Below are 72,089 nucleotides of genomic sequence, written 5' to 3'. Positions count from 1 at the left end.
CTTTGTGGGTCCCAGCCAATGAAGATTGTTATCAAAGGCCAATAAACAATGCTTACTGATATCAGCTAGAGCCTCTTTGATTTTATCTCATTGTTTATCGCCGCAAAACACGTGTGAAGTCTAGGGAAAAGGGAAAAATGACTTTACGAGTTTATTTGTAAGTGCGGCTGATTGCCTCATGCTGAACCTACGAGTGCATTCTGAAAATGCATACTCTAATGTGAGGAGTTTTTGAAGGTTTTGTTTTTTTATAATACATTTCCTTCATTCCGTTGTCGAAACATTAATATGGCATAATGTTTATGTATAATAATAATAATGTGACAAGTCAGTTTCTAGAACTGAAAGCATGATTTTGATCTAACTTCATTCCAAAATATCCAGCGGGAGCTTTTAGTGTTTGTGATTGCTTTCTGTTATATTCAGTACCACATTTCAAAGATTGGACACATAATGCTACCGGATTTTATATTCAACAGAAGGTATTTTTGTACAATATAGGAAGACATTTTACAACTATATATAATAAATAAAATAATTTTAATACGAATCGCTCTTAACAACGGGATATTGTGAAAAGACGCAGCAGTAGATAAGAAATGATACTCATAAATACCTTATTCAACGCTTCAACAAGTCACGTAGTCTTTTATTTGGTTTATAGTTTCAAACTAGGTGAATATAAAGTGATGTTTCAAATGACCGGGAAAACAATTAGAAACTATCAAAAATACATTTTAGTCATAATTTCACATGTGTTAAGAAAGTGTTAAGAAAGCGTTATGTTGCCAGAAACACAGATAGGGTGGAAGCAAGAATTGTAGGAAGAATTGTAGCAAGAACTGTAGGAAGAATTGTAGGAAGTATTTCAGCTGTGCTCCGTAGTGAACGCTTTGTTGTAACAAAAAGACACCAGTATCACTCATTACACCAGTGTTAGCTATAACAACACCACTCTCAACGGGGATATCATTCATTAAGTCTGGGTGTTGTACCAGGGTGTTTTTGCAGGAGGGTCTAGAGGTTACTTTGACACAGAAACCAGTGATGAACGATGAAGCTCTTTCCAAGTACCATATATCTCTGTAACGCTTAGAAAGAGAAACACAGCTTTCTAATTTAGACTGGGAAATTTGACCCATGAGAAGAGATACTGTTAGTTCGAGAATTTATTATCATGTCTATAACTATAGCCAATGCTATTTGTCTTACAGGCCTGGAAAGTTCCATACAAGAGGCGGGCAAAGACTTATACTGGTTTTAAATCAGCCCTAGCTGGACTTCAGAATATGTGATTTGAGCCATGTTGCATTGGGGAACCCCGCACAGGTGATATTTGCGAAGCTAAGCTGGAAAGGATTGGCAAATCGGTCCAATTACCTTCAGCGTACAGCCTGCAATCGTTGGCCCACGATTCAAGATGGCGGCTTGTCCTTCCGAGTCGAGAGAAAAGCGTCAGCAATATTGGTCGAAGGATCAAGAGGCTCAGGAAAATAATTTGAAATATTTCAGAGAGTCTTAGTCACCCCATAGCTAAGAAAACTACTGGTGTTTTCTTGAAAAGCTTGGCCCGGACAAAGAAGAGAAGAGTAAAAAGTTGCATCGAGACACGGAACACGGAATGAGGATCAGAGAGTGCGATTTCCGATGTTTGTTGCAAAAATTAACAATTACATACCTTCACGTTCGAAGAAATGGTTCTGCTGATTGACTGAAAACTGTTCTAATGTCATGAAAATATCTGCAGTTAATAGTCATAAGTATCACTTTATGGACGGTTGTTTAATGTCCAGATTCCTGTATCAGCCACATAAACCAAAGAGGTTTCCTGTGTCTTTGCGTCACGTGACCACACTGTTTTCTTCAGAGATCTCGTAGATTGCTGCTAGTTATTGTGTTCTGCATTTATGCTCTGAAAACAATTACTGTTTTTTAATTTGTCTTTTTTTCTTAAGAATAGTCACTGTTACGCTCGTATCATATTATTCAATAATTCGAGTAATAGATTACTTGAGAGTAACCTGATTTTATCTTTAACTTTTACCCCGTTCTTTACGCATTTTATACTCCAAATGTGTTCATAGACAGTAAAGATAAGCTTTCAGTTAGTTTAATTTTGTTTTTCCTTTACTGTATTGACTGCATTGACGCACCTGTACTATATTCTTATTTCAATACAATACTCAAAATTGCTAATCCTCTAAGGCCCATTTCGAAATAATGCGCAATATGAATGTTTTTGTTAAACATTTCTAACGATAAGGTTGTGGTAAACGTTTTCATGTAATACACCACTTTTTATGGTTTTAAAATATGATGACTTGCATGTCTGTAGAGTTTAAATATATTTTTGACCAACTATTTGAGTGTTGTCATTCTCAAGACTATACTGTTTGCCACGTCATGAGTGACATTCGTTTCTCAAGTCATTTCAAATGAAACTGTTTTGGTAGAATATTTATGTTTATATCTCCAACAATTTTGAGTTCAGTTACCTGTCCTTTCCACTCTGTAATCGTCTCAAGATTTACATCGAGTCATATTTTCTCATCGTCCTATTCCATTTATTGTATTTAATTATTGCATTCTGTTCGTCTTCACTGCCATTGATCACGCCAAACATACCTGTGATAATAAACATATATCATGACATCGTGCCAGTGACGTCACACTTACGTCATCTACGTCATATGACGTTATGTATCAAATATTGTATATATGAATCATCATCATCATGAAATAAACATCATGTTTTATAACACTTTTGTATTGTCTTAAATTGCCATGTTTAGACATGAGTGTACATGTGTATTAACTGGGTCTATTTCAATGAAGCACACCTTCAAATATATTGTATTGTTATTGTTATTAAAGTAAAGGCAATGTTGTTCACGTATTTGTTTGGAAACAAACAAATTACAGACTATGAATTACAATATACAACCTACGGAATTTGAAGGTGGACATACACAGTTAAGAAAAGGGGAGTTTTGTACTGTGTCACATAATGAGAGAAAATACAAAGTGAGTGTATAATTAATTATGAAAGATTTGGTTTCTTTATCATCGTTTGAGTAGTATACATGCTGACCTTATCATGAATCGCTGCTCCATAAACGCCAGAACTTTCATGCGCGTTAGAAGAGTTGTGACAAATGCCAGAACATGGCCTTGTGTGTCTGCGATTTCAAGGTGCCAATTGGTGGACCTATTTCTAAAACTGGAAGATGCTTATGTATAACTGTTTTATCCAAGTGGTGTCAGTGGTTATAGCTACTGATGTTGCACAACATGGCCATACCAACATTGACGTAACCACTGATGTTGCACATTATGGCCATACCAACACTGACGTCATCACTGATGTTGCACACCATGGACATACCAGCACTGACGTCATCACTGATATTGCACAACATGGCCATTCCAACAATGACGCTATCACTGTTCAATGTTCCATACTTTTAATCTTAACCTCAATTTTGACTTTTGTGCTCAAAGGAATCAGTTTCACCGGACATTCTTTTGCGTTGACGTTATGTAATTTAGGTCATGTCGTCGACCATCATCAACTGCAAGACAGATTGTCAACAGTGTATCGTATACACAGCATCGTTATGTATCGCTCAAGCTGTTTCTCTTTCACATTTGTTGCTTATTATATTAATAACATTACTATCAACTGAATGTTAGTGTGGCAGTGTTGCAAGGTTCCAGTTGTGACGTCACAAGGTCTTGACGTACACTGATGTATAAAAATATTATCTCACATTGATATTGAGTTCGAATACTTTCTAATACCAAATACTACAATTATGTATGTTTATATGGAAAGTTTTTAACATTTATTTTTCTATGTGCTCCTTTACTGGAGAACATTGTGATCGTTGCAAAGTTACTTTGAGCAATAGATACCACAACTTTTTCTCATTTTGGACAGTTCGGCATTTTGATTTAAGAAATAGCTATCTGAAAAAGATCAGCTTAGTTATACGAGACATGTTTCAGAATGTATTTACGCGCACGGAAAGAAGAAGTAATTTCAGAACCTTTGAGGAGGAATAGCGCAGTTCTTACTTGGTTCTTGACTCTTCTCTCTGAAGACGCTGCAATTTGCCAATGGAATTTTTTAAACAGATGTACTTAATGACACCAATGTGCTTTAAAGTCGGAATACGTCGCTCGAAACTTGCTCGAAACTTGCTCGAACAACTGCACTACCTAAAGCCGATATCCCTGTTAATTCTTTTCACAAAGGACGTTGGTGTAGCCTAGTAGTTAAAGCATTTGCTCATCACGCCTAAGACCCGGGTTTGATTCTACACATGGGTACAAGGTGAGAAGCCCATTTCTGGTGTCCTCGCCGCGACATTGCCGGATTATTTTTAAATGCGTCGTAAAACTAAACTCACTAAATTCACTTTTGATAAAGGTCGGTGTGTCAAGGTTGTCATGACAACGCCAAACAACGTGTGAAATATAGCAAAGTGAATGCTGTCGAATTTTACTACTGAGGAAATAAATCGAGCATTTTTATTCCCTACAGTAATCAAATCTGAAATAAATAAGATGTTGATACAATCAGTTATAGAGTAAGAGGGAACCCTAAACTTGTTTTAACTGACAGTTCTGCAGCACACAAAAGACAACATGTCAAGATGGACAAGCACGGTGATACACACACACACACACACACACACACACACACACACACATATATATATATATATACATACACACACACACAATTGTACAATCGATAACATTTTTGCAGACATTTCTTATGGGTGAGGAAATAGTTTTCCTGCTTATTCAGCATATGACTGTCTCTCTGTTATCCTCTCTCAACGCCTGTAAACGATCAATAATCACGAAGACAAAGACAAGTCAGTTCGAAATCAGACCTTTAGTCAAATTAACCTAATATTGGAGAAGGGAGGTAGTTAAGCTTAGCTAAACGAATGGTTCATAGTGACCAATGGGACAGATTTTTATGGAAAGAACGCAAGCTTAAGCCGTGAAGGATAACTCGTGTGTCATGTATTCCTGAAGGCCAACGAAGAGAAGATCATGTTGCCTCATGCCAGATTGGTTTGTTGGAAAAAGTGAGAAACACGACTGTTTGCAGCAATTACATACATACCCTTTGAAGTTTTTTTTCTCACAAGAAATGTAAAGTTTCAAATTATAACCTAGTAGTATCATAACTAACTAAACCTAACCCCCTCTAAAGCACTAAAACACTAGATATGTTTTTTACCCTTTCTCAACTTGTGAGACGAGCAATTTTACGTTTTGTCGTGGGAATTAATATATTTGTTAACAAATAGTTCGCATAATAAAACTTGAAAACACAGATGAATGTGTCAAAATATGAAATACACAAAATCTGATTAGGGATAGATAAAGGATTTACAACATTTCCTATGTGTTTCTGAATAAAAACCGCATAAATCGTGGCTTGCAATTGACAGTGAAGTTAAATTTCAAAACACACATTGATTTATTCCGATTCAACGCAATGCAGAAGTGGGTGGCAATGAAAATTAGTTTCATGAACTATTCTCATAAATAAGAAGCTGTCTTGCGGTAAATACTATCGGCGACAGAAGCAAATTGTAGGACAAGGGCAAGGTCATGACGGGACATCTTTTTGCAGCATACATAAACACGAGATGTCGACGTCAATTAAAAGCCAAATGAAAAGAAAACAAAGGAAATAGTTCCGTCACGGTTTGATTGAGAACGAGATTCTCGCGATACCGAGATTTTGCGTTGTTACTCGAATCGAGTACCAAACAAAGACTTGTAACATCTGATTGTTGTGATAATAAGCTGAAAAGCAGAATTTGCAAAACTTACTGAACCTAGGAAGCGTACATGAGATCTTTATGTCCCATTGATAAATTAAGACATTTATCTAAGATGTAGTTCGCGGAAGGAGGAATAGGTCTTTGAGAACAGACTCCTGCTTTGAGGCATCTGGGAAAGTTGCTATGATAATTCTGGAATAACTCAGTGACATTTTATCACGACGAAATGCATTGTAGTCGCTGTTTGTGTTGTGCAGACTCTAGTTATGTCATCAAGCGTGCCGTAGTTGTCTGGAAAGTATTATACATCAAGCCCATAATGTTTGCCTTTGTATAACCATTGTCTTGGCATGTTGACAAGCAGCATTCAGAATGGTTCTAAGTACCGGCTTTAAAAAAATCGTATGAAACTACGTATTTCTGGGTTGATTCTGACTATATTTTGTCTCACATATACGTGTAAATGGTAAACAAAGGTTACACACGCGAACAGAATATTCGTAATGTCTAGCTGAAACACACACTGCTTACTATGCTGTTATATTGACTATGTTAATCAACATTAATTCGAGAAATCGTATTGCATACTTCAAACACATTACATAGCTGACGCGTGCAGGAAATAAAAACATGTATGTTTGTGAGGTAACTGATAAATCAGTTCTCCACTGTGAACGAAGATAGTCAGTGTGCATATTTATTAGGTGAAATCGACACCATTTTATTTCTCTTCAGCGGCCATTGAATCACTTTGCCACACGTGCAGGGGGAATGCCTAGGTAGACAATATCCAATCAACACCGAGATAAAGAAACGACACTTTTATCACCAGACAGCTGCAAGAGATGGTCAAATCTGGGTGGAACTAATTAACGCAGAGGGTCATTCAATCTCGACCCTGAGGCGTAATGCCTTCTACAGGTTCTCTTGGAACTTTGCATTCACGTTTTACGTTTTCATCTCCAGGCTTTCCATTGTATTGTATGAAGATAGGCAGAGAGAGAGAGAGAGAGGGGGGGGGGGGGGGGAAGAAAAGGAGAGACAGACTGAGTGAGGGTGAAGAACGGGAAGCAGAAAGAGAGCGAGGGTGGTTTGAGGAAAGAGAGAAAGGGAGGTAGGGACATATAAAGGTGAGTGAGAGAGAGGAGAGATAGGGAGAGAGAAAGAACGAGAGGGGGGTGGGTAACCTCGTACATGAGTAAAAATTATCGATTTCAAAACACACTATGCATACATTTATAAAGCAGATAGCATCTGATAGTGACACTAAGTGAGTTGATAATATGCTTGTTAAGAGGGAGAGAGCACTCGGCCGAAGTCGGTTACAGTCGGCTTAAGTCGGAAACATCAGGTCAGGTAGCTGTCCACTCGCAAACAAGTACACTGTTTTTCAAGCCACACGCACAGTTTGTCGAATCAAGTCGTACATGTTCTTCTCCAGAATGTGGAACTAGTGCCGCCCTTAACAGTTATCTCCCTTTGCCATCACAGTTTGGCTGTTAAACTGGCTCTCTGTTTATAACAGGATCATGCGTGGTTTGGAACTATTCCATAAAGCCATTGCCAACATTTGCCATAAATCCTTTCCCAACTAAATATGCTTCTTCAGTTTGAACCACGCCAATCGAAAAATACAATTTTGAAAACAATATTTTGACAATATTACTACAACCAGGCCTTTTCAGTTCAGTTAAGCAGTGCCTTTATTAGTAAGTGAGTGAGTGAGTGAGTGAGTATCGTTTTACAGAGGTTTAAGAATAGCAATAATTTCAGCAATATCGAGAAATGGACTCATTTCACTGTATCCACGTGGGGACTAGAACCCGTACATTCCGGGTGACGAGCGAAGTGTTCTAAGCAGGAAAGTCCAAAACGTTTCATTTGGTATAACTCCTAAATGACAAACAAAACTGTAAATAAAATACCTAAAAATGAAGACTTTTATTAAGGATTAGGTATCGTGTTTACGTCATTTCCCGCCAATCGACTTAATATAGTCTCAAGGAGGCAGGAAAAGTCATGGTAGGGTATTCGGGTCAGATTTAAGGGAGATCAAAGGGATTTTGTCTAAATCCCGCCGATGTGCCCAAGTCTGCGTGTGTTGATCTGTAGCAGCCCGCATCTCACTCAACAAATTTGGTCGCTTCCTTTTCTATTTGTTCGTGCCTTTTATCGCGGCGCTTCGATTGTATTTGTTAACAGTGTACAATGGCGTATTATTCCCTTCACCAAGAGTCAGTGCTCATCGTATTTACTTGTTTCGCTTGAGACCCCCTTCATGGCGTAGAACAAGCCTAGGGACGAAGTTTGTTTAGATGGGGGGTTTGTTAGGATTACAAGAGAACACACCAGAAACACACATTGGGGAGACGCGAAGAAAGCAAGACAATGTAAGTAGCTACGATTATCGAGCTTTAAGAGGTGGGGCTCGGTTTTAGGTAAAGGCGGGGAAAAGAGACGGAAAATTACAGTATGGCGTTAGAAATTCTTGTCGACCTTCCCAACTGCTGAAAGTTTCTGGTTTTTAATCCAGTAAGGATTAAAGAACATCGTCAGACATCAGAAATGGTTGGAAAAAACATCCTACTATTGCAAGTATGCTTGTTTGAGAATCGATTAGAACTGCTGGGGGATTAATATTGTTGTGTTTGATGTCATGTGAAAAATAAACGTAGTTATCTTTTACGACAATATAATTCTTTACTGAAAAACATGAACCTGTTCTTGGTGAGTGTATCATACATGCTATTACTATCAAACATATAAACCTCTTGTAGTCGGAATAGTGGAGCAGGGATGTCTTGAGCTTCGCTGTTTTCTATTTTATCTCTAACAGGATCTCCATTTCCTATGTTTGAAATTTTGGATGTGAAAGGGTTGATGAATTTATCAGTATATATTGCATAGTGATAAAACAGAAGTGTTCATATTGTAGCGAAACTGATCATGCATGAAACGAACATATATCAACAGGGACTTTTTTAAATATAATCACTGTGACAAAGACATTCCAGGTGTAACTTGAATGGTAAAACTGTAACTGCTGGAATACCAATAGAGTCATTCATTCTCATGAAACACCGGCGCCTGTGGCAGCATTTCAACAGATGAATGTTGGTGTGCCATGTTAGTGTTGGGAGAATCAAACAGTCTGAAGTCTAAGTACGATCATAAGATCCGGGCAAGCCAAAAGGTAAGCAACTTTCACAGCCACACTACTGGATCACTGTTCGACATGTTCAGCAAAGAATTTGCCGCCTTTTCTTCTCCAGTAGACATGGTAGAAATCCCTTCTAGCTGACACCTTCTGACATCTGATAGCTGCCAACCTGCTGCCCTCAATGAAGAGCGTGCAAAACTCATATACACACTTTTCTATGACATAACAGTTACCCAGTTAAAGATCTCGGTAGGATGTACCTTAGTTACCATGCAAACCATCCTTTTAAGCCAACTAAACCACCCTGCTCCGAATCTCCACGAGAAGAAGACCCTGTGTGTTCTGACCCTCTGAAAACCCAGAATCAGTCGAGTTCTCTTTCATACAAACAGGTTCAGTGTGCTCTCGAGGCGCTGTAAAGCATTATGTTGTGCCTGTAGGTAAGCCACAAAAGGTAGAACAAAAGTCAACAGGTTAACAGTTAACAGTGTTAATTAACACCAGTCGGAGTCCTGCTCATAGAAGTGACTTTGACGAACTAACACTTTGCACTGATAATGTACCTTACACAGGGAGCGGTCATTAGCGAGGGAGCAGTCATTAATTTAACAAAACCGTTGGGGGCGAAGAGGCCTGTACGATACAGGTATTCTGTGTCTATTTGAAGTTGGCTTTTTGGCTTCAAAATTTCATTTGCCAATAATTCTCCCGCAAACACACTTTCCTAAAGTCTGGGGTCGACCCACAACGAGGAGTTGACCTTCATTTAAAGCTGTGTGCGTGACATTTTGAAACAGTTAAAACTCTAATTGTGAATGGGATTGCAGAGGCCACAGCAGTAATTTTGGTAGAAACCCCACTTGTCTGCGTTTACACGCCACACGTGGTTAAGCCCAGGGTTGTTTATCCCCCGCCCTAACGACATTTGAAGAAGGGCAACCCATGGAAATATAGTACTGTCTCTTTGTAGCATTCGTTTGCACTCTATGTTCACCTGTAGTGACAAAGGACTTGCTTGCTTTTTGACATCATTTTGTGAAGTATTTCAGCCTAGGTTATGGTTTTTGAAACGATGACGTCTAGGTTCTCAAGGAAAACGTTTACCAATAGTTAACTTGCAGATTTCGGCCCATGTCATGTCTACATAGCTACACGTTTTGTCAACAACTTCCTTGTTTCATGACATTTGTAAACTCATGGTCATCTGGTAAAATAAACGACAACATTGAGCGTAACATGGTGCCTATTCCAACACTTGGTTGAATAATATTTGCTTCCAAATACCTAGAATTGGCCTACCATTTATCACTTATCCTCTTTGTTGTTTAAATGGAACACTTAAACATGTACAGGTAGTTAATGCAGTCTAATTCATGAAATGTTATTTTACAGGCATCACTTTTGTGTATGATTAAAGGTAACTTTACTAATTGTATATATGAATCATATAACCTATTTGATCTTTTGTATTTCAATAATTCAAAGCCTTCCAATAAACGTGAATGTTATCAATCGCCTGTATTCATGTGTGTTCTTTCTGTTAGTTTTGACGATACAAGAATAATATAAACGTAAAATGCACGAATTGTGAATAATTATAAAAATATTTAATGTTCTGTTTGAGAGACTAAGGCGCACTTCCGTGGTTGTATTTCTCTTCGGGTGTCTCCATCAGTAGACCTGATGCCAAACGTTCGGTACAACTTTTATCAATGCTGAAAGATGAAATGTAAACACATCAGTGTAAAGTAACCGCCCCTATCTACGTCACTACACAAGTACAATCACACAATGCTGTTCACTCAATATGATTAAAAATAGTGGGGAAGGTCAGATAATGAATGTTTAACCACGCATAGGTGAATCTTATATAGTAAATTCTATTATAGTTTACTACAACACAGTAGTTACATCGTTTAATAATCAAGTATGGTATGGTCTAAAAAATACCGAGTGCGTTATTATGCATATGTTATTTTAAGCAACATATGCATATATTTTAGTATTTTTAACAGTATACACCATGTACAGCATTAATACGATAATAAGCTACCGATTGGTTGGTTGTAAACAAGGAATCAATACACTACAATCCGTTCATTTTTATCATTTTCAAAGAAATAAACGTCAATAAACGACTCTTCCGATCTAAATACATTCTTGTAAACCTGTAATGTCATGCGGCAAATAACGTTTACTGATTCCTGATGTATTGGCAGATATACTAGTAGTCGATATCATCATCTTACAAAGTACTTCATAAGATTTCCCGCTTAATCGTATTCCCATGGGGACAATGCCATAAACTGTCTTGGGAAATAGGCAACGTAAATTAACGTACCACCTGGCGGTGACTACCAGAGTAAGCTCCCTTGAGGGGATGTTATTACTATTTAGCTCGAATCAATTTTCCGCTTGTTCCTGTCACATTCCTGTGTGTCACTTATTTAATATTATTATACGTTTGGCATCGGATCTCCTTGGGTGCTGATACCTTTTGTTTAGAACAGCACCATACTATCATTTGATTCGTATGTTTGAAATAGCAATGTACACATTTAATGTCGCCATCTGTGTTATTAGCATTATAATAACTTAGTGCAAACCTTTCACAGCAAGGTGCACATCTTTGTCAGGTGTTTTTAATACGTTCTACGAATGGTTTCAACTAAAATCCTGTCGTAAAAGCAGTGGCTCTTCACCCACTCACACCAACACAGTTATTCTTTTGCTGAAAGGTAACATTTTCCTCGCTGACATGCTCTATTATATAAATAAAGGAAGTATAGATATTCCATAAGTTTTAATTCTGAATGACTCATGTCACAGGGGTTTCATTTCTATACATTTAGTTTACCATCCCAAAGACATTCGACTTTGCACCATATGATCCCATGGTTTTGGGCAAACAATTGACCTGACTTTGCTTGTGTTTTTGACGGGGCCAGTGGTTGAGCAAGTTGCTCTTTCCTCGAAAACTTGGCATCATGAGTGAGTTTATTTTTACGCCGCTTTTAGAACTGAAATGGAACTGACACCAGAAATGGGCGTCACACATTGTACCCATGTAGGAAATCGAACCCGGTCTTCAGCGTGACCAGTGAACGCTCTAACCACTAAGCTGCACCATCGCCCCATGTGATTATGAAAGCATTTTAGTCGCTTTTAGTCGTTTTGCTGACATTATATATATCATCAAATTTTCTACGGTTCATTATAGCCAATTACGTTCAAACATATTAGTTGAATAACAACAGGTCTGTGTGTTTTATGATACTGATTGCTTCAAAGGCTGTGTATGGCTTTGGAAATTAAAATGAATATTTGAAAATTATAGACTTTTATTTATTCATTTACTTATTTTTAAAGCGCTTGTTTTGTTTGTTTTAGTTCTTTTTTCGATACTTTTGTTAACAAAGTAACCGTCTTGTCATTCAAGCTAAATCGTCAAGATATATGAAGATGTCTTCACTGATTACCAATTGTATGTTCTCACAACTTACACAGTTCATTTAATTGAAACAAAAACATAAACATCCAAACTGATAGCTCTTGGACCCGATTATTTTTATTTCATTACAAAGACAAACAAATAGGAAGTGATTCTACCCCCTATATTTCCATCTGTCAGCGCCCCCTTGCAACAGGCGTGTGTCACTAGTCCCGTGAGACCATACGAGATTCGGCGAGCTCAGCACCTGACGGTCTCGTCAAATGGCGGGATTATTTCCCTTGACGCAATCTTCAGACATGGTGGGAAAATCAGTGTGAGAAGATTAACGATAGTTTGTTTTTGCACACCCGGTTATCAGATTCCTGCTGGAAAGTAGTTAGCTCCCTTTGTCAAAGAGCAACGATCAGTTACAGTTTCATAAAATGTCCAACTTTGATACACAAATATTATAGTAACGTAGTGAAAATATGTACAATTTTCATCATTTATGCTCTGTGTTTATTGCATCTTTCTAAAAACAGTCATCTGAATCCCAGCAAATCCTTTGTAGAAAATGAGATATTACCATTGCTATGATATCGACTATTGGATGTTTCTACTTACAATGTATATGAACCTCACTGTGTGTGACAATCTCTCTCTCTCTCTCTCTCTCTCTCTCTCTCTCTCTCTGTGTGTGTGTGTGTGTGTGTGTGTGTGTGTGTGTGTGTTAATACTTTCAAAAATTCTCCATGTTAAAAACATATTGCTTTCTCTTCAATACTTAAAATTCGTTCAGTTCTACACGTGTGTCACTGTTTATGTTTGCTGATGGGTGTACATTTCAATTAGCCCACTTACTGAAGCATTATTCTGGCTGTCTGTTCTGGCAATTATCATGCTTAATTACAGGAATCAGCTATCCATTACCATTTCAGCTTCCGCTGACCACTTGTGGCACATAAGTCAGTTCCAGTAATTAGAACCCTGCTGTCGCTAGGCTGAAATCCGTGGCTGTAAATTTCATGGAAAGCCAAGATTGACGTAACAGTGTTGGTGAGGGGACAGGGGATCCCCGTCACTTGTGGATTGTGGTTTTCTCATTACTGACGCTATTACTTATCATTATCACAGATTAAGATGTAACAGACGAGTTAGGCCTCTTAGAGGCCATTAAAAGCTCAATATCTTGACGTTGTTTTCATTGTACCATTGTAACACATGTTGGTTATTCTTCCATATATATCCTGTAACAATTCAAAAAATATATTTTTGAAATCCAACTGAAAGATTGGTATTTAATTATGCGAATTTTTACTTCTAACTTTTCTCCATTTAGAACAGAATTGTCAAAATAAACAGAGTTGCTATTTTCCGAGACAAAAAACAAAAAAAACAAAAAAAAACAAAAAAAAACAAAAAAAACAAACAAAACAAACAAACAAAAATCGACAACAAACGCATGTTGAATTATTGCTATTACAAATTAAACATCTATTTTTTATGTAACTAGAGACAAAAACTAAGGCAGCATGTATTTCTCAAGTGACTTGCACTTTGTCTTGAGTGTTAATGTTCTGTTTATAAACTTCCTACTGTCTTCATTGTTCACTTGCCAAACCCTGTCAATCATCACAATGTTGACTATAACACATATCCTCGTCGACTTTGAGATTATTTTATTTATTCAGATTATTTGAGATTATTATAATTATTTAGCTTCACACTCACTCCATGCCATTGTTATCACCCATTAAGAATGAAAGTGTAATGTACTAATCCTCAGTCATTCAAAAACATGATAATTTCACTTTTGTTTAATGACTTAATAAGTTCTCAGCCTCAAAATGGATGTTATGCGTAAACATGTATGACTTAGAAAGAATTGTTAAGATTCCTAACCTTTTAATATTTCATTCGTAACCATTTATGCTGTGACAGTAGTGTACATCCTGAAAATGATCTTTGTGCGTTCATTGATGTTTGTCATACGCTTAACATCTATTGTTGTAATGCAAATTCTATTTCCTGTCGGGTACTTTCAAAACAAACTCTGTGTGTAACATATACCAACATGAAAACCGGAACTCGCAGGTAAATTAAAAAGATAAAAGATTTGATATTACGTAAAAGGCTGGCATGGCAAACGTGTGTTTTGAAAGCCACAATTTCATTTAATCGGTATTCTAAAGGAACGCAAGGGTATCACCGATTTGTTAATTTGATGATCCCCCGAACCCCCACGTGTTGGGACAGAAACTAGCTTACCCGTACAGTAGCGAGTGACTGTCACCTTTGTGCTGCTTGGAAGGGATCTAATCCTTGAGCCGTATTGAAGGCTTCCAGAGCAAACAGAACAAGCACGTTCTATTCCAGCACCCACAATCTACTAATGGTCTATTAAAGACAGTTTGTTGACTTTTCACACTTAACATACGCTATCAACTCGTTCTCGGCTTCCGTTACAAATTTACATAGGCACGACCAGTTGACTTTTTGTCTCTTTAGTCTTCGGATTTGAAAGAGTCGCGGTTGGATGAAGGTGGCCGTGCCTGAGAGCGGCCAAGGCTTGTCCATTAGCTCTGCTGTGCAAGATATGCTTGTGTGAAAATCGCTTTCGTGTCATTTCTGACTTCTTCAAGGAATTTCTGACTTTAATTTCAGCATTTTAAGACCATGTCTTAATGGAGTTTGGAAATGTGAAAGTAATGTGTGTTTGTTGTAGTACAAGAACAATTTTAAAAGGCAATGGTGTCTCCGGTGACCATTAGCGGACTATGTTAAGATAGCTGTTAGTTAATTGTAAGCATAGTTGGGATTTTCCTAAGTGACATGGACGTGTCAAGCGTTTGAAGGTCTTAGAGCGAAGTGACGTTGCATGTATACGTTTATTGGGAATCACACTTAATGAACACGTGTGACACTAGGGATGCATGTCTTTGAAGAGTTAGTACTCACAAAGATGAAATACTGGTCATAGAGTGAGTGAGTTTAGTTTCACCACCGCCACACAGGTGATGAAATAGTGGCAGAATCTAGCCCCCAGTATTACTGACGTACGTCTTTGCCTGACAAGTAATAAGTTACACGTCATGCTTGAAGTCTTATTTCGGCAGTCTTCAGACTAATAATGTAGAATTTATCATGATCAATCAATGACAAAACATGGACGTCATAACGTCATATTTTTTATGAATAGACAGCTTCATGATTGCAACGGGTGTAACTTTTCGGTGTAGATGTTGACACAGTTATCAGATGAAGTGATGAAGTGAAGTGATGAAGACCTGGCCGTATAGATGTTGTCTGTCCATAAATATAATCTCTCTTATTCATTATACCAGCTTCTAAATGCCACTCGAAGAAGTTATGTATGAAGAGATTACAAAATGTATTTGTAGTACCACGGAAATTGTATTTTAGCCAATAAAGAACAAGAGTCAGCTATAGCAAGAGAATGCTGCATCGATACTACCTTCAAAACATTATATTTGCACCCATGTCGTACCATTTTATATCATTATAGATCATTATAGCAAATTTATGTACTGTTTTTTTAACTTAATACAGCGACCAATACATTTACTGACGGTTGATATACTCATGGATATTCATTCGTAGTTAATCCAGATTTGGTTCTGAGCAAGATATTGTACTTAAAGCAACACGCAAATCTGAAAAAGGAACAAGAAAGGTGAAGGTGCAAATAAATATATTTTAGGTTAGATTTATATATGGGATTCCGCGATTGTCAATAACTTAAATAGAAGCAAAGTAAGTTCTGAGAATCACTTTTATGGATGACAAATTTACATGTTTATCACAAATAAGCATGCACTCAGTACCCACGAAACAAGCTTAACTGAAATAAAGCAAGTATGATTTTAATGAATCTGAACTGTCTTTTTGGTTAGAGCTGGCCTCATCTACAGACAGTATTTCTGCACGGAATAATATCAAATCGACGAAATTATAATATACTCTTTAACAAATGTGTGGGAACTTTCATTTTGGATAGGAAGTACATGTATAAGGTTTAACAAACTTTTCATTCTTTTTGACGGTTTTCAATCGTGAATTAAAAATGAAGTTAAAAAAATGTTATATATATAAATATATAAACGAAGGACGCAGATCATGTTCCTTATATCTCCACAGAGGTTATAACTTTGAGAATGTGTGTTTCAGTACGAAAGAAACTGATTACACTAAAGCGATGTCAACAATGTATGTTGATTAACGACCATGTGTTATGTACAGTGACAATGTGTCAGTTATATCAATTATAATGGATCTGTTCCCTATTGGCCACTGGGTCACTGATTATACTGTTTTCTGTTAATTCCCTTTGGCATGCTAATGGTTAATTTTATAGGGACCATCCGACCCATGGTCTGAAGAGAATCTCCATTAGCGCTGTGAAAACACTACGGGTGATTATTGTAACTTATCCATCTGTGGTTCCTTTTAGATAAGATGGTAAATAAACAACACAGAGAAGTAATATACGTCCACAGGACCTGACAAGAAGAAACACGGAAATAGATGAACCCTGTTAATTTAGATGAGTTTTATATGTGCTACATTGTTGTATGAGATTAGCAAGACAACGTGGATGAAATGAACATGACATATCACCGTGGTACCGCCACACCCATGTATGTATGTATGTATGTATGTATGTATGTATGTATGTATGTATGTATGTATGTATGTATGTATGTATGTATGTATGTATGGATGGATGGATGGATGGATGATGGATGGATGTGTGTGTGTGTGTATGCATGTATGTATGTATGTATGTATGTATGTATGTATGTATGTATGTATGTATGTATGTATGTATGTATGCATGCATGCATGCATGCATGCATGCATGCATGGATGGATGGATGGATGGATGGATGGATGTATGGATGTATGGATGGATGGATGGATGGATGGATGTATGTATGCATGTGTGTATGCATGCATGCATGCATGCATGTATGTATGGATGTATGGATGTATGTAGGGATGGATGGATGGATGGATGGGTGTGTGTGTGTGTGTGTGTGTGTGTGTGTGTGTGTATGTATGTATGCATGTATGTATGGATGGATGCATGCATGCATGGATGTAGCTAGATGTGTGTGTATGGATGGATGCATTATGGATGTGTGCTATTAGTCACTCTGTAGCTGTTTGTCTCAGCCAGCCCTCCATTAAAATAGATTAAAGACATCAGCTCTCCTCTAGTTGCTGTCGCAGTCTGGACATACTCTAGACTGTGTTATAGGCCGCGTTTGAAATATACACATAACATTTATTTCTAGAAGGCTCTTTCGAGTTCTTTTATTGAAGACATACAGATGGTCATATGAAGGTAAAATTAAGGTGCAAAAACGATGGAAACGATGTAAATAGAGGATACTAAACGACCTTCCGTGAAATACCATTTTTATTGAACGAGTTAATGATTTGATACTAAATCTTTCATAAAAATAATATTTCACGGAAGCGAGCTTAGTATTCTGTTTATTACTCGCCAGCATAAATTGACAGAAACTGCCGCGAAATTCCCTACAGTGTGATCACTCTCAGCTTTCCGTGAGTCAAGCAAGGGCTAGTAAAATTGCAGCATCGGCATTAGCATTGTGACGTCACAACTTTGAACCATTTTGACGTCATACGTCAAGCGGTATTACACCAGTGCAATATTGCCTTAAAAATATTACACTGCAGTACCTTCAACGGGCGAGTACTAAATATAGTATTATTATCAAAGAAATTATCTATTGCTTATAATGTTGAAATTTAAATGAAAGTATATCAAAACAGTCAGTGGGTACAACTCTTGAAAAACACATCCAAACTTTTACGACTACGGCATTCAAACTGCTGGTATGAAACAGACATATTCGGCTTAAATTCATGTCAAACTTCAAACAAGACAATAGGATCGCCTTCCATCCCACTGACGAGAAATACAGCTACAAGTTTAATTAAAGTTTCTAAGGAAAGACATCACGAGCAATAACGACTTAACGAATGGCGTCCAACTGGCTCTAGGTGCGCTTTTATTGCGGTTCTATGATTACCCAGCATGCAGTGGGCGTGATTGATAGCGAACATGTCTGTTTCAGCATACCGGAATGGTACTTTGGCCTTGTGAAGATATTGGCTTTGACAGATTGTCCTCCACTGCTGTTTGATGTTCACGACAATGAGTGTCCGCACACGACCAAGACGTTCCGGACATCCATGGAATGTTGTCCGAATTGCCCCTTGTCCGTTCACCTTGTAATGGACAATAAGTGAGTGCGACCCACGTGCCACCTGGCCAGTGGTCAGAGCAAAGATACACACAGAGTCAAATTTTTTAAATGGACCTGATACATTTTCAGCACATCTTCACCTTTATTGCTCTTTACTACTTTCCTTGTCGAACAGTGGCTGTAGTTTTGTGGCGGTCAGTGTCAGGCATGCAGCTTCTGTCAATGTCCGATCTATGCATGCACTGTCAAGTCTTTGAGTGGCATTTTGAAGTGACACACATGAAGAAGAGATTTTTTATGGATATCAACTTCTTTATTACGATGAACACAACGTTAAATGGCCATGTATATCCTTGTCGCCTTCATCAGGGAAAATAATGACTGTTTATTCCTACACTTTATATGCCTGTTGTGTGCACGCATGCTTTGAACCATGCTTATCTTCAATGCTGCTTTTAAAATGGATTTGTAAAGGTTTCATTCAATAGATAGTGAAACGCTCTGGTCGGGAGACGCCACCATTAGTGTGTCGTACAGACCCTGAAGTATATATATCCAAGAAAGCCCATGCAAGTCTAGAAAATGTGGCAAGTCTAAATTTCCTTAACTTCAGGAAATGAAGAAAGTCTCAGGGCTCCATTTCATCAGAGACCACATAATACATTATTATTATCTATTATCTATTATATGGTCTCTGATTTCATTATATTATGTTTTTCATTGTGAACGTCTTTTTCAGTGAAATATGTTCATTTCAGAGACTAGTTGTTAGTCTACTCCACCATCTCCACCTATTAAGAATATCTAATAAAGACCTTACACGTGTCACCTACGTTATTTCAGCGATGCAGCGTTATAAAGCATGTTTCTGCTTAACAGCATCTGCACAAGCTTTGAAAGGTACCAACAGTGCAAATCATATATTTTGAATCTGTAGTTTGGATAGTTGCAACGGGATAGCAACTCCAGGTTGTCAGATGTACTGTAAACTTAATTCAAAGATTCTACATGGGAATTCGTCGGAGAATGTGTGGTAAAGGGAAAATAGCTGGGTTTAACATCCCGTTAGTTCAATTATACAGCGACTTTCATTAACATGTGTGTGTCTGTACATGTGCTTGTGTGTATGCGTATATGAGTGTGTGGGTGTGTTTGGGTTTGCGCGCGCGCGCGTGTCTGTGTGTGTCTGTGTCTCTGCGTGTGTTGATTACCAATGTGTTTGTACAATTGTGATATCTGTGATATCTGTCTGTGTCTGTGTCTGTGTGTGTGTCTGTCTGTGTGTGTGTGTGTGTGTGTGTGTGTGTGTGCGTGTGTGTGTGTGTGTGTGTGTGTGTGTGTGTGTATGTGTGTATGTGTGCGCATGTCCGCCTGTACTAGTCATGTTATAGTGGTATTAAGATGCCATGTCGAGGTTCAAGATGACCACCCGTGTCAGACACATATCACAGACTGGCGGCCAGCTTTGCTTCATCCTCATTTAAGCAGTGTGTGATAAGCAGGGTGACAAAAAGTACCAACTTCCAAGACTGACCTCCCCCAGACCTTGATGTGTAAGGCCAAATTATAGTGGCACCGCTTTGACGAACAGACGAACCCAGGCTAAATCCCACCTCACCCCGAGCATGAGGGTTGGTGCTGATAAACCTAGAATCCTAATTCAGGGGAAATGGGATTCGATCTAAATATATGTCAGCCAAGTGAACATAAGGAACAACGGAGCTGAGGTAAAGAGATTTATACCTTGTGAGGTTAAAAAAATTCAGAGAGAAGTATTAAGGACACACACCAAGTCAGCACAACGTGTTCTGAATTTACCAAGTTTATATCAATGCAACCACAGGGTTCGTGTGATAGCTATGTTAACGTTCATCTCGTCAAATCACAAGGTTTATTTGATTTTATTTATAGTCTGCAACACAGTCATAAAACATTATACATGTTTGTGCGTTCAGGATATAGCTGACAATGACAAGAACTACATTCATGTTTACACCATCACGAAGTGACAACTATATTTGAGTCCATGCCACCAAAGTGACAAATGTATTCAACATTCTACATTCATGATTACATCATCACTACATTCATGTTTTCTTCTCCATAAAATGACTTGTGCATTCACGTTTACATCATCATAAAGTAAAAGTATATTCATGTTTACGTCATCATGAAGTGACAAACACATTCGTGGTTACGTCATCATAAAGTGACAAGTACATTCATGTTTACACCATCATAAAGTGACAAGTACATTCATGTTTACACCATCATAAAGTGACAAGTACATTCATGTTTACACCATCATAAAGTGACAAACACATTCGTGGTTACGTCATCATAAAGTGACAAGTACATCCATGTTTACATCATCATAAAGTGACAAGTACATTGGTGGTTGCGTCATCATAAAGTGACAAGTACATTGGTGGTTACGGCATCATAAAGTGACAAGTACATTGGTGATTACGTCATCATAAAGTGACAAGTACATTGGTGATTACGTCATCATAAAGTGACAAATACATTCGTGGTTACGTCATCATAAAGTGACAAGTACATTCACGTTTACATCATCATGAAATGACAGCTACAAACGCTGACGTCTACACTGACATTCTAAAATCATGTCAACTTGAACAGCTGTTTTTATGTCGTTTCTGTGGCTCTTGTCATCCCGTTTGTTCTCTTAAAAGCGTCCCTTGGTCAGCTCCTGCGATGTTAAAACACCGAGTGTTTCTAATGTTGTAGTGAGTATTTGATTGTCTAGGGCCCTCTGTTGTCTTAACTGTGCGTATTTTCGTCTCGTGATGTGTGCTGTGATATCATTGGGCTGTGACCGGATTGTTTGATATCAATCCGGGCCAACATTGGCGTGAAGGGGAAACAGACACCAGGGATTAAAGGATAATCCGAGAAACCGACGACTTAGCGTTGACTGTATGCTAATTGACAATTGTGGCTGTAGTGTGTAAAGAATAGTGTCTATAAGCCAGCGGAAATGAAGTTAATTTTACAAGACGAGACCCGTAACTGTAATAAAGGTCACCGCGACTCTGTTCTTTGGACAGAATGCATCAGGATGATTGCAGTGAGTGGACATGTGGGCACATTCCACGAAGTTTAGTGTCATGAGCTGTGGCAAATGGATTCGCATTTTTAAAAAATATGAAGTAAGAATGACATTGTATGATAGACAGGCTATATCACACTCGTGTGTTTTGGGATGGTTAATATCCTGCATTTGGAATAAGCACTATGTATAGAGCTCGCCCAGGCTCGCTAAATACAATGTTTATTCCTAGTGCAGGATATTTACCGCCCCCAAACACACTCTCGTGATAACCTATATGGAATTACAATTGTTCAGTACCAAATGCTCAGTGTGACAATGTTCCAAATGTATAACATTGTATCTTAAGGGTCAGTTGTGTGCTATATTTAGATTTGTGCTATATTTAGACACGGTTCTGGAAGTCACTACAGTTAACCACAACCATATGCTTAGATTAATGCTTCCTCTCTGGGTATGTGTAGTTTTTGATAATAACAAACTAACACATATATATTGCAAAGGATCGTGAACCTGAGGAAATGTTGACTTGTGTCATTTAACGGTTTTAGCGAACAGGGCTAGGCGTTAGGGAAATTAATGTCGTTCAGACTGAGACAGACTACCCTATGCCATGAGACTTTCGGCTGTAGTCTGATTCAGGGAGATGGAGAATCTTCTGGAGTCTTTTCGTAGGGGTATATGAGGAGCTAAGTCTTTTCTCACATCTCACATTACATCTCAAGTTAAGAACAGAAAGCAATTTGTGGATATATTTTTCAACAGCCTATTTACCATCTGGATCTTTATTGCTATAACCACTGTTTTTGTATGGGAACTTCATGGGAGATATATGCGAGTCATTCAGTGTTGATATGATAATAATGAATGTCTTGAGAATGCATCACTACTTGCACTTCCTCGTGACCACAGCTGTGTGTACAGTAATCGGTCTTGAAAGATGACTGGTGTATGACGTATGACGTGAAATTTGCATGTATTTTCATTTTCCAACAAAACGGCTAAAAACAAGTACTAACCACATGCACTGTGTGATGCAAGATGATTATCAAAACTGATTTATCGGCCTTCTTGAAAACCGTCAAAATCAAGAAACACATCACATGCCCGAGAATGGGACTACTGCGTTAACGTTGTGCACGTGCATCCCATGCTTCGTGCTTAGGCTTTGTTTGTCTTTGAAAGGTTTGTGAACGCTTACACCTCCTATCCAAATCGGGGCGGTGGGGTAGCCTAATGGTTAAAGCGTTCGCTCGTTACGCCGAAAACCCGGGTTCGATTCCCCAGATGGGTACAATGTGTGAAGCCCATTTTCTTGAGTCCCCCGCCGTGATATCGCTGGAATATTGCTAAAAGCGGCGTTAAACCAAACTCACTCACTCATTCACTCCTATCCAAATCGAAAGTTCAGAAAGTCTTAGAGAGTATATTTTATAGTGGCTTTGAATTTGTGCTGCCCTCGTTGGCAGTGATTTGTATCAAGTTGAAAGCTTAGTTTTAGAATACTAGTATTTTAAATGACGTCACTTGTTTCGTTGTTTGCTGATCTCACGTCGCGCTCCTTCACAGACTTATTACCTTTCAACCACTGTAAAAGTTTCAACATGGACACAACGCGTAACACTCTCACTATCGTTACACGTAATGGCACACCCGAGAAGGTCCCGGTTAGTATTGTTCTTCAGTTACCAATGCTTGTCGTAACAGGCGACTGACACGATGAGGTTTTCAGGCCCGTTGACGCCATCGTATATATTTGCGAAGATCGTTGCTCATTCTAATTGTTATTGGATTGTCTGTTCCAGACTCGATTTTTACATACCACTGCCATACAGCTGGAATATTATTTTGTGTGGTATAAAACTAAACACAATCACTAACGTAAGGACGTATCTTCGATACTACTACCTCGTGAGAATTGGTCTCTAGTACCCCATGCTTGTGGTATGAGATGACCAGCTGTGATGCATGTGTCCGTATCACAGATGCATTGACCGATGCTAATGATGTCAATCATTAGATTGTCTAGTCCAAATTCAGTGAGTGAGTGTGTTTAGTTTTTCGCTGCAATCAGCAATATTCAAGCTATATGGCGGCGGTCTGTAAATAATCCAGTCTGAATCAGACAATCCGGTGACCAACAACATGAGCATCGATCTGCACAATTGGGAACCCATGACATGTGGCCGCGAGCCTGACCACCCGATCCCGTCAGTCGCCTCTCACGACAAGCATAGTCGCCCTTTATGACAAGCACGGGTTGCTGAAGGCTTTTTCTACCCCGAGACCTTCACGGGTCCCAAAGTGAGATAACGCAGACCGTTATATATAGAAAATGCTATATTTGGGATTACACTTTCTCAGTAAAATACAGATTCTAGCATTTTGACATCCAGGATTTGAACACCCAAGCTCAAAGTCAGGCATCTAATCGCCAGCAAACAAAGTCAGTTCTAACCGACGCATCAAACCACAGTGGAAGTGAGAACACAGGTAGTCCAGACATGTTGCTAGAACATTGCTGAATGTATCCTTGAAGAAGGCATACACAAACAAACAAATCGTAAATTAAGCTGTTTTCTGACCGTACAATGCCATCCTGTATGACCATTCCCTTGTTAACGAACATAAACCCTTTTTTTGCAGAATACTCTCTTTGGTGTTACCGTAAAATGAACATTACAGGCAAACGTAGAACTTTCATTCTACCATTGTGTCATAGGTAGGTGGGGTAGTTTAGTGATTAAAGCGTTCGCTCGCCACGCCGAAGAAAGGGGTTCAATTCCCCACATAGGTACAAGTGTGAATCCCATTTCTAGTGTTCCAGATATTGCTGGAATATTACTGAAAGGGGCGTACATCCAAACCCTCACTCTCAGTCACTCATTGGCGGGTAAGGTTTGTAAAGCTGTCCACGGAATACCAACTCAGACTCTTTTCCTTTTTTGTTTTCAACAAGATTCAAGATTGCGCCATGAATATCTGTCTGCTTTGACTGTATATGTTGAATCTATTCAACGTAACATTGGTTGATATCATTTGGTTATTAACACTGGTTATTAACACTGGCTATTACCATTGGTTATTAACACTGGTTATTAACACGGTTATTAACATTGGTTATTAACATTGATTGTTATTATTGGATATTAACAATCTTTATTAACAATGAATATTGAGATTGGATTTTAACATTGGCTACATATTCCTGTTAATACCATGGAAAACAAATTGGTGGTAATTGTTCGTCTAATCATGCTAATAGTCAGTCACCGAGCTGTTAGCGTCTTTGTAACAGGAGTGATTAGTACTGGTGTCTAAAGTAACAGATTTATGTATATATCAGAGCTAAAGAGAATACCTTGTCGTAAAGAATGAAAACTGTTCAGTAGTGTCCAGTGATGAATGATAATATACAATTTTTGCAAAGCGCCTATGAGCTTAGTATAATGAATGCTTTCTGTAATAATCTCCAAAGGTTATTTGACATCGTGGCCAAACAGTGACACATCTAGGAACAATGAAATGTACATAAGGGAATAATAATGATAAATGCTAATAACATTTCTATATGAAGGCAGATGTAGAAGATTGCATATATAATCAGCAACACTTTTAATATCAGCTGAAAATACGATTCCAACTAAATCATAACCACTATCAAATATTGATGATACATGTGTAACTAGGGTTTTAAATTGATACCGGTTGATGTTGGCATAATGTACTTTCTTTAAAGTGTCAAATCAACATCTGTGCTTGCAATGTGCTACATGTGTATAGGTTAAACAACACCAAATGTTTCCAACAGACTTTTATGGTAACATTCTTTAAAACCACCCAGGCTAGCAACAACCATTTAATGTACACATGGCCTTTAAACTTGTGTCCATCCTAACTTTCCGAGCACAGGAAGCGGAACACGTCAATCCCAGCTCTGCAACAAATGTCACCTACTTGGAAATATCATACCCGTATGTCACGTGATAAAAACAACAGTATTAAATACTTAAACATGTGGTTAGTTTTAATTATTGGATGGATGTGCTTTTCAAAATAATGAACATCTGACACTTCCATCCAATCACAGCTGTAACATACCACTGTCGCTTCAGTTGTTTTAACATCCAGCCCGGTTCAGCAACAAGCGACGCTAATTTAGTCACGTCATGATAGCAGAACTGCAGCGAGAAGAGGAAAATTAGGATTTGCAGTCTAAGGGAGTTAACTCTGTCTTGAGTATGGTGAGTGAAGTTTCATAAATCGTATTTTTGCCAAGAATGGATCGAACCCATCGCTGACAATATTTTGCGAAATACCTTCTCACACAAGTCAAAAGAAAAGAAATAATTCAAGTGCAAGTCATTGTGAATAATATTTGAAATAAACATATTATGTTATGGTGCTACATTCTGACTCTCATACACATATGTCTAATATGGTCTTCAAACCTAGTTTTTATTGATTAAGTATTAATTTTTATTGTAAATTAATTCTATGTCTGAATTCTAGACGGTTATATCTAACGTTCCAAATGAAAGAGGACTATGGTTAAAATCATTTTAGACTGCTGTATCAATATACTTATATATGGATGGTCCCTTCCCATAAGTCTGATATCAATGTAGATGTAAGTATCGATTATGATGATAAAAGTATCATCGGCATGGATACTAATATGTTTCACGTGCACTATTAGTATTTTAGACTGTCGCACTAGTTGAATGGTTTGGCAGCGCTGTAAATAATCGAGTCTGTACCAGACAATCCGGTGATCAACAGCATGAGCATCGATCCATCGACTGGAATACGGTGACATATGTCAGCCAAGTCCGTGAGCCTGACCACCTGATCCTGCTAGTTGTCTCGTTATACCAGCATGGGTTACTGAAGATAATTTTATCAGAGATCTTCAGGGGATGAGAATTTTAAGGAGATCAATAGAGAGACGGGAGCAATGGTGACTGAATGTCCCAAGTTTCAGGGAAAGGGCAGAAAACAGTCGCCCGAGAGACAAAGCAGATTGATCTTACATAGAAATGATTGTAACGCTGGTCCTCGCAGTTCTTGCAATTGTTTACGTAGCATGGCAGGAGAACTGCATTGCAACTTCAGGCAAAAACTACTTTCGTGTTTAGGCCGATTCTGTGAATGGCATTACCGGTTTTACCAGTAAGGCAAAACATACTTAACCCCTTTGGTGTCATCACTGATTTTCAGTGATCCACTGATGTAATTTTACAGCTGTTTTTCCCTTACTCTAAAGCTGAATATGTGTCTGAGAACAGTCAAGAGTTTAACAGTTTTTAACTAATAGTCTATATCAACCTTGACGATAGTAAACTCTTTAGGAGCACATCCCAAGTCCTAAGCCCCGTTGAAGAAAAAGATTTGATCATTTCTTTGATGCTTTGCAACATCAAGTGCCACAGATATAGGATATATGTTGTCTTTGTATACTCGTATATTTAGTGAGTTAGTGAGTTCGATTTTACGCCGCTTTGAGCAATGTTCCAGGAAAGTCACGGCAGGGGACGCCATAAATGGAATGGACTTCGCACATAGTATCCACGTGTGGAATCGACCCTGGTCTTGGGCGCGACGAACGAACGATTCTTTTCACATTACAATAAAACGGAAATAAAGTAAGGACTGCCTATCGTAACAACAAACGTTAAAAGAAAGCGGAACTTCTATTTATTTGAGCAAATATGGTAAACGATTTATATCTTTGGTTGTTGGATATAGTCCTGCCCCACAAGAAAACAAATGTGACACATACGCTCTCACCAGAAGCAAATGAGGCAATAATCGCCTCTGGTCACCCAGCAGAAAATGGGTACCAGGTGGGATAGATAATTTGACTATGACCTTCCGGCGCAGCTTGGGCTATCGGAGTAATAACGAGTTACTGACTTAATTCTTACATAGCCTTTAGCAATGTTTGAGCAATATCTCAGCGCTGTACACCAGAAATAGGCTTCACACATTGTACCCATTTGGGGAATCGAACCCGGCCATCGGCGTGACGGGTGAACACTTTACCACTAGACCACCCCACCGTCCCTATGTTTGCAACAGAAAACAAACTATCACTTATGTCGCGATTGAATATTTGTATGTCTTGAAATAACATTACAATACATGAATATATGTTCTGATGTGGGTGTAAATATTGTACATATAATACAATAAAAATATATACATGGTTAGCATAACAATTCACAAATGTGTGTTCTATTGTAAGTTTGTTATTGTATATATATATATATATATATATATTGTTTCAGTGTGCATGGCATGACGGGCATCGGATATGTTAACATCACAATACCTGAATGTATGCTCTATTCTAGGTGTGATATTGTAAATATAATTAGTTCTATCTTGATCATATCACAGCTGTCACATATGCATTTGCATATGAACGTGTTATCCGATGATGCACATATTGTCTGAATGGTTGGTTGGTTGGTTGGCATATGTTCGTGTATGTATGTTTAGAGTGCTTTTCACAATATATTTTACTTTGTATTATTAACATATACACAAAGAACATAAATGTAGTTCAGTACCCCTGACATTTCTCACGATTGAATGAACCTCGATTTTAACCCTTTAGAGTATAACTGGAACATGACTGTGCGTCGTGTACAACAGGGATCCTCCTGTGCAGAACCTGACCCAGCTGGAAGCTGCCTTACACGAGGTATGGCGAAGACTGTTCCATTAGAGGATCAGAAGGCTGACAGAGGGTGTGAGGAGGAGGGTGCTGGTTGTCATTGAATTGTGTAAGGAACGCAAATGATATTTTGAATGTTCACATTCACCAGTAGTAAACGTTCCATACTTGTGCTGACATGCTTTTGTACGAACACCAGTTGTTTTGTTTTTTGGAGCAAGCAGTTCATAAAATGTATTTCAGGGACTTATATTGTGGAAAATACAATCGACATGCACAGTTAGTATCGCATACTGTCAAACACTCATGTTTCCAATATGTTGCAGTGAAACCATATTCACTCACTCACTCACTCACTCACTCACTCCAAATATCCTGCCATTATCATTACAGAACGTTGACCGTGTGATTCATCGGACCAAACCACTAGTCAACCACTAGTCAACCACTAGTCAACCTGAAGCTACCCGAAGCAGGGCAAACAAAAGTGACCGAATCAGTTGTTGACTGGTGTCACAGCGACATGACGTCCGCTCGGTGTGATTTCCCGATTATGTTCGACGTAATCATTGCGTGATCTTGTCAAAATAGGACAGTATACCAGTCATCATGTGACGCTTATGATGTTGCATGAGGTTTGTGAGACTCCACTGATCCATGGGTATGGAATCAGGAAAAAAATACATCGAAGTGATAGCTTGTTGTGAATACTTATGAGTGACTTCCAATGAAAGCATATCTGTTGTAAACATATTTTTATTTCGACAAAACCGAAACCTGGATAGACGAACTAGTCTGGTGACTTATACAAACGCCTCCGAACAGATGAATACATTAATCTGCAAAATTACGTGAGTGAGTGAATTTGGTTTTACACCGCTTTTAGCAATATTCCAGCGATATCACGGTGGGGGACACCAGAAAATGGGCCTCACACATTGTACCCATGTGGGGAATCAAACCCGGGTCTTCGGCGTGACGAGCAAACGCTTTCACCACTAGGCTACCACGCCGCCCCGAGCAAAATTAGCAACAAATAAAAAGAGAAGACTGTTGACATATATCAAACATTATATCAGATATATGACTGACTAATGAATATGCTCGTTATGGTGTTGGTTAGGCTTGCAACGAAATGAGTTGCAGCGGAAAATCCAAGTATACAAACCTTGAGGTACATTGAAATAGTGGTGATCGTCATTACTAGCGGTTACTTTTAGAAATGAACTGGTGTAATGAGTTGAGAATGTTACTGTCAGTTGATTTATTCAATGCTCCATTACCACATATAGCCGTTTTAGGGTAGTATTCTTGAGTATAAAAATGCATTGTTCTTAAATTATGATAATTCCGACATGTAAAAAGGCCGAGAATACCGTCATTGTTACAATGAACACTTGGATGTTTCCGATGTTTGGCGAGTGTATCTGTCTGCGTTTAGATCACTACAACCAAATGTGAGGCGACAATATATGACTTGGCAAAGGTTAGTCCCTAAAAATTAGATGCAAGGAAGCCAGTGTACTTTAAAGACCAATATCGTATGCTTATCATACAAGGCATACGAACTTAAAGTACCAACATCCAGTGTGTCTGTAATGGACTTAGAGGACATATTTTGTGTGTTGGTCATAGTCCGGTTTCCGCTTCACGTGATCTCTCGAGATTCTCGTTGTTTTTCTTTTAATTTTGATTTCAAAGTTTTCATTGTAAGAAAATCCTTGTCCAGGCAAATGGTTAACACTATGAAAGCTTGCTGACAGAAATTTCGACATTTCTTTAAAAAAACATGAACGAAACAGAAACCCATTCACTCTCATTCTCACTGCTAGCTTTTACTATGTGTCTGCTTTTCACGTACACTGACTGAAAGTCTCCGACTGTCTCTTAATGTATTAGAATGTCTCTCTTGCACCAAAATTTGAGCAAGGCTTGGAAGACTGTACTACAAATATGTTGTCATCGGCGACGACTAGCCAACATTGCTTGTCATTCCTCAAGTTCATCAAAATATCGATAAGAATCACCACGCAATAAACTGACATAGTTGTAATATACCGACAGAAAACTACTCGTGTGGTCCCGAAAAAGCTTGGTGAGGATGATGTTTAGAGCCGTTTGGTCATATCGATGACACTTTTTGTATTTGTGGATGTGCACGTTACAGTAGGTGTCATGTATCGGATCCCGAGGACACATGCACCTATCACTCACGGCACAAACTGCCCATGGTTTCACAACGGCCTCTCGTACCCACTGCTCGTTGTGAAACATGATGAATGTTGCTTCATGCTCAAACACGGGAGCTAGGGTGCAGACATCTTCCTTCATGTAGTTCATTGTAACTTGTAGAGTATGCTGTCCCACAGAGTTAGTGCCTGAGGCTAAGACCATGTCTCGTCTCTCTGCATCATCTAGCAAAGGGTTGATGATATTGTTGGAGTACCTCACAGACGCGTCCATCCACACCAGTATGTCTGCCTTTTGTAGGTTAGCCTAAAAATGCAACAAATAGTTCAAACCTATCCTAAGACGCTACAGGGCTGCGTTCATCCACATCAGTATGTCCGCCTTCTGTAGGTTAGCCTGAAAATACAACACATACGTGCAAACCTATCCTAAAATTTAAAGACACGTGATCCATACCAGTTTGACTGTCTTTTTTGGATAGCCTAGTACAACTAGATGCAAACTAATCCCAGATGTTACAGAACAGCGTTAATCCACACCAGTATGTCTGTCTTATGTAGGTCAGCCTGAAAATGGATGCAAAGCTACCCTAAGATGTTGCAGAGCATCGTTCACCCACACCAGGATCTCTGCCATTTGTAAGTCTATTAGAAAGTACAACAACAATAACAACAAAGGAAGCAAATGTATCCAACAAGCCTGACTGTGCCAGTATCATCCGAACCCTCTTTACTGCATTCACCTATCCAACCAGTAAAACATGACGAAAGATATAAAATATTTCCACACATACCGAATATGGTATCTTGTATGATTTAGGACTAATCCTATCCACTTTGTATGTCATCCCAATCAGTTCTGTCATTGAGAAACATCATTTGGATCACCATATTTATGCTGATGATACACAGCTACATAATTTGTTCAAACCAAATCCAGAATCTGCAAAAGCTGCTGCCCATTGTACTTCAGACTGTTGTCGTGACATAACTGCTCAACATTGAGAAGACCGAAGCAACCTTTCTTGGCCATTCTGGTAAACGTATTAAGTGTGAACTGAACAGCATCTCTGTCTATGATGTAATTATTCCATTCACCACGATCGCTAAGGACCTAGACGTCATTATTGATAAAGAATTGAGTATGACTGACCACGTGAATCACGTTGCCAAAATCTTCACCAAACATAGTATTGGTCAGCTTCTTGTCAAGGAAGCTGCTGTCGCTCTTTGTCGAAGTCTTGTGTCTTCAAGAATAGTCCTTTTGCGGGTTCGCCTTCATGTCTTACAGATCGATTACAACGCGTGCAGAATAATGCTTCTCGCATCACATCTGCCAGTTACAGATGCGATCACATATCACCAGTGTTGCAAGAACTCCATTGGCTTCCTATCAAGTACTAGATCAACTTCAAAATCCCTTGCCTGGCTCATCAACGTTTGACTGGCACAGCTGCTGTCTACCTCGCAGAACTAATGCAACCTTATTGTCCACCTAGATCACCTAGTCACAAAGATTTGGACAACGCTCCTTCCCTGGTACTGCTGCTAAAGAGTGGAATGATCCATCTCAGTTCCTGCCCTGTTTATCACAGATTCAGAAGTCTCATGGAAACTCATCTCTTCCAAGAAGCTATCTGTTGATTCTACTGGCATTTTGTGCGCCTTGAGTGGCGTATTTGGTTTGGAAAAACGCTGTGTGTGTATGTGCTCGAAAATTATGGTTTTCAGATTACGATAGTAATGCAGCAGAGAGAGTTCGGGTGATCCTGGCACTGGTAAAGCTTATCATCAGCTCGGGGACTTTGTCCCCTCTACATGCAGCCCAATAGGAAACGCTGCCAAGCCGAACCCACCAAGAACTTTCTATAAAATGTGTAGACTTCCCAAAGCTGCAGCCTCATGCATTACCCAGAGTGTAAGAAGGGCTGTGTTCTCAGGGCTGAACCCGGGCACTCTCCTGGACGAGATCAGGAGGTACCAAACCAAGGGCACCGACAACAAGCGAAAGTGTTCATATTTGTCATAATAACCTGAAAATCTCTGTGATTAGTTATTCGTTCAGGTCTATCTCCCAACTGTATGGACCCGTGAAGATGCAGGGTAGAATAGACCTTCAGCACCCCATGCTTGCCATAAGAGGCGATTATGCTTGTCGTAAGAGGCGATCAGGTGGTCAGGCTCGCTGACTTGGTTGACCCATGTCATCGGTTCCCATTTGGGCAGATCGATGCGCATGCTGTTGATCGCTGGATTGCCTGGCCCAGAGTCTATTACTTACAGACAGCCGCCATATAGCTGGAATATTGTTGAGTGCGGCGTAAAACTAAACTCATGCATGCACTCACTCACTCACCCAACTGTATGCATAGACAGGTCCACGTCCGGATTTTTATGCTCAGAAATGTTGGTTTTAGACTAATCTCTACGTACATCTTATACTGGAATGTATTCAATGCATTTTATATTTTCTCCTGCAAATGCACTTCTTATGAACGGCAAGAAAGAACTGGCCTGTATAATAATAGGTTTCCATGAGTAGCATTGTAGATCCCTCAACCTTGAAGGTATGAACTCCAAAGGAAAACTCCGGACTTCACAACGGCAATGTTTCTCTATCTGTGAATGAAAGAAACAAAACCATTTCATAATCGTTATAATATAACGATATAATCGTTAATAAACTAATTAGTGAGAATACATGATTTTACGACGCTTTTGCCAATAGTCCAGTAATATCAAAATGGGCTTGTCACATTGTACTAATGTAGGGAACTGAACCCGGGTCTTCAGCGTGACGAGCCAACACTTTTAACCACTACTCCACCACCCCGTCAATCAAGTAAATGTAATAAATATGTATTCTGAAGAATCCAAAATATTGCTATGATGTGAAAATGATTCCAGTTGGCGAACAAAGGCATTTTGTACTTTGATCAGTTATCTTTTACACATACGTATTACAAAAGTAAAGCTATATGCAGGCAGTAATCGGTAAATATTGACAGTGACATGTAATCGCTGAAAATGTTTATGGAAATCGGGAAGCTTACGTATTTCATTGTGAGACAGTGGCTGTTATATAAGAGATCAGTGCTGCAGATACACGTCGTGATGCATCGATGTGTTTGTGAACATACTGGTTATATCCATTATATGATTGGTTTGAAATCGTTTCTTATGATCATGATGTCATTCTTTTGTGTTACGTTCATTAAGGCTTTGTTGTGTAGTATGTCAAGTATGCCATTGTTTTGTATTATGATATTTATGTAATTGTTGTCTATAATATTCATGGTCATTGTTTTGCATTACGTTCATTATGACATTTTTTGTTCGTATCATGTCAACAATGCCATTGTTTTGTATTATGTTCATTATTCCATTGTTTTCCATTAGGTTCATTATGTGCGTGTTTTGCATTATGTTCGTTATGTAACTGTTTTGCATTATGTTGATAACGTCATTGTTTTGTGTAATGTTCATTTTGTTGTTTTGTATTACCATCATTATGCCACTGTTTTGCATTATGTTCTTTATGCCAATGTGTTGTATTACGTTCATTATGTATGTTGTTCATTTGCATTATGTTCATTGTGTAGTTTCTATATATTACGTCGATTATGCCCTTGTTTTATTATATAATATTCATCATGTCATTATTTGGAATTTACTAGATCATTGTTTTGCATTCAGTTCATTGTGTAATTATTATATATCATCTTCTTTACGTACCTGTTTAGTATGGTGTTCATAATGTAACTGCTTTATATAAATTTCGTTATATGACTTTTTTACATTAAAATCAATTCGAAACTGATCAGATGTTGATGTACGTTTCGTTGACACTGTTTTTGTGCTGGTGGTATTTCCCCTTTGTGGAAGCAGTGGTGAACATGTTGCATTGTTGACATTAATCAATACCAATCATAACACATAAAACACTAGTTTTATAGGTTAATAAATGTATTAGAGAAAATGTCATAGGTTTCACCTGTTCTCGTTCCCAGGACATCAATCCTAGATCATAGAAGACAAATGTAAAGTTATTAATCAGAGGGAAGACATTCCTATGGAGGTTCCGGATCAAGGCCTGGGACTCGTAGAAGTGGTTACTGGATGCCGCTGTGACAAACATTGTTCTTTTGCCAGTAGGGGGCTCTGGGAACACCCCCATTATTAGGTCCAGATCTCGGAGATTTTGTTCCGACATGGTGGATAGGACACTTCTCAGGTTTTCTTCCAGTGTTGTCGACTGAGGTGTTGGGCAGCTTGGTTCAACACAGGCCCCATCTGCAAGGTTTCAGACGTACAAAACACAGTCTGATGCGTACCATACTCACCACAGATCGTTCCACAAGGACGACGTGCAGAAGAATTCTCTGAAACGCCACTCTGACACGCCACTCTGACACGCCACATCGCTGACTTGTATGACACGTGTCATCATATTGTACTTATGTAGGTCGATGCTCATGATGCTGATCACTGGATTGTCTGGTCCACACTCGATTATTTACAGACCGTAGCCATTTGGCTGGAATATTGCTGAGTGTGGCTAAAGGAACAAACAAACAGACAGAATCTTCTTGGCAACAGCACTTGCTGTTCCATTAGTCATCCTCTCTTCTAACATTTCACTATTTTGTCTTTAATGCAATTTGGAAACCATTGGATGCACAATCGAGAGTTTCTCACAATAGCAATTCCAACTGGCATTGTTTGACAGAGCGAACGGTTAACTGATAACTTGACAGACCTGGGTTTGATTCCTCTTCACATGGTTTCACTAGATTGTTCACCCACTGTCCCGCGAGCTGTAGGTCTGTTTGATCATGAAAACACCAGTGTAAGTACAATCTTACTTCATTACTTACATAATGGTTGTTTATCATAGAACTAAACTTCATTTCATTATTTTCATCCAATTGATTGATTTGGATGGCATCAACCAGTTATCAGTCGCGACACAATGAGGCGATCACTCACAAATCCTCATTGAATATTGCCAAATCATTTCTTTTCACATATGCATTATTACGTGAAAGTAATAAAATGATACATTTTAACGCGATTGGCCTATTGTTCGTTTATTGACCCACTGTTCGTTTATTGCATCTGGGGTGGAACCCAGGATATTTGTAAGGAGCGTTCCAAGGGGCATAACTCTATAGGGTTTACATTAAATAATTTTCGGCCGGTAGAGGGCGCAAGAGTCGATTTAATGCATTAATTCATTCGAACTTTCTCATTCAACATTGTAATCTAAATAAGTAATTTGGGGGAGGGATGGGGTAAAATTATATGGTAAAAAAATTATATTATATTATATGGTTTCCTTGAGGGTTGATAGATAATATTATTGAGAGAACGTTTACTTACCTCTTACTTTCTTTGAGTACTCTTTCAGCAAGTCGTTGAAACCAACGCCCATAGCTGAAACGCAGTAGCTTCACAATAATATGTTTACATGAATGCAGATAGTTGCCTGTCGGGCTGTGTCTCCTTTACTCGTAGTCTGACAAGTCAAAACCTGAGTAATGGCAGTTCATGCGTAATGAACGCACTTCGTACGAACCGTTCACTATATTACGCCACTATTAGTGGTGTACCAGTCTTCGGCTAAAGCTACACCTATCTACAGATTGTACTGTACCGCTCTACGCTAAAACTACATCTCTCTTCTGGATGTGGTCTACCTATCTACTGCTAAAGCTACTGTTTTCTTATGGGTGTGGTGTACCTATCTACTGCTAAAGCTACACCTATCCACAGATATGGGGTGTACCACTCTACTGTCATAATTACAGATCTTTTCTTAATGTGCTGTACCACTCTACTGCTAAAGCTACAACTCTCTTCTGGATGTGGTGTACCACTCTACTGCTAAATCTACATCTCTCCTCTGGGTGTGCTGTACCGCTCTACTGCTAAATCTACATCTCTCTTCTGGGTGTGCTGTACCTCTCTACTGCTAAAGCTACAACTCTCTTCTGGATGTGCTGTACCTCTCTACTGCTAAAGCTACATCTCTCTTCTGGATGTGCTGCACCTCTCTACTGCTAAAGCTACAACTATCCACAGATATGGGGTGTACCACTCTACTGTCATAATTACAGATCTTTTCTTAATGTGCTGTACCACTCTACTGCTAAAGCTACAACTCTCTTCTGGATGTGCTGTACCTCTCTACTGCTAAAACTACATCTCTCCTCTGGATGTGCTGTACCTCTCTACTGCTAAAGCTACAACTCTCTTCTGGGTGTGCTGTTCCGCTCTATTGCTAAAGCTACAACTCTCTTCTGGATGTGCTGTTCTGCTCTACTGCTAAAGCTACAACTCTCTTCTGGATGTACTGTACCTCTCTACTGCTAAAGCTACAACTCTCTTCTGGATGTGCTGTACCTCTCTACTGCTAAAGCTACAACTCTTTTCTGGATGTGCTGTTCTGCTCTACTGCTAAAGCTACAACTCTCTTCTGGATGTGCTGTTCTGCTCTACTGCTAAAGCTACAACTCTCTTCTGGATGTGCTGTACCACTCTACTGCTAAAGCTACAACTCTCTTCTGGATGTACTGTACCTCTCTACTGCTAAAGCTACAACTCTCATCTGGGTGTGCTGTACCTCTCTACTGCTAAAGCTACATCTCTCCTCTGGATGTGCTGTACCGCTCTACTGCTAAAGCTACATCTCTCTTCTGGGTGTGCTGTAAATCTCTACTGCTAAAGCTACATCTCTCTTCTGGATGTGCTGCACCTCTCTACTGCTAAAGCTACACCTATCCACAGATATGGGGTGTACCACTCTATTGTCATAATTACAGATCTTTTCTTAATGTGCTGTACCACTCTACTGCTAAAGCTACAACTCTCTTCTGGATGTGCTGTACCTCTCTACTGCTAAATCTACATCTCTCCTCTGGATGTGCTGTGTCGCTCTATTGCTAAAGCTACAACTCTTTTCTGGGCGTGCTGTTCCGCTCTATTGCTAAAGCTACAACTCTCCTCTGGATGTGCTGTTCTGCTCTACTGCTAAAGCTACAACTCTCTTCTGGATGTACTGTACCACTCTACTGCTAAAGCTACAACTCTCTTCTGGATGTACTGTACCTCTCTACTGCTAAATCTACATCTCTCCTCTGGATGTGCTGTACCTCTCTACTGCTAAAGCTACAACTCTTTTCTGGATGTGCTGTACCTCTCTACTGCTAAAGCTACAACTCTTTTCTGGATGTGCTGTTCTGCTCTACTGCTAAAGCTACAACTCTCTTCTGGATGTGCTGTTCTGCTCTACTGCTAAAGCTACAACTCTCTTCTGGATGTGCTGTACCACTCTACTGCTAAAGCTACAACTCTCTTCTGGATGCACTGTACCTCTCTACTGCTAAAGCTACAACTCTCTTCTGGATGTACTGTACCGCTCTACTGCTAAAGCTACATCTCTCCTCTGGATGTGCTGTACCTCTCTACTGCTAAAGCTACAACTCTCTTCTGGATGTGCTGTACCTCTCTACTGCTAAAGCTACAACTCTCTTCTGGATGTACTGTACCGCTCTACTGCTAAAGCTACAGCTCTCTTTTGGATGTGCTGTACAGAACTAACACATTACTTTCCCTGTGTTGTACCACTCACTCCGTAAAGTACATGAAACAACTAAAGTACATGAAATATTCTATACTAGTCTACTGCGCGTGGTGTACAACCTGCTGTATTACACAAGCAACAGAGTGATACAGTACAAACAACAGAGCAGTTCAGGCAAACAATAGATTGTTACAGCACAAACAACAGAGTCCCAGAGTCCTGTGGTGACCCACAAAGTGATACAACACAAACGGTAGAGCGTTGCAGCACAAACAATGGGGTGATGCTGCGCAAACAATAGAGTGGTGCAGCACACTCAACAGAGCAGTGCAGGCAAACAATAGATTGTTACGTACAAACAACAGAGTCCTAGTGTCCTGTGGTACCCCACAAAGTACAAACGGTAGAGCGTCACAGCACAAACAAAGGGGTGATACTGCACAAACAGTATTGTGCTGCAGTATCATGTGAAGTTTAGGTGTTACAAGGGGGTAGATGTACAGAAACGTGCATTACCTGCTTCTCGTACTCTTCGCACATTTCCAAGATGAGACAACTTGTGATAGGTGATATTGTCGAACATAACTGAAATCAACGGAATTATACAGTGGTATTACAGTGTCATCATATCATCACCACACTCAGCATCTCACTGTCTCATAAAGGTAACGTTTCCCGAGTTCGCGTTTGTGTGCGTGTGTGTATGCATAGGAGTGCGCGTTAATTCTGTCTTCCAAATTATTTTACGATGAAGACCATTCAGTATAGCATGATGATCAGAATGACAGCATTCACAAGGAAACGGTTTATCACTTATATCACCATCATCATAATCATCATACAAAAACAATAGCGACAATGCCAAAATATGTGAAGTGATGTTGCAATAAGGAGGTAATTATAGAAAAGAGTACATTATCGCTTATATCACCGTCATCAGCATGAAAAGGAAAAGCGCAACTGCATAAAAATATGAGGTTTTATTACCTGGTTCTATTTCTTCTGGTACGTTTGAAAGATAAGACACATCTATATATTTGTCTGTAACAAAATGAAAACATTTTGTCAAGTGTTACTTCATACCTGTAGTACGTATATCTCGCTTTGATCAGAATCGATGAATCGATGAAAACACCAGAGTTAAGCACGTATCATTGATACGATCGATGATAACACTACAGCAAGACATTCACCCAACATTGATAACATAATTTTACGATATATAAATGTCGATTTAATAATTATTTTATATGAATTATCGTAATTATTGCAAAACATAAAATTATTGGTCTTTAATCTGATTGCTTGAATGGTATTCAATGCCCGGAAATTTCACAGCGTAATGACACGTACACGTATCGTACACAATAGTATTATTGCGTCGTCAGTAGTGGTGACGTCATTCAAATCATTTTGTGACGTAAAGTCGGAATGACATCACAAATGAAGCTACCTTGGGAACCAGCTGATGACACTTCACTGCTGTACCCATACTCGATGTCAATGATTGCAGACAGTAAAAGCCACGTGGGCCTTCTGGTTTACCTGTATGTTCACAATGTCGATAAACATCCTGTGCTGGCCAATGTCCGGGTGTTATTGGGTATTTGAACCACGGGAATATTTCACTGAAACCTCCGCTTAACGACGTCAGTAAATTAAGAATCAGTAATTATAATTATTGTCAGTAAATTAAGAATCATTTAATGTGATAAATGAAGTTAAATAATAAATGTTACATACATTTATATGCAGGCTTGCTCATGAAAACAATGTAGCAGACACAGAGCACCACGACAGCAAGACCTGGAAACACACAGACTATATGGCATGTTCTTATTAATTGAGTCTAAAGATTTAGTGAAGGCATTATGTGGTACTTACTGTTAAAAATTATACACATCTACTACACAGGTAACTGCATAGTGAAAACATATGCAGTTTTAATGTAAAATGATAACTTCATAAAGATATTATATGGAATCCGAGAAGGGACATTGTTGCGTTGTCGCATTGTCTCGTTGTCGCCCTCTCAAAACCAAGCAAAATGAGGCAAAAATTAACGAAAGCGCGACAATGCGACGACGCGACAACGCGACATTTCGCCTGTTTGTCGCATTGTCGCGATGTCGCGTGTCGCGTTTCGAATAACATTTTCTCTGTTCCTCCAAAGTGCGACACGCAACATAGCGACACTTTTCAAGTATGTCGCATTGTCGCGTTGTCGCCCTTTTTGTTACCGGTGCGCATGTGTAGAAAGTCAATTTATCTACGCATGCGCAGAAAATGTTATACTCTATTCCAGACTTCAATGGTCTTTCGTTACCTCCAATGGTTTTTAAAATGAAGTAGTGATCGAAATGGCAATGGGCCTTCTCTTCTTGAACTTAATGCAAATCTTTCTTTATTGTTTTACATATTGCAAATGTATTTAACCAGTCAAGTGTGTTCTAACAGCAAAACGAATTAGTAGCGCAACTATTCATTGTAATCATGGGGCACTGTACCCCTGTCATTCAAGGCGGGGCAATTTGCAGAGCAGAGTTAGTCTCTTAGTCACACCAGATAGTTATTATCATACGTTCGAATCCCAGCACCACACACATTAATCATTTTGATGACAGGTTGTGATTACAGGTTGTGAAAAACTAAAATATTGTTAAAATTCAAGCCACATCGGTGATGTCCTCGAATGGATCACTATGTTCCATAAGGTGGCTCCTGACAGTTTCATGGTACAGTCCTGTCCGACGCTGATGAATTTGTCTGAGATCTGGCCTCTGTTCAGCCAGCAGTGGATGGATACCAAGTAGAATAAGATATCACGTAACCACCCGTCACCTCAATGACAGTTCAGGTCGGCTTTGAACGTGAGAATGGGAAAACGCCTTACGAATGGACTGTTAGCAATAGGATATTAGAAACAATGACATCACTTGGTAGAGTTGCGTACACTTGTAGTGCCAGAAACCAGCTTTCCCTCCCTCTCACTCTTCTCACCGCTCCACTCCACTCACCCAAGGTTTATTGGTATAAATAGCACGGTATTTCATTACAATGATGTATTGTGATGTCCGTTTTCATTTCTGTTTGAATCCCATATTATTAATCCTGCACATAGCCTGATTCACAATATGCCTCATACTTTTTTTCATAAGGATACTAGATCAAACGATACACATGTACTTGTATCGTTTCAAACCTACGGCTGCTATTGTCGTATTCAGGCATTGTCACGCGTCGCGTTTTGTTAAAATATTGACTACAGTATGTATTATAAGATATTAACTAAAACGCGACACGCGACAATGCGAAAACGCGACATTTTGATGAAAATGTATAAAAGGAGATGTGATACTAATGGCATAGGAGTGATCTCTAAGTTTCATTGGTTTGTGTACCTAAATATTTCTCTCTCTCTCTCTCTCTCTCTCTCTCTCTCTCTCTCTCTCTCTCTCTCTCTCTCTCTCTCTCTCTCTATATATATATATATATATATATATATATATATATATATATATTACAATATCTGAATTGCCAATTGGTATGAGCATTTTAAACTTCTGAATGGTGGGATCTGAGCAGAATTTAGCCGGTAAATACCAACATCTCACATTTTGATAACAATTACATAGTAAAACAAAATGAATTTCATGAAGTTATCTTTACATACAGAACACAATCATTTCGATCTTCATTGGTTGATATATTGTTTCAATTTTGAGACGGTGTGAAGAACATCTGAATTTAGCAAAGATCGACAGGGATTTGATAGATCATTTTTGTACAATGCAACATTAAACGAGTTTTTAAAAGAAGAATAAAGTGAAAATTTAGGACTATTTGCAAGCGATGAGTGCCATTCTTGTTTATAACTTGATGTTAGTTCAAAGGCAAATTTTGATATGAACTGATCAACATTACATACATTTTGCTAGTATTACCACATAAAGCCAAATCCAAAAAAGTAAATAACATTCTGAATTGTTTATGTCCAGTTTGTTTTACTATTTACAGAGTCTAAAGGTAGCATATTACAACATTTCTTTATAAACCTAGAATCGGGCATATTACATATTTTAAACCAATATTTAACAACTTACATAGATAGATAGAACTATCTAAATCCTTTGAATTTATCAACTCTCCATATTGCAGCTCCATATAAAAGATAATTTTGGTATCAAATGCCTTAAAATTAAATCATAAGGAAGTGCATTAAACGTATAAAGAGATTTTAGGATACCATGTGCAATTGTATTAACATGCAAAGCAGTGTCATTCACATGGGGAGATTAAGACAGTGAAAGTGCAAATATTTGTAAGACGAAACAGTTTCCAAAAGAATTCCACTGAAATTCCATTTCTCATATTTTGATAATTTACAGTCATGTGGTGTGTTTTTTTTGTTTTTTGTTTTTGTTTGTTTGTTGTTGTTGTTTTTTTGGGTGTGTGTGTGTTTTTTTGGGGGGTGTTTTGTTTTTGTTTTGTTTTATCTTGTTTTTTTTTTGTTTTTGGGTTTTTTTTTTCAAGTTAACAGTTAAACAGTTAATTGATGACGTTTACAATAACTTTTTAAAATATTTATTTGCTTTTGTAAAGCAAATAGAGAATCTGCAGAAAATACAATATCATCAGCAACAAGTAATAGAAACATTTGTATATCAGGGTGTATACCAGGGTAACATGTGGATTTCGAAAGCTAATTCACTGATAAAGAATGAGAACAGAGGGCTTAAAACACACCCTTGTCGTAAACCCTGTGGGCAGTTAAACAGCTGAGAAAGGGATATATTACGCACCCGTCCCTTAACACACTTATATATAGAAGTTTGGGCTTTAAGCATCTTAGGTTAACCGCCTCCATATTTGAGAATGACCCATGGTTTATCCCTGTTAACAAAATCAAAAGCATTTGTGACATCACCAAATATGAATAAAACGCCCCCCTTTTCTTACATAAGTATGGATAACTGATAGTAAAATAAAAATATTATCAGTTGTAGTGTAACCTTCCTAAATCCTGCTTGTGATTCTACAAACATGTTTTGTATGCATTTGTCCAAAATGTAAATCTATTGCTAAGTCGAAAACTAAAGCTGTGGATCGGAGTGGATTTCAGTCGGCTTCGAACACAAGACGAATGCCTAAGTGTAGAGTCAGAAGCAGTGACGAGAACAACATCAGTTCACGTTATAAGGAAGCATATCAGCATGATGCAAAGGATAGAAACAAATCTTGATGCAAAGTGTGGAAGTTTAGAATTGTAATCTATGATCGTAAAGAGTTTGTCTCTGACGCGCTTATACTTCTCAAATATCTTCCAGCGGAATGTAGCGGGTTGAACGACTAGACCACCCTTAGCCCCAAACTTCACAGTTTTGTGTGTAAGACTTTACTGAATAATCTATGTGAGCGGAGAGAGCTACTATTACAAACTGATAGCTGGAATCGTCACAACACCATTTTACTGACTGAGTATCTTTTCCTTTTACACCAAGTGACATCTGTTGTTCAGAGATATTCAAAATGCTTTATTTTACGGCGTTATTTGAATTTATACGCTCCCGAGGACGAATAAACAGTGAAACAATCAACGGAGCAATACTTCGTAAAGTACATGTGTAATGGCGCCCACACATCTCGGTTAAATGTGTACTCACATATCACAGGTCTTTTTGTAATCTTTCTGGCCAACTTCGGAACTCTATGATCCACTGCCATCATCGCGTGCATCGGATGTGTGGCCTTTCAAGATTGCCTACTGATGGCAAGGATGGTGTCCTGTGAGTTGTTAGTTTACAACTGTACAACAAACCCTTCAGCTGAATACACAGCTAAATAATTACTTTAGGTAGATAATGGAACTGTCCATGCAGAATCATAAAATAAATTCTCTCTCAGTGGTTCGGATGGCAGTTGTCTCAAACTCTTGATGGGGCCAAGGGACGGTTTAGGTTTTCTAACACCTTTGCCTAGAGGAGAGGAAACAGTCTCATGTACGTTGTGGCTTGTAAATCAGGCAACAGAACTTCGATTAGTGGACTGGATACAGAACCAACTCGGCTATGGACTGCATAGACCTGATTCCACATGAGTGGGCAGGTAATAAATTTTCAATCCGTGTAGAGAATCTCAGCATTTTGTAACTGTTAGAGGGTAAAGACGAGCAGCTTGTCATCATCTGAAAGAGAAAGAAATGGGCGGCCATCTGTTGCCTCTGTCCATCTTACCAGTTCTACTTCAGAGCGTCACTAAGGTAGAGCAGGTCGAGTCTTGCGGCAATGTCTGCATATGGAACTACTGATCCTTTAGAAGGAATCAGGTCTTCATTTGCTTCTTGCTAACTGCTCGCCATAATTCATCTGCATGGTCTCGTCTCATGTTCGTTTTCTCATTTTACTCGGAAAAGTGACTTTACCAGTGTCTTCTGCAGGATGGTTCTGATGTATCTGGAACTTGAGGTAGTCTCCAGAATTTTTGTACATCTTCAAGTGCAGGTCTTTAACGAAACATCTCCAGTGCTTGTCTATACTAACTCAGTTTTTGTTGTACAGCTAGCCATTTTTATACAAAGTGTCATATTCGGCATTGCATAATGCCCAGTCATGTTGATATATCATTAAGGTATTTGTGGAATTACATATTTAGTTTTTATCATCCAAAACTGTGTTCCACAGGAGATATCACTTGTATGAGATCAGACGATCTCTCCTAGGGGATATAGCTTTAACAGTAGATTTTGCACAATGCCCTGACAATGTTATGACGTCATCAACTTGATGACGTCACAATGCTATGACATCGGTGCACTGCAAATCTAATGCCAGTGCTGTGTTCAGAGATGTACATTTTTCTTTGAAAACTAATGAAGAATGATTTTGGATGATAAACAGAATCTCAACCTCGTGTCTACTGATATCAATTATATCAACACTCGTTGATAAAGGTAAAGATATTCTCGGCAAGCCTCGGATATTTGTTACTTTATCAACTCGTGTTGATATATTTGATATTAGTAGATACTTGAGTGAGATTCTCTGTATATCAACCCTCTAGTTGTGACATAAAGTCCACCCAAATTAGTATACTGGACTTTTAGTGACGACAATGGAATTAAACGAAACATTTTGACAAGTGTCAGAGACCAAAAGTGAAATAACAAAACTTTGTAACAGAAAATCAACAACACGAACAGACTAACTGTGGGCAGACCCTAATCATCGGAGCAATCTAATTAGAACTGTACCATTATGGATATGCGTGTTGACTTATCTACGAACTTGCTGTCTATTAACTGGAAGTCTAACTAATGGGAGACAACACTGACGATATATCTACCCAATGCATCACAATGAATGTCTATCTGCAAATTCTGAGAACGCAAAGAATCCTTATCTGGCGGTCTTAGGTAAGGCCTTCGAGGAATTATTTTGTATTCCATTGACAAGGCGTTCAAGAATCACATCTTCGTCAAAGGAAATGGATTGCTAGTATTACAGTGGTAGCTTGGGCCACATTATTTCTGCGACGTTCTGTATTAATCTTGTCGATACTTCCCAATATTTTGAGAGCTGTCCCAAGTCCTAAGCTGTGTTGAACATCAAAAGCCGTAGAAACAGTTATCAACATCCGATAATATACAACTGCACCTTCCTTTGTAGCCTTTTCATGCCTGGGCAAAATGAGGCCTAAGATAATACGTAGTGGGTGTATATGGGCAGGCAGTGTTCACTTTTTCATATTACCCCGTGCCCTACTATGTTAAACCCACTTTTCTGTATTTGCTAAGTCTTAAACGCTACATATTATAGTCCTACCGTGCTTTACCCATAATTAACACCTACCACCCTCATCCCAATCCTGTTACCCAGTTTTCATACTTAATATCATTGCTGTCTATTAACTGAAAGTCTCACTAATAGCAGAAAACAGCAAGGATTTATCTACCGTATGCATGGCAATGAATGTCCATCTACCACTTATCCCTAACCCACCTCATCCCACCCCAACCCTCCATCCTCGTTTTCCTACCCACTATCATTTGTGTTATACTTCAGTCTAAGTAAACTTAGTCTTAGTGTATTTCGTTACATTCTACCACTGAGTCTAACAAAACAAAGTAGAAGGTCGCGTCAGGTAACCTGTGAGCGACCAATGACCGTCCAATCAAACGTGAGACGGTTAAATAGTAGTGGAGTTTAAGGAAAAGTACTGAGTATAAGTTTACGTAGACTGTGTTATACTTCTTAGAACTCTCATCTCAAATTATTAACCAAGCATAACTTTAAGTTTACTTTGCCTTTCTAAGTCTCAACATTTTGTGTATTTAATACATGTTTGTTAACGTTTTTATTCCAAATTCAGGTATGTTTAACGACATATTATTTATAGATTTGGTATGGTGGTTTATCCTTATCATACAACTATTTAATCATTAACCCATAAAGTTCCAACCCATCCGTCGGCGATATAGCCCCTGCCTGAAGCAGACGTAAAACATCTGAAAAGGAACGATTTTTTCATACTAACACCAAAACGAAATTGAAGAAACGACTTTCTGCTGTATCACCTCAGGAATACAAACGCTGCCAATACAGCCAGTCAAAAAGAAAACCCTACTGTATTCCTTCTTTGCATTTATCTGTACTCAAAACTTTCAATGCCTGCCTGACTATCTGAAGAGACCATAAAATGTTCGATTCCCCTTCCCAGCTTTACAAGGTGTGTTTGTTTGTAACTCATTTAAATGATGTCAAAATCTTCTGACTGCAAGCTGTCTGCAAACAACATGTTGAGGTTGAAAGTTTAAGTTCTGTTCACTAAAACAAATATAGTAAACGATCTACAAAGACACAATTCCGATGAAGTTAAGCAACGTTGGAGACGTGGCCGCGACGCAGCACATGTCAGTCAAGTGGCCTCACCTGGGGCAAGTTCACACACACGCACACACACACACACACACACACACACACACACACACACACACACACACACACACACACACACACACACACACACACACACACGCACGCACGCACGCACGCACACGCACGCACACACACACACACATACATACACACTCATTAGGAAAACCATCAATATAAGTAAAGAAATTTTCTGACCATGCATTTTTACTTCATAACAATTCTCATTCACGTATGCCATACCTATACAGTTATACAGTTTTCCGTTCCTATAGTAATAGAACTGAGCCTTCGTTGGCAATATCTCATTGTTGCCCAACACCGCAATCAGCAGCATTCCAATATTATATTACAGCGGCCTGTAAATAATCGAGTCTGGACCAAACAATCCAGTGATCAACAGCATGAACATCGATCTACACAACTGGATCGGGTTGACATGTGCCTAAAGTCAGCGTGCCTGACCACTTTGTCTTACCTTGCACGATATTGTCATATTTGTCTACCACGTGGGATCATATATAAACAGTATTGCCTTGAAGTGAGTGAGTACTGCTTTACGCCGCTATTAGCAATATTTCTTATTTCTTATAGGATATTAATATCCATGCAACTATCGCTTGGTCAGTTTGTATTCCCATAATTGGATGCCTGTCTCAGTTCACATTATGTTATCAATTCTCTGGGGAGTATACAACCATTGCTGCCACTCGGCGCACCGAGCTTACTGTGACTCTCTCATCCTAACAAGGTACCCAATTCACAGCTGGGTGGACTGGGACACATAGTCACAGCACTTTGTCCATGTTTACTGCACGTTTCAGTACCCGCAACCATGCGCATGCGTGCATTCATGTGGCCACCGTTTCATCATATACCAACGGATTCGTGAGCTCTTTTAAGTGCACAGGGCTGTGTAGTGAACACATAGGGTTGTGATGACACGGAAAGAGTCTGCACACGAAGTTGACTGAAAGGTTTTCACACCCGCTCACAGGTGGGCTCGATCCCGACACCTCAACCTCTCTGGATTACTTGCCTGGCGCCTTAGCCAACTCGCGCCCTACGCCAATATTCCAGCAATATCACGGCGAGGAACACGAGAAATGGATTTCTCACATTGTACCCACTGGGGAATCGAACCCTGATCTTCGGTGTGACGAGCGATCGCTTTAATCACTAAGCTACCCCACAGTCCTGTATTGCCTTGGCGCGCAACAAGTTGACGACGTGACAAGTCCATAGATCACCTTATCTTATCTATGTATTGTTTTTAACGCACGCGGACTGAAAGAGATTTACTGGTTTGAACAAGCAGACGTATAAAAGCTGGTTCATATCTGGGTCAGGATGACATGCATCCACATGAATTATATGCTGTTGTTTGTATGTCAGTAACCTACACCGTGTGAGTGAATGAGCGTGGTTTTACACCATTTAGAGAATCGAACCCGTGTCTTCGGCAAGACGAGTGAACACTTTAACCACCGGGCATTGTCCCTTCCTAGACCGAGGAAGAAATGCATGCAAACCTGAACGCTGAACATGATTCAGAAATCACTTATTTTAATACATGTTTACTCATAAAGCCTTGAAATATGTCTTCATGTAATTATTCTGATACAGCTCCATATATTTGGTTCAATGTCAAACGCATATGAAACAAGGGCAAATGTGTTTGGTTGATTCTAGTTCAGCAATATTCCAGCTATATGGCGGTCGTGTGTATTTAATCGTTTCAGAACCAGACAACCCACTGATGAAAAGCATGATCACCTATGCAGTTGAGAACCGATGACATGTGTCAACCAAGTCAGCGAGCCTGATTACCCAATCCCATTTGTTTGTAATGTTGTGATAAGAGTCCTCTGTCAACGTGTATTGCTTCGGAAGGAAATGCTCGACAAGCTCTGCACTTCAGGTCACAAGATAAACCTCTCAACACATGTCTGACCTCACCAGCTAGTCTATATTTACACCTTTCTATTTACATTTTATGCGTTGGTAAAATGACGTGTCACCGAGGTACAGCTATCCCAGTATGACATGCCTCATTGCCCTACTAAACTGGTACATTCATGGTGAGCACTGAGTGACATCTACTGTATCGAGAACTTCAAAGCTTAGAAATATCTTCCAGATTTAGAGGAATATTGAATTACATATGTACGCTAAGTTATAATGCAATGACCTAATAAACAGGCGGCGACTCACAGTCAGCTATACGAACTGACTACGTCTGTGTTCACAGGCTGCAACTCAATATGGCGACGGGAGAATACAACGCAGCTCATATAATGTTTGGAAAACTTGGAGAAGGTCAGTTTGGTGTTGTGTTCAAGTTGGCAACCGGTGGTCATGTTTATGCTTTGAAGAAACTGAAGGAGGTGTCTCACATTGATGGTAAACGTCTCGAGGATGAAGTACAGACACTGACGAGGTGCACTGATCACCCTAATATCGCGAAAGTTATTACAACGTGGATTGATGCTGATATTAATATTCAAATGGAGTACTGTAACCTAGGAACACTGAATGATTATGTCATCAAAAACAGGCCAGGTGAGAGAACGTTAAATTGTTTCATGCTTGACATGGCACGGGGTATTCGTCATCTTCACACACAAAGGATCATCCACAGAGACGTCAAACCCAGCAATGTTCTTCTGGTAGCCCGACCTCATCATATACCCATCTGCAAGATCACTGACGCGGGACTTGCTCGTTTGACTTTTCCATTTAGTGACCTGGCAAGCATCTCTCCTACCTACTACATGAGTACCGGCTTGTGTACCCCACTGTACGTCGCTCCTGACGTATTCTCGGGCCATTACTCCACAGCAAGTGATATTTTCTCTCTAGGAGTAGTGTTTTACGCCATCCATTCTATGCAGACCTTCCATGTCAAAAATAAAACGTTTCTATACCCGGTCCTTCCACAGTCAAATGGGATGTTTCATTGCGCAAGGGAAGGGGAGATCAAGAGGGCAGTGACGATGCATGTGTTCAACGCTCAAAAAGCCGACTTGGTGAGTTCTATGCTGGAGTTACAACTGTGGTCTCGGCCTGGAGCCGACACTGTGGAGTCTACTATCAGGTCATTACAAATGGTCACCAGGAGGCATGGTTCATGTACCTTGGTTTAATTTTTCTGGAAATATCTGAACATTTAACAGGAAATTGGTACGCATGGGGCATAATTGCAATACACTTGAACTGTTACAGTGGTTTTGACGAGTCATTTTACATATATCAAAACAGCTTACTTTTCTTTGAGTGGAAGAAGGGAGGATATGTTTATTATTGTTTATGGATTACTTCAGTGTTTATGTTATCACAGGTGTCAAATATGTGCACATAGTTAACATTACAATACACCAATATATTTGGCAGGTATCAAATATGTATTCGTATCTACCGATGATGTAGATATTGTCTGGATGGCTGTTATCTGTACGTGCGCGTGTGTGTGCGTGTGTGTGTGTGTGTGAGTGAGAGAGTGAGAGAGAGAGGGGGGGTTGTGGGTGTGTACGCGCGTATGTGAACGAGTTTGTTTTAGAGTATTTTTACATTACATTTATCAGTATGTTATTGCATGCCTTCATTGGTATCTTACAGCCTAATAGGATGGCTCATTGTTGAATAAAACAGTAGGATTACGAGGTTCGTATAACCGATGAGATCCTAAGATGTGCTTTCATTCTTCACAGTTGTTTTGTATGTCGCCGCACTCAGCAAAAATTCCACGTTTGTGACAAGAGTGTGATCAACAGCAAGATCATCGATCTACGCATATGGGATACAATGACATTTATCAACCATGTCAGGTCCCGTTAGTCGCTTCTTATGACAATGATGGATTGCTGAAGGCCAATTATAACCCTAATCTTTACAGGTCATTGTTTTTAATGACATACACAGCACACACTACACCTCCACCGCCTTCGAAACTCATTCACTCGACTGACATTTACAGCGTCTTGGAAATGTTTACTTTGTACGGGCCAATTCATCTCACGTTAAAAGAGGCACGCGTACAGCCGTATTGGCTCAGTGACAGGTGAAGAAAACACCGTCTAACAAACAAACCAAACAAAATAATTAATTAATTAATCTATGTATGTATGTATGTATGTATGTGTGTGTGTATGTGCGTGCGTGCGTGTGTGCGTATGTGTGGATGGATGGATGGGTAGGTAGGTAGATAAAACATGTTTACATCACTCAAGGTGGGACAATGTGCAAAGATAATAATGTAATTAAGAAGCCAATTAGAATTAATGTACAAAGACATCAATATATTGTTTGTGTTGGTGGTGTTCAAATAGTTCCTGACAACAAACCAAGATTCTACATATCAGCATCAACCACTGTAGAAAGAATTAACATCAAGTGATTAGATTATTGAGATCCAAAGACAGAGGCCAGCCATTAACTGAGACAAAGGCCTCTTCAATGTGCACTCCACTGTTCTATAATCACTGCCTTCGTCTTTCATTGCTACACTGTTTTTCTCAATGGTTTCATCCTTACAAAGGTAGCTTTATGTATTGTCGGCTTCATAATTATATTCTTATCTTTATACGTTTTCCCACCTTGCCTTTTGTTAACATATATATTCACTCTCTGCAATGAGGGAAACGTATACTATGGATTTTTGGCACTTCAGTGAAAGTGAACGTATAAAACTGTATAACAGACAACGTTTACATTCCTTTTATTTTTTTCTGGTGATCCTGACTAGCAGCTGTCCGACCTACGTTATTGTAAAAGCCTTTTTGGCCAAGTGGGTTAGACTGCGGACTTTGTGTGCTGGCGATTAGAGGCTTGCCTCTGGGAGTGTGGGTTCGAATCCCGGATGGGGCTGAATAAAAGAATAGATTCTGACCTTTAAGTAAAGTGTAATCATAAATATACCACGCATTTGAAGATAAATGCCAGTGACAATATATGTGAGCAAAGACAATATATGTGAGCAAAGATGATGTTGTGTTTCAAGTAATTCACAAGGCCCATTTATGGTGTTGCCCGCCGTGATAATGTTGGAATGTTGCTAAAAGCGGCAAACAAAACCCCCATATTCACACACTCCATTCACTCCAAGTACCCTGCCATTATCTTTACAGAAGGTTGACAAGTCGATTCAGCCATACCATTGGTCAACGAGAAGCCACCCGAATCAGGGTAACACCAAGTCCTATTGAGAGTCAACTGTTTTGGTGCAATGAGTGTGACGTTTCGGTGTAAGTACTAAAACCGTAGTCACACAAGTGATTATGCTAATAAGCATCGCTTGATTGGCAACGGTGTCAGTGCCTATACTGAAACGCTGACCATCCATTGACAGAGCGTGATTTTCCTTCATCTCTACAACTTCTGAAAAGGCCCTCAAAGAAGTCCCCCGAATTAGTTGTTGACATATGTAGCGACACAACGTCCATTCCATCTCGCCTGCGTTCGGTGTAGTCAATGCATGATCTTGTTCCTTGTCAAAATAGGACAGTATAACAGTCATCAACTGAGATTTGTATTGTTGCTTGAGGTTGGCGACACTCAGTTGGTCGATAGCATAAAGATACATTGAATTTTAGTGGTTTTGTTCTGCATGGCTGAAACAAAATTTTGATGTCCACTACAGAAGGAGGCTTCAAGACTATTAATTTTTGAACGTGTACAATCAGACAAGAAAGCCACCACTGCACGTCAAAGACAAATATGAAACTTTTAGCATGTTGGTAATTGGCAACCTGTTTTCAGGCGGAACAAAAGTCATTCGACACACGGGTTTAGAAATGAAATGAAATGAAAGATCTCTGGTCCTTGAATGTACTCAGTGTTATTGAAAGTCTCTGGCCAGAAGGTCTCAGAATACGCACATTGCTGCGAATGTCAGAGAATACACACACTGTCTCGAATGTCACAGACTACACACACGGCTCCGAATGTCTCAGAATACGCACAATACTCAGAATTTCTCAAAATATGCACAATACCTAGAATGTTTCTCTTACACCAAACCATACCCAAAGCTTGTCCTAAGAACACAGCACCATAGGTCTGTTGTCAAGGACGACGACTAGCCAGCAATGCATGCAATTCCTCAAGTTCATCAAAATAACGATAAGAATCACCACGCTCTAAGCTGACATAGTCGTAGAATGGCGAAATAAAACTACTTGTATGATCCCGGAAAAGTTTGGCGAGGATGATGTTTATTCCTGATTGATCAAAACGATGACACTTGTGGTATTTGTGAATGTTCACGTCACAGAATTTGTCTTGTTCTGGATCCCGAGGACACATGCACTTAGCAGTCATGGCACAAGCTGCCCATGGTTTCACAACGGCCTCTCGTACCCACTGCTCGTTGTGAAACATGATAAAAGTTGCTTCATGCTCATACACAGGAGCTAGGGTGCAGACATCTTCCTTCATGTAGTTCATTGTAACCTGTAGAGTATGCTGTCCCACAGAGTTAGTGCCTGAGGCTATGACCAAGCCTTGTATTTCTACATCATCAAGCAGGGGTTTGATGATATTGTTGGAGAATCTCACAGACGCGTCCATCCACACCAGAATGTCTGTCTTATGTAGGTTAGCCTGAAAGTACAACAAACAGACGCAAAGTTAACCTTTCCTAAGATGTTACAGACGCATTCATCCACACCAGTATGTCTGGTTTCGTAGGGCAACCTAAACGTACAGCACATAGATGCAAACCTATCCTGAGATGTTACAGAGCAGCGTCCATCCACACCTGTACGTCCTTATATATGTCAGCCTAAAGGTACAACAACCCAGATACAAATCTATCCTAAGATGTTACAGACGCGTGCATCCACTCCAACATATCCGCTTTATGTAGGTTAGCCTGAAGGTAGAACAACCAGTTGCAAACCTATCCAACTATCCTAAGATGTTACAGACGCGTTCAGCCACACCAGTATGTCTGTCTTATGTAGGTTAGCCTACAACAACAAAAGAGCAAATGTATCTGAGCTGATGTTGACTATACCGTACAAGTGGGGAATGGGAATTGCATGACGGCCATAAAACGTTTTGAAAGCTTTACGTAGGTATTGAATGCAGTAACCCTGGTCAAGCAACGTTCAGCAAGTATAAGACTATCTTTGAAATCGTCTTAAAACAGTCTAATCGATTTTATGCTGGTCAGTGACGACCTGACGTTAAAGACCAAGTGAGTGAGTGAGCTTTTACGCCTCTTTTTGCAATAGTCCAGCATGACCACGACGCTGGGCACTATAAATGGGCTTCGCACATTGTTTCCATGTGAGAAATCGAACCCAGTTCTTCAGCGTGACGACCGGCCGAGGTGAGGAGAAAGATTGGTGCAGATACAATCACTAAAAATATATGGTCATTTACGTTGAGCAGCAAGTAAGTGTCTCTAAATATATCTAAGTATACTTTCGAAGGAATATATTGAAAAGTCTATGAAAACAAAGAGCTTGAAACTACATTACTGTAGTGAGTGAGTGAGTTAAGTTTTACGCCACACTCAGCAATATTCCAGCTATATGGCGGCGGTCTGTAAATAATCGAGTCTGGAACAGACAGTCCAGTGACCATCAACATGAGCATCGATCTGCACAATTGGGAACCGATGACATGTGTCAAACAAGTCAGCAAGCCTGACCACCCGATCCCGTTAGTCACCTCTTACGACAAGCATAGTCGCCTTTTATGGCAAGCATGGGTAGCTGAAGGCCTGTTCTACCCTGGGACCTTCACGGGTCACGTGATTATAGATACATTAATGGTAAAAAGAAGCCCGGACATAAACTTAGGGTAATTGTCTGAAGCATCTTCTCTCACCCATTATCCCTGCAGTTATCCGTTATCCCAACAGTTCACATTTGTCATGATTACCTGAAACTATTGATATGTATGTTTAGCTCTAAGTTCAGTTTACAGCCGTTGCTTTACAGGCAACTTAACAGTATATTCATGTATGTATCTCCGAACTGCACGCATGCACAGATATTTATACGCTGATATTTTTCTAAAAACTGTTCGCCTAAAGTCTATTTACATCTTATACTGGAATGTATTTAATGAACTTATGTTTTCTCCTGAAAATGCACAATGTTAATGTCCGGCAACAAAAAAAGAGAGCAAACCTGTATAATAATAGGTTTCCATGTGTAGCATTGAAGATTCTTCAACCTTGAAGGCATGAATTCCAACGGAAAACTCCGGACTTCACATCTACAATACTTCTCCATCTGTGAATAAAGGAGATAAAACATTTCTATAATCGTCATATGAGGTAGGTTCTGTGGTACCATTCAGCGTTCATTATAAGAATGGGTTTATGACAAAATCACAAAGTGGTGATACCAGGTGTTCGGTGATCAAACGGCGAATGTATCCTGCCCCACCGGAGCCACAAACACATGCAAAAGCAAGCCAACTAGGAAAATGTAAAATAGTAAACATGTAATCTGATAATTATCCAAAATATTATGACGTGAAGATGATTCATACTAGCTGATAATTGCATTTTGTGTTTTGACGCATTATTGTCTTGTATCACGTCCATTCTTGTGATTGTAATGCATTATATTCACTATGTCATTGTTTGGTATAATTTTAATAATCCAGTTGTTTTCTGTTATATCCATTATGCGATTGTTTTGTATCATGTTCACTATGTCATTGTTTGGTAAAATTTTAATAATCCAGTTGTTTTCTATTATGTCAGTTATGTGATTGTTTTGTATTATGTTTACAATGTTATTGTTTGGTAAAATCTTAATAATTCAGTTGTTTTGTAGTATGTCCATTATGGGATTGTTTTGCATTATGCTCACTATGTCATTGTTTGGTGTTATGCTTAGTGTTTTGTACTATGCACGCTCTGCCATTATTTAGTATTGTGTTCACAATGTCATTGTTTTGTAAATGTTAATAATGCAATTGTATTGTATTATGCTATGTCATTGATCTGTATCATGTTCTTTGCGTGGCAGTTATGTATTATGTTTATAATGCCACCGTGTAGCATTGGTTTCATTTTGTAATTGTTTTTTAGTACGTTGATCATGTCATTGTTTCCCATAATGGTAATAATGTAAATGCATTGTATTATGTTCATTAGGTCATTGTGTTTCATTTGCTCACAACGTCATTCTCTGTATTGTGATCATCATATCTTTGGTTTGTATATATTGTGCTCATTGTGTAATGGTTATGCATCATATTCTTTATAGAAATTTAGTGCATTTTTTAACATCTTATTTCCACAGTTTACCATGCGTCGAGGTAACCTCGATGTTTGTTTGTGTTCCCTGCGCCCGATGCCAGGTGAAGGGCTCAGGGAACATAAACAAACATCGAGGGTACCTCAACCGATGGTCATGGACCCCGAGGGACCAGTGAACAACGTATTTATCTTACCGAACATCTCAATGGTAATTTTGAACTATTTGAAGCATAAGTATCGGATCGTACACTTCAGCCAACCTGTGTGAATCAAACTATTCGAATCTTGCATCTTGCTGTATTTTCCTGTAGGTATGGTCTTAGTCAAGTTGCCGCGACGAAATTCCCTTTCTTAATATTCACAGGGACTACATTTGAACGTTTTGCCAAAATTCACTTATTGGAATGCGAGGCAAATTTCTTCACGGCCATCAGGACAACACACGAAAAACAGATTTAGGGTTATCTCTCTTCCATCGATTTGCGGTCGTAAAACATCGGTAATTTCTGTGCATCATGAGTGATGCAATGTTATTTGAGATAACTACCCCGAAGTACCGAATGAGCTGCTATTGGCAGCAGGGTGTATTGCAATACACCTCGCTTGTACACGGGATGCATTGAAAAAAGTAGAAGAGCGCCCAGCCAATCGGAGAGCCACATTTATGTGTGAGGTAACCGATATATAAGTAGAATATATTCACATGTGTACACTTAATACACTTTCACAAATCACCATCATACAATGAATAAACATCTTTGAAAATGTTTTGAATACTCTGTCTCTGCGCTTCAAATAATAGTAATTAAAAATACTAAACTTACAATACGCTTTCTGACGTAATATTGTCTGTGAATAGATTGTGGAAGGATGGCCACAAGGTAAAGAAATCGCTGTGATTGAATGTGGAATAAACATTATGTTTTGTAATCTCATAGTATTTCGATATCTTCCTTACTACACGCATGAAATTTGGAACGTGTTGTATTTTTGTGTGTATATTCACATGTTTAACATATTGCATTTAAAGAATGATTACTTTTCAGTCAGTGTTGTCTTCAGTTACAGTCATTAGTCATCTGGTTAAACTCTCCCTAATCTTCTTAACATGACAATAATTACAGGTGGTTTACACAAGACATGGCTTCACACATTGTATCCAGGCGGGGAATCGAAACTGGGACTTCGGCGTGACGAGAGAACGCTTCCCTGTCCATTTTCTCTCTCTGCAAGCAGTGGTAAGCCTGGTGCATTGTTAACATTAGCCAGTACTGAGCATCATACTGATCATACAAGTTACGGGGAAATGTATTAGAGACAATATGATGGGTTGCATTTTGTCATTGTATTATGTCCACTAGGTCATTGTATTATGTCCACTAGGTCATTGTAGTATGTCCACTAGGTCATTGTATTATGTCCACTAGGTCATTGTAGTATGTCCACTGGGTCATTGTATTATGTCCACTGGGTCATTGTAGTATGTCCACTAGGTCATTGTATTATGTCCACTAGGTCATTGTAGTATGTCCACTAGGTCATTGCATTATGTCCACTAGGTCATTGTATAATGTCCACTAGGCCATTGTATTATGTCCACTAGGTCATTGTATTATTTTCATGATGTCTTTGTAGTGTTTTCATTATGTCATTTTTTTTCGCATTATGTTTCACCTGCTCTCGTTCAGAGACCGCCAGTCCCAGATCATACAGCACAAATGTGTAGTTATTAATCAGAGGGAAGACATTCCTATGGAGGTTCCGGATCAAGGCCTGAGACTCGTAGAAGTGGTTGCTGGATGTTGCTGTGACAAACATTGTTCTTTTGCCGGTATAGGGTTCTGGGAACACCCCCATTATTAGGTCCAGATCTCGGAGATTTTGTTCCGACATGGTTGACAGGACACTTCTCAGGTTTTCTTCCAGTGTTGTGGACGGACGTACTGGACAGCTTGGTTCAACACAGGCCTTCCCTGAAAGCAGTCAGACATACAGAAGAATTCACCGAAATTCGCCTAGGGCGATGGCGTTTCTCCGTTTCCTTACTTGTGAAGAGCTTGTCAACAACTCATGCGAACAAAGTGCCCGGATGATCATGCTCGCTCACTTGTATGACACGTCATCATATCATGCTTACTTCGATGCTGATGATCACTTGGTTTTAAGGTCCAAAGTCGATTATTTACAGTCCGAAATCGTATAGCTGGAATATTTCCGAATACAGCATCTTCTTGGCAACAGCACTCTCTCTTTTACTGATCAATGTGTCAATCACTTTTGTAACTTTCATCACTGGCTTCTCTTTCGTGCAATTTCGGAAAGTTTGATACATAATTGAGAGTTTCTCAGAATTGCGATTACATAGGCATTGACAGGGCGAAAGGTTAAAGGATAACTTGTCATACCTGCTTTTGATTCCTCTTCACATGGAATCACTTGATTGTTCATCCATTGTCCTCCGAGTTTTAGATCTGTTCGATCGTAAGGAAACAAGCGTAGGTACAGCGATGTAACACATACCTCATTAATAATATCATGGATACTTCACGAAATAAGATTTGATTTAATGTTTGATGTAATTGATTCGGATAGCGTCAACCAATCATTACTCGTCACACACTGATAATGCCTCATTGAAAATTGTACAATCACGGTTTTTCTTATATGCGTTATTATTTGAAGGTATAAACAATTTACGTTTTAACCCATTGTTTAACACGTTTTAACCCATTGTCTAAAACTTTGAACCATTGTTTTTCATGACTCATTGTTTTTCATGACCTATTGTTGTTTATTTCCTTTGTTGATTCTAAGTGGAAACTACGTGATTGGGATGCCACACAAAGAAACGAAAAATAAAAGTATTATACATTTTCCCATACTTTCTTTACTCTGCAAATGTTTACACCTAAAATGGGACGATGTGCATAATGTTTAACTTTCGCCTGTCGGGTTTGATGCGGGTCACATTGCACGTACCGCACCTTACAGATATCCCATTACATACGACCAACAGCTTGCAAACGTTTACTTACCTCTGATTTTATTTGAGTACTCTTTCAGCAAGGCGTTGAAGCTAACACCCACAGCTAAAACGTAATAATACTTCACATGACTGCAGATAGCTTCCTGTGTGTGTGTACTTTACCCATAAAGTCTGACAAGTCAAGGGTAGCTGTGCATGTGTGAACGAACTTTGAACCAAACTCTGTTACTAAACAATTCAATCTTTATTACTGTACACAGATTGCGGTGTACCAATCTACGGATAAAGCTACATAGCTCTACTACTAAAGTTGCACCTCTTTACTGGTTGTACTGTACCACTGTGACTATATATACACCTCTCTAAAGTTATGCCTCTCTACTGGCTATAGTGTACCACTTTTCTGGTGATCTGGAGCACAAACAATAGAGTGGTACGGCACAATGAATAGAGTGAGCCAGAACAAACAGTACAGTGATACAACGTAAACAATACAGGGCTGCAGGACAATCAATAAAGTGATACAGAGTTGCAGGACAATCAATAAAGTGATACACCGCAAACATTTGGGAGTTACAGCACAACCAACAGAGTGCTACAACACAAACAATAGTGATACAGCACAAACAACCGAGTTTCCGCGCAAACAAAAGAGAGCTACACTACAAAGAGTAGAGTGGTAGAACACATTACATAGAGTGATACAGCACAAACAATAGAGTAGTACAGCACAGACAACAGGTGACTCCCAGGCACGCAATAAAGATCTACAACACAAACAATTGTACGCAACAGTACAAAGTATAGAATGGTTCAGTGGAATCAATTGACAACAATAGGTTTGTGCAGCGGAAACGTTTGAGTGGTACATGAGAAAACATCAGTGGGTGAGTGGGTTTAGGTTTATGCCGAACTCAGCAGTATTCCAGCTACATGGTGGTGGTCTGTAAATATTTGAGTCTGGACCAGACAATCCAGTGATTAACAGCATGAGCATCGGTCTGCGCAGTTGGGAACCGATGACATGTGTCAACCAAGTCAGCGAGTCTGACCACCCAGTTAGTCACCTGTTACTACAAGCATAGTCGCCTTTTATGGCAAGCATGGGTTGCCGAAACCTTATTCTACCCCGCACCTTCATGGGTCTCGAAAACAATAGAGTGCTACAACACAAACAATAGAGTGCTACAGTACAAACAATAGAGAGCTACAGTGCAATGTCAAGTTTTGATGGTACAAGTTGGTAGATACACAGAAACGTGCATTACCTGGTTTTCGTTCTTTTCGCACATTTCCAAGATGAGACAACTTCTGAAAGGTGATACTGTCGAATATAACTGAAATTAACGGAATAGTACAGTGGTATTACAGTGTCATCATTTCATCACCACATCTACCATCTCACTATCTCACTAGGTTAACGTGTGTGTGTGCACGTGTGTGTGTGTGTGTGCACGTGTGTGTGTATGCATGGGCCCTTGTCAGCACTACTTCATTGTGATTCATTAACTCATGTTCGGATATGTCATACTTTTAGTCGGATATTGAGCTGCTTTTAGAAGGGAGTGTTCTTGTGATCATGGACAGGGTTTATCACATATAGCATCATAAGCAACATCATCATCATCATCATCATCATCATCATCATCATCGTGCAAGAGCCAGTGCCAAAAAGTGTGAAGATTTATTACCTGGTTCTATTTCTTCTGGTACATTTGTTAGATGAGAATATTCTATGTATTTGTCTGTAACAAAAGGAGTACATTTTGTCAACTGTCACTGCAAACTTATTGTACGTATATTTCTGTATACTTTGATCAAAATCGATGTGAGTACACAGTTGGGCTCGTATCATTGACAAGATCGATCAGAACACATTGATAACTTGATTTACCACAAATAAACGTCGAAATAAAATTATTCTACATGTGTTTTAATCAACAGACTCTTTCTTACAATCTGATCTACAACAGAGGACATGATGTTATAATGAGTTTAATTTACTATTTTGTTATATATTTGGCAGTAAATAAGAATCATTTTGCATGATAAATGATATCAAATGGCAAATGTTACATACATTTATATGAAGGACAGCTCACGAAAACAATATAGCAGATGCAGAGCACCACGATGGCAAGACCTGGAAACACGCAGACTGTGATATATGTTCTGGTTAATTAATGCTAAAGATTAGGTGAGGGTAGTGTGTTATAGTTACTAGAAATGGTGCCCATCTACTACGCTAGTGAAAAAATCGTGAACAAATATGCATTTAAATATAAGATAATACCTTAATATATAAGATAATATACTACCAAAAAAATATGTGATGGTCATCTATGAACTTAAACGTGGTGAGGTGATGTGTACGGTAAGGTAAGAACATGCAGTAAAGCAATGGAATCAATGCACAAACTCTGTGGGACGTTTGTCTTCTACATACACCAGACTGTTGTGTTTGGGCGTTTGAATCAAACATGATGCTGGTGTGATTCAGCACCCTTGTATTCCGATGTCACTTTTCTGAACTCGCAGGTCAAATCCAAGGACACGAGCCTCAATAAACAGAAATCCAGACTATCTACTCCCATCTGCATACAATGAACTCATAAAAACAACGGAGAAGAACACTCCAGCCGCCATAGCTAATCAAACTTATCAGTCATGTATGTATGTATGTGCGTGCGTGCGTGCGTGTGTGCGTGCGTGCGTGCATGTATGTATTAATGTTATCAAACCTATCAGTCATGTATGTATGTGTGTACGCGCGCATGCGTGCGTGTGTGTGTACGTGTATATGTGTGCTTCACATACTGACTAAAGACAGGTATTTACTCTAATGCTGATGCCGACACAACAACGTTTAAATATTCACATGAGTTTTTTTTACCTGTCCTTTGGTTCAACACCTATGAATAATACGTCGTTCATACATTATATTTTAACTTGTGACGGCGAATATCCTTACAACAGAAACCCGAGGCTTGTTGAAACTATCTACTTACCGTAAATTACCCTTCATAAGCCAAATTTTGATGACAGAAGAAGAGGATCAGCTACTCTACGGGCTACACTTTCTTTGAAACTTTTTTCATGAAGTGAAATATATATATATATATATATATATATACAATACATATCGCTTTGCGGGAACGAACAAGAAAAGACGACTGTGTCAGTGAAGACGGTAAATTCGCAATTAAACGTCATTACACAAGATTGTTTACAATCTTAGTTCTAATTTGTTTTGGCTTTGCATAGCATTATATGCAGGGATTATGATTTTCGCCTGCATTTGTCTCGTATACAGAACCGTAAATAGCATTTACCTGTGCACACGTCCGATCATCTACCCCTGATTTTCGAAATAAATTCTGGTGCAGTGATCGGAAAAATATAGTGCGCTACAATTACCTGAAATGATTTAAACGACGGTAGTACTAAAAAGTAACTACTTTGACAAGACGTGAAAATTCAGAAAATACATAAAAGCAAGCCTTTGACTGCATGCTGCAGGGAAGTCCTGTCTCAACATGCGTACTAACGTGCGTGTTCATCAACCACGTGGCTATAAGTCGACTTCAGAGGAACCTTGAGTCCTTCGAGAACCACGTGGCCAATGGTGAAGTAAAGGCTTGTCCAAGTCCTGGCGGACTGAGGAACACCAATGACCATTATGACGGGGTGGAAATTCTTCTGACAAAGATATCTGTTTATTAAACCGTGCCGCACAAATGAAGTGTAGAGTGGCAGCCTCTCAGACATCCCATCATCACCATTCTTTCCTCACAGATAAGAACAGGCAGAAATTTCTGGTGGTTCAAACTCCAAGGACTGCAACTTCAGGAAAAGGCTTTGGGTTCACTGGTCCCGTGAATGTTGCTTTGTTCTACACGTTGTTTACGACCCTTGTCACTACAGAGACGTCCTGTCATCAGGGGATTATCGCTGCAGCTGAAGTCATGGTGTGGGCTTGCATTGTGGCTGCAAGCTGGATCTCATAACAGAACCTGGGAAGCACAAAGGTCAGCGTTTCCACAGGAACTACATTAATTTTGCCAATAGTCAGATATTCATGGATGACTCTCCTTGGCGTCTAGTGCCACCGTCGCCCGGTTTAGAGAACAATTCCATGGAAACATCATCATGACCCCGATGGAGCCCCGATATAACCACATTAAATATCTTTCGGACTATGTTAGATGCCAAGTCTGAGCTGGACCTTATCCTGTTCAAAGTGAAGAATTACCCTGTATCAGGAATGGCAGAGGAATAGGATGATTAGATTGGCTGCATGAGGAGGATGAGGATGGTAGAAGTCCGAGGGATGACTACACATGCATGATACTGGTGTTGTCGAAGGTTGTGGTTCATATAATAAGAACAACCATTTTTTATAAACTGTCAGATTTGTAGTCGTGGCGACCATACTTTCCACCATTTTTGATGCTGACGCTTTTGCGAATTCTTCTCAGGTGTCAGTAATGTGTTACCGTGTTTCAATTTTGGATTTTGTTGAAATCAGAGCAAAATATGTTACAGTTACCATTTTCGTGAACTCCGGTTTTCAAAGCATATGCACCATAAAGTGTCTTCGTACGCATTTAAAAAGTGGGTTATTGAACGATTAATGCTTATGGATATATTTCATCATGGCCTTGAGTATGAAGTCCAAATTCAATATCTCATCTTGTTATTTGTGGTATAATTGCCACACGAATTCACTTCACTGAGTCAACTCGGGGGGGGGGGGGGGGGGGGGGGGGAGGAGGAAGAGGAGGTAGTTACAACAGTTGCAGGACAAGTGGAGTGTGCCTACTCAGGAAAAAGTGTTGCCCGACTCCAAACCCTGATGGATAATATTGGTACACAACATCATCGGGGACGCCGCCTAGACGTGTCCGAACTTCTTAAACAGTCTCTAACTCAAAGACCGTGAATGTGATACCACGGATAGTGACGGCGTGTAAATATCTTTATCTATATTTTTATATAAATCAATGAAATGCTTATTTACGTCTCATCTGTGTACAAATAATCGGCTTTTTTATTTGAAACAAATATTTCTTTAAAAAGTGTAGTGTTGTGATACTGAGGGTTGGCGTGAGTGTTGATGTGAGTGCATGTGAGTCTATGTGAATGGCGAGGTATGATGTGCATGTTTGGGCGTGTAGGGAAAAGAGTGTGAGTGTGTTTGGTAATGTGAGAATGAACTTGTGAATGCAAGCCTATATGAACTAGTTAATAAATTATATTAATTTCAAATCTGGTGGCTGTTTCACTCTAGCATGTGACAGTAACCTGTATTCTTAGGAGAAATAAACAGCTTTAGCAAGAAAAAAACCAAATGCAATAATTAAATGAGAGCTGTTATTAGAAAAAAGATCCTTCATAGTTCATGATGTGAAATAGTTATCCCTTGTGATGGAACATTCAACACAGTCAAGCAAGACATGCTTGACCTTTTAACAGGTGTTCATGTGTATATCATGTGTGGCCAATACAACATTGTCGTATAATGACCTCTTCAAATCTGGACTGACAACCCAAGTAGTTGTAAAATATAGGGTTTATCGCATATAATTTATCAATACCTACTTGAGTGTCCCAAATTTTTTTTGCACCAGATCAAGGATATACGACCTGATGGAAGTGTTTATGAAATATTGCGTTAACATAAATTAGAAAAGTGGACAAAGAGTTGTGGTCATATTGAAAATAGGATCAAGGTCACCCAAATCGGCTGGTGTTTGCACAATCCCCTAATGTAGACTCACCAAATGTAGACTGTCACCAAACTTGAAGAATCAAATAAAATTATAGTTCATGAGTTATGTTAAAGAGTGTAAAAAGTTTTCAAAGTGTCATGCTGACCTTGAAAATAAGCTCAAGGTCACCTAAACTGACTGGTGTCTGCGTAATCCCCCAATGTAAGCTGACCCAAATTGGAAGATATTGGCTACCATAGTTCATGACATATCGCGTTAACAAGAATCTGGCCAAAGTGTCGTGGTGACCTTGAAACTCAGCCTAAAGAGCTTTTAAAGCTGTGGACCGTATTGTATCAAAAGCTAGACTGCCAGCTGAAGTCTTCTGATGCTATTGTGTTTCCACTCTTACCATATGCAGCTGAAACATGTGGCTTGGAAAAAATTAAGCATTATTCATTATTCATTGTTGAGTTCATTTAATGGTTCATAATAAAATTACTCGGTGTAAAGAAAGTACTCCTCATCACATGTTGTATGCTGAGAATGGAAGGAAACCAATTTCTATTGATATTCACACAAAATTGGTACGCTTTTCGACCGAATTGACTTCAGGCAAGTCCTTAAAGTTATCTGCCATATTGTATCATATCTTAGTTAATACCCCTTATAGATCACCAGATAATAAGGGTATACTTGATGTATTAGTTCACACTGGAATTAATGACGTGGATTCAACAGTTTTGTGGTAATGTAGAATAGAAAACCCATGAGGCAAAGAATAGTCTCATTGGTTTGTTTATACAGAAATGTCACTCTGATTTAGAAGTATCATCTAAGGGTAGATTCTATAAATCAATGAAACTTAATAGTGACACTGAATTCTACCCGCAAGAAGTACCTGATAAACACAAACTTCTTTTAGCATTATTTAGATTATCATATCGATTATTGATTAAGACTGGTAGTTGGAACAAAACTAATATTCTTAATAGAAAATGTTCCCTTCTTGTTTAAAGTGATACTGGAAACGAATACCACTACTTGTTTAATTATAATGATTTACACGATCACAGAAAGAACTACTTCGAACACTGTACATCAAGAGACCATATGTATTTAAAATGATAAGTCTATTTTAAAGTAAAAAATGTCTCCTTTTTGATTAAACTGTCAACTTTTAATCGCTCTATACTACTCAGTTTTAAATAGACTTTATGTCGATACTACACAGTTTGTAAGACCTCTACAACACCTCATTATGATATGTATGTAGAGAAGTATCAGTTGTATGAAGTTCAGACAACACGGTCTTGGATGCCCTGCCACTCGCAACACAAAGAACAACGTCCTCACAAAACGTGGCCACCCATATAACCATATAACACAACAGAGTTCATATTTACAAGGCAACATACCCACGTGATGCAAATGAAAGCTCTGGACACAAAACTAAATGCCAAATGAAGAAGTCAAATTGGAATCCATGATCACAAGATTCCGCCACGCACCTCTGCAGAGCGGAATGCATCAGGTCAAGCAGCTGAAACACCCTTAGTCCAAAGCATCACAGTTTTGTATGACTTTAGTGAATAACCTGTGTGAGTGGCGAGTGCTACTGTTACATGAACCAGTAGCTTGAGTCATCACAGATTTTAACTGCACCCCATTTTTCCGACTGATTTATTGCTCCCTTTTACACCAGATGGAGCCTGTTGGCGGGAGATTCTCCAGGTGCATTATTCTACGGCGTTGTGTGCATTTACTAGTAAACGCTCACCACCTGAGGACGAGTAAACAGTAAACTAATTAAATGGGTCAATACTTCGTTACGTGCATGTACAATGGCGTCCTCATGTATTAGTTAAATGTGTATAGAAGCATGATACGTCTACTCACCTATCACAGGTCTCTTTGTAATCTTTCTGGCCAACTTCTGAGCTGTATTCTCCACTGCCATCACTGCGTATACCTGACATAAGCCGGTCGTCGTGCGGCCTTTTAACATTGTCAACTGATAGCAAGGACTAATCTACCGTATACATGACAGCGAATTTACATCTGCAAATTCTGACAACGCTCAGATGGGGAGAAAACCTGAGATCTAACAGTCTCCGGAAATAGGATTTCACAGCCTTATTGTGTATTCCATTGTCACGAAGTTCAAGAAGTTGTAGCAATATCATCATTAGAGGAAATGGACTATAGACAGTGTCACATTGTATTTCCCCTCCATCATCCATGTCCGGCCAGTGGTTTCCTTTGGTGTTAGTTTACTTAACCTTCAGCCTGTTGAATTTCATGTCAGCAGTCGTTGATAAGAGGGTGGGTGATTTCAAACAGCCGGTGTGTCACTAAATAAGGAACAACTGATAAAACATTCGGCTCATCAATACTAGATAGAAAAATAAACATTACTATAAAAAAATATCCAGATAATTAAAACGTAAAGGGGTTAATTATATGGCAAACATAAATAATGTACATTTTTCCGAATTTACTTGAATTACTCGATTGACAGCCGAATGCATTTTATTTTAGGAGCCGAATATATTGTCGAATTAGCTCAAACCGATTTCGATATTCTTATCTCATAATTGTCTTACTTTAATTTCGTATATTTGTATCGGCAAATATCCGCTCGATGACAAATTAAAAATTGTGAAAAAATATAATCGAAAAAGTTCGCCGGTAACAAATCCTGTTTTCGATGTCATCACATGTTTTATTCAAATGGCACTACTGCGTTTATTTCAACGTGTCAAGTCATGAAAATAGGAGAATAAAATACATGATTTATAAACATTCACGAGTCCTAATTTCAAGTGTTAAGGTTCATTATTTTTTTTCACAAACTCACCGAAAATCGGTGTTGCACCGTGTTATACGTAAGAACAACAAACATGGCGTGTACGTCCCACCCCTACATAGAACATAGCTAGCGCTATTACACGAAGAAAGTTTACAGGACATTTCTCAGTAAGACCTGGCGAAAGAGAGAGAAATTCTCATTCTACAAGTGTTTCATTTATGATGCTCCGTCTAGCATAACGATAGACAGACGAAAATTTAGACCGCGAAAATTGACATATTTCCTGGTAAGTGCAAAGGTCACCGGATGTGATGTATCACAGAAATGGATTACCTGATAAAACTCATTCGTTACTGAATAGTAACGGAAAATGTGGAGATCACAAATCACTGTTAAAAATTATTGATCAAAATTCATAGGCATTTTCGGGTGTATTTTTGACTGTATAATTTGTATATTTATAATTTGTAATTTGTATATTTTAGCACTTAGCGGAACCAGTTTGACCTTGTATGCTCCCGTGACCCGGAAACAACAGTCGATCAACACTACGGGGGAAAGTGTTTCAGTATCTTGTATTTGAATTTTTGTTCATATTAGGCCCATTACTTTATTTTACACTGAATATGAAGATAGCAAACATATTATTGTGAAGCATGTTGATGCGAGTTTGTTTTTTTTTTTTACATGGCCCGACGCAACAACGTTTACAAACATCAGCCTCAACAACAGGTGCGCGGATATGGGCGGGGTATTAGTATTTCAAAGTAACATTCATGTTTTTTCTTTTTGTGACGATGTAGTGTAGTAGCAACTGCACGATGCATATGTTTTATAAACTAAATTATTTTCAAGTATCGTGTTTCACATAAAATTGGGCATGATTTAATAAATATTGCGTTCATATCACTTGAATGCCAACATTATATGTCTCACTTCAGAGCAGGTTGAATTACATTCATAATTTTATGCAATAAATTAACGTTCTTGCTGAATAATGATGATAGATTTGTCAATGTTTTATGTTTCAAAGCTGGTTACAATTTTAAACATTATCATATATTTTCATATGTTAATTGATATTAATAATATTACAAGTATTTTTGTCTCCCATAGTCACATGGGTAAAGACCCTCAGGTTCTGTCAATGCATTAGCAAAGTGTAAATAAACAATTTCAAATTAATGTCTCTCAGCGATGTGGAAAACTGACAATTTACAGTTCTTTGATACAGATACATGTATAGCATAAAATATATGGATAGATGTTTCATGTTATTTTGTGTATTTTGTTTCTATGTAATAATTTGCTAATATATACATCAAACACAAATGGTGGTGAACTATTTTTGTTTTCAACAGTTCCTCTTTGTTTGGTGAATTATTTTGAATCACACAAATATCATTTGTGTTGTTGCAGTAACAGTATATTTATCAGAAAATGATATCATTTGATGAAAGGAGAGACCATATACCTTATTACATGTATATGGTCTCTCTGGTGAAAGTAAACAGGCGTCATATTCTGTAAATAGAAATGATCCTACCTTATTACCTTTCTCTGGGTTTAGGAGCAATGTCATAATATGAAATTAATCTATTGAACTGTCAAGGATCGTTGTTGTTTCCTGAAGTGTCTGATAATGATATGCTCCAATTACTCAGCGTTCAGTAGCCAAAACCTAAACCCTCATAAAACGTGAAATGTCTTCTTTGAGTAAGAAACTGCCAAGGCCTGATCATTCTTTCATTTAAGGTCTGAGTGAGTGAGTGAGTTTCAATTTTACGTCGCATTACAGCCATATAGCGATGAACGTTTAGGGCCTTGAAGCATTTAATATATGTCTTTACTATATACATGTGGCAATGAAAAATTCCAAATTGAAATCTTAATGAAACTGGACAACAAAAAAAGCACTCATTGCAGAGCTCGTTATTAGGAAAAAGAAATCGATTTGGCCTGGTGCCACCTTACATGATTACTTTGATGGCACATCCTGCACCACAATTAATTATCTGTCAACTGGGGTTTTGATATTCCATATTAACCACAACATAATTATTCTGGTCTGGTATGATAAGTTTATATTACTTCATAAAAAAGTGTCTATCTTCCAATCACTGTCAGTTTGGGTCATCAATCTCTTTCCCAGGTGAAGTCTGTTTTTAATAGTAAAATATGAACATGGACAGTCTGCATGTAAGTATAATATAGCCATAAATATGAGGTTACATTTCGCAGTTTAGGTTTCACTAGTGTTTTATATAATTATGCACACACGTCAAACAATCTGATCTAAAAATTACATGCAGTACAGTAGGTAGAATTGCGTTTTGAAGTAACAGAATTATTTCAATTTTGCTCCAGCTTCATGAATAAAAGTGTGTTGTTTAGCTGTTTTAATGTCTAAAATAAATACTGAAGTGAAAAGCATTCACACAGACGACAATTTTTTAAGCAGTCATTAATATTTTGAAATCCATTTACGTTACATTCTAACACTAGCTCTGGTTTCGGTCGTTTGTGCAAAAGGAGAAAGATTTCATTCATGACATGTTCAATCATCAAAACAATGTATGTTATTGTTATGACACAGTGACATCTCATAACATCTCCCCAGAACATTCTTTGAAAGATCATCGACCGCGAAAATCATTGACAATACTACAACAAATGACAACTGCTCTTGAGCTCAACAAACAGTACACAACTGAAGATGACTGAAAGGTTAATTCTGGTGTATAGTTTGGATCTTACAGGAATTTGAATCAATTTGGAAAATGTATCAATGGTCGTTTTCCAACTCGTGTATATTTTACCTGCATGTGTGCCAGGCCGTACGTGCTTCCGGTTTCATCAAGGGTGGGTACAATTACAAATATTATTAGTTTCATGATCTGCATTATTTAGGTATTTCTTTCAATGTGTATGGGTTCAGATTCTATTTATGAACGCGTATTTTCAAACATCATTCGTGTCTTGTCACTTACAAAACCAACGAGTATGACCACGCCCTTACGCGTCAAATGATAATTTCTGAACAAAGACAATAACATTTACCTAATCACACCATCTAATTAATTCCAGAGAAAATAGTTGGATCTATCAAAGGGATGGCACATTTTCTTTGGCATCACGATGCACGCGGAGTTGTTTGTTTACCGCCGTTGCCATGATTGTTTCTATTCGTTCATTCGGTGATGTGACATTAAGAATGTTTTTTTTATAATGATTTAACCAAAGTTTACTAATTTTTAGAAAATGGGAAACGTCTGTGCTTTCTCATCACCAAAGAACAAAAAATATTGATCAAACTATAAAAAGACTATTTCATAAAATATTAGACAGTGTACCACTCGACGTAGTCGACATGATGTGCCTGAAGTCAGCAACGGCCGTTATTTGTAACTGTTTGCCGAGAAATTTGGCGATCACACTTTTGATTGGAGACTGATACTAAGATTAACGGTAAGTACCTAACCTCACTGTTTTACAGTTGAGAACTATCATTACTTGATTACCCGAGTGATGTATGCTAGTATATATTATTGTATAATGACTTATTTCCGGTGACCGTTTATCCGTGACTTTTTCCCCTGTGACTTTCTTCCTACATTCGTCTGTACATGACGCTAATCTTCAGGTTTCAAACTATACACATGATCCAGACTTTTTCCATTGATTTTCCTTGACTAAATGTTGGGAGCTATTGAGGTGGTTTTACTCACATTAACTTTCTTCAGAAACGTATCGCCCTGACCAGGAAGTACTGATTCCCACATGTTGAGAACTGCAGAGTTGAGTTCAGTTTCTGCAGAATAATTGTCTGTCTCACACTCCCTGAAACACATTACTCTCTCTACTGTCTAGCCCTCTTTGGAGTGCTAAAGTTCTAAATGTAGCAGATCTAGATTTCCTCATGTTCAGGATCTCTGGTCTTCCTGCTTCTCAGTTTAAAAGGGCACTGATGCGGAGCAATTTCCGTGGACTGGTGTAAACTTTTGTTATTGTTTTTCTCCCGTGAGTACCCGGATGATATCCCAGAATTCATGACTGGTTCGTGACCTCTGCTGCGCATTCCATAAGCGCAATATATAGTTTAGTTATAGACAGATCAACTTAGGTGAGGTCATTTTTACTTCATTACAAATGTATTATGAAAACAAATGAAATACTTTGAAGGTTAATCATCTGCCAGTGGTAGAAATGGTAAAAAACTATCAGGACAG

General features: G+C 38.9%; 4 protein-coding genes across 5 annotated transcripts in view; 2 read left to right on the top strand and 2 right to left on the bottom strand.

Moving 5' to 3' along the window:
• LOC137287511 (transcription cofactor vestigial-like protein 2) overlaps positions 1–1,264 on the top strand; it is a 16,936-nt gene extending 15,672 nt beyond the window's left edge. The window contains exon 4 of the mRNA XM_067819849.1: positions 1,215–1,264. Within this exon, the coding sequence (XP_067675950.1) occupies positions 1,215–1,264 (50 nt within the window). The remainder of the gene's footprint in view (positions 1–1,214) is intronic.
• Positions 1,265–30,410: 29,146 nt separating this feature from the next.
• Positions 30,411–44,683, bottom strand: LOC137287937 (uncharacterized). Its single transcript, XM_067820309.1, has 8 exons — positions 44,617–44,683; positions 39,183–39,236; positions 38,712–38,780; positions 35,993–36,046; positions 35,370–35,435; positions 34,605–34,903; positions 33,125–33,229; positions 30,411–30,917 (listed from the first exon to the last, which is right to left on the bottom strand). The coding sequence occupies exons 1-8, from the start codon at positions 44,681–44,683 to the stop codon at positions 30,411–30,413; spliced, it is 1,221 nt and encodes a 406-aa protein (XP_067676410.1).
• A 4,612-nt stretch (positions 44,684–49,295) lies between these two features.
• On the top strand, positions 49,296–50,273 carry LOC137286157 (serine/threonine-protein kinase Nek6-like). The gene has a single exon (XM_067817833.1). It carries the CDS (start codon positions 49,390–49,392, stop codon positions 50,269–50,271), a length of 882 nt encoding a protein of 293 aa, XP_067673934.1. The 5' UTR covers positions 49,296–49,389; the 3' UTR covers positions 50,272–50,273.
• A 2,366-nt stretch (positions 50,274–52,639) lies between these two features.
• On the bottom strand, positions 52,640–71,880 carry LOC137286153 (uncharacterized). Of its 2 annotated transcripts, XM_067817829.1 has the most exons (10): positions 71,589–71,880; positions 66,948–67,402; positions 61,418–61,480; positions 61,029–61,082; positions 60,606–60,674; positions 59,387–59,440; positions 58,757–58,822; positions 58,026–58,324; positions 55,267–55,371; positions 52,640–53,725 (listed from the first exon to the last, which is right to left on the bottom strand). In XM_067817829.1, the coding sequence occupies exons 2-10, from the start codon at positions 67,054–67,056 to the stop codon at positions 53,189–53,191; spliced, it is 1,356 nt and encodes a 451-aa protein (XP_067673930.1). In that variant the 5' UTR covers positions 67,057–67,402; positions 71,589–71,880; the 3' UTR covers positions 52,640–53,188. The 2 variants fall into 2 exon arrangements, with proteins under 2 accessions (XP_067673930.1, XP_067673931.1); XM_067817830.1 differs by lacking the exons at positions 61,029–61,082; positions 61,418–61,480; positions 71,589–71,880 and having other exon boundaries at positions 66,948–67,318.
• Between the last annotated feature and the right edge of the window lie 209 nt (positions 71,881–72,089).

Source organism: Haliotis asinina, chromosome 6 (assembly GCF_037392515.1).
Source record: "Haliotis asinina isolate JCU_RB_2024 chromosome 6, JCU_Hal_asi_v2, whole genome shotgun sequence".
Lineage (NCBI taxonomy): Eukaryota > Metazoa > Mollusca > Gastropoda > Lepetellida > Haliotidae > Haliotis > Haliotis asinina.
The sequence above is the reverse complement of the archived record's forward strand: the minus strand, read 5'-3'. Positions and strand labels throughout refer to the sequence as shown.

Excerpts from the sequence above, each read along its gene's own strand:
- LOC137287937 (XM_067820309.1), bottom strand. The coding sequence starts at position 44,683 with ATGTACAAAAATTCTGGAGACTACCTCAAGTTCCAGATACATCAGAAC. Across the intron at positions 39,237-44,616 it reads CCATCCTGCAGAAGACACTG|ACAAATATATAGATGTGTCT; the intron begins GTAAAGTCACTT and ends ATTTTGTTACAG. Across the intron at positions 38,781-39,182 it reads ACCAGAAGAAATAGAACCAG|TTATGTTCGACAATATCACC; the intron begins GTAATAAAACCT and ends CGTTGATTTCAG.
- LOC137286157 (XM_067817833.1), top strand. The coding sequence starts at position 49,390 with ATGGCGACGGGAGAATACAACGCAGCTCATATAATGTTTGGAAAACTT.
- LOC137286153 (XM_067817829.1), bottom strand. The coding sequence starts at position 67,056 with ATGTTAAAAGGCCGCACGACGACCGGCTTATGTCAGGTATACGCAGTG. Across the intron at positions 61,481-66,947 it reads TACAAAGAGACCTGTGATAG|GTCTTGCCATCGTGGTGCTC; the intron begins GTGAGTAGACGT and ends GCGTGTTTCCAG. Across the intron at positions 59,441-60,605 it reads GCGAAAAGAACGAAAACCAG|CTGTGGGTGTTAGCTTCAAC; the intron begins GTAATGCACGTT and ends ATTACGTTTTAG.